The 64,125-nt window shown below is 41.0% G+C and overlaps 2 protein-coding genes and 1 non-coding gene across 5 annotated transcripts; 1 reads left to right on the top strand and 2 right to left on the bottom strand.

The window, feature by feature from the left end:
* Positions 1 to 13,798: 13,798 nt before the first annotated feature.
* LOC104590639 (formin-like protein 6) lies at positions 13,799 to 18,931 on the bottom strand. The gene is made up of 4 exons (XM_010249357.3): positions 16,830 to 18,931; positions 16,543 to 16,742; positions 15,403 to 15,644; positions 13,799 to 15,302 (listed from the first exon to the last, which is right to left on the bottom strand). Exons 1-4 carry the CDS (start codon positions 18,323 to 18,325, stop codon positions 14,508 to 14,510), a joined length of 2,733 nt encoding a protein of 910 aa, XP_010247659.1. The 5' UTR covers positions 18,326 to 18,931; the 3' UTR covers positions 13,799 to 14,507.
* A 1,469-nt stretch (positions 18,932 to 20,400) lies between these two features.
* Positions 20,401 to 20,474, top strand: TRNAN-GUU (transfer RNA asparagine (anticodon GUU)). Its single transcript has one exon. It is a non-coding gene; the product is annotated as a tRNA-Asn (tRNA).
* A 3,308-nt stretch (positions 20,475 to 23,782) lies between these two features.
* On the bottom strand, positions 23,783 to 63,692 carry LOC104590638 (Ubiquitin system component Cue protein). Of its 3 annotated transcripts, none has more exons than XM_088894131.1 (10): positions 63,118 to 63,692; positions 60,829 to 60,988; positions 60,652 to 60,713; positions 60,085 to 60,179; positions 41,420 to 41,533; positions 27,891 to 27,950; positions 27,737 to 27,802; positions 27,513 to 27,610; positions 26,894 to 27,336; positions 23,783 to 25,079 (listed from the first exon to the last, which is right to left on the bottom strand). In XM_088894131.1, exons 1-10 carry the CDS (start codon positions 63,539 to 63,541, stop codon positions 24,013 to 24,015), a joined length of 2,589 nt encoding a protein of 862 aa, XP_088750257.1. In that variant the 5' UTR covers positions 63,542 to 63,692; the 3' UTR covers positions 23,783 to 24,012. The 3 variants fall into 3 exon arrangements, with proteins under 3 accessions (XP_088750257.1, XP_088750258.1, XP_088750256.1); XM_088894132.1 differs by having other exon boundaries at positions 60,829 to 61,001; positions 63,118 to 63,256; XM_088894130.1 differs by lacking the exon at positions 27,891 to 27,950 and having other exon boundaries at positions 63,118 to 63,688.
* Positions 63,693 to 64,125: the final 433 nt, after the last annotated feature.

Genomic DNA, 64,125 nt, shown 5'->3' with positions numbered 1-64,125 from the left:
AGGTATTTGTTTTTTCAATTTTTTCTTGTGACATTTATTTTCCTTGTCTTGCTAAGTTTTGATGTAGGCGCAAATGGTCTCATCCTATCGTGGGCCTACACGTGTTAGGTGGTGCAGTTCAGAGTGGACCCAATCAGGGTGTGCGTGGAACAGAGCTCGGTGGGCTTTGCAAAGCTAGTTGCAAAAACTATGGTTTCAAGAGAGAGAAAGAAAGAAGAAGAGGAAGAAGAAAGGAAAGTGTCGAGAGGTGTGTGAAGTTCATTGTTCACACCCTCAAAAGTTTACTTTATAATTGAAAATTAATAATTACAAGAAGGCCCCTATCTGGGTGCCCAAATACAGAGAGAGTATAAGAAAGGAGAAAATGACCAAAAACACCCATGTCTAATCATTCTCAACACTCCCCCTCAAGCTGAGCATATATGTCAATCATACCCAGCTTGGCAAGGTTCTTAGTAAACTTTGGATGGTGAACACCTTTAGTGAGGCAATCAGCTAGTTAGTCTTCTAACCTTACAAAAGGAAGGCAAATCTCTCCGCTAGCAATTCTTTCTCTAATAAAGTGTTTATTCACCTCAATATGCTTTATACGACCATGTTGGACAAGATTGTGAGCAATATTTATGGCTGCTTGATTGTCACAATATAGTCTCATTAGAACATCTACTTGGATGCCCATCTCAGTCAATAAGGTCTTAAGCCAGAGTAGTTTAGACACTTCATGAGCCATTGCCCTATACTTTGCCTCAGCACTAGAACGAGCAACCGTAGATTGTTTCATACTTCTCCAGGAAACCACATTGCCTCCAACTAAGGCACAATATCTGGATGTAGTTCTTCTATCATCGATGGACCCTACCAATCCGCATATGTGCAACCCTCAATCTTTAGATGGCCGTAGTTGGAATGCAACATCCCTTTGCCAAGGCATCCTTTCAAGTAGGCTAAAATTTTGTTAACTACCTGCATATGAGATGTCCTGTGTTCATGCATATATTGGCTAACCACTCCAACAACATAGGAAATGTCAGGTCTAGTCAAACAAAGATACAGAAGGTGTCCCACCAATCTTTGATATACCCCTCTATCTGGAAGAACTTTTCCTTCAATAGAATTCAACTTGTGGTTGGGATCAATTGGAGTTTCTACAGGCTTACACCCTAATTTTCCAATCTCATGAAGCAAATCAAGTACATATTTCCTTTGTGATAGAAAAATCCCCTTCTTGGATCTTGCAACTTCAATGACAAGAAAGTATTGGAAATCATCAAGGTCCTTAATCTCAAATTCAGAAGCAATGAATGACTTTAACTGAGAGATACTTGTGATATCATCACCTGTCACAACAATGTCATCAACATATACTATCAACATTGTTACTCTACCATCAACTCTTCTAATAAATAAGGTGTGGTTAGCCTAAGATTGAGAAAAACCAATCTTTAAGATGGCATTCCTGATCTTGTCAAATCATGCTCTTGAAGACTGTTTTAATCCATACAAAGACTTCTTCAAGCGGTACACTTTTCCATCACTGTTAGGGAAACTTACCCTAGGTGGTAAGTCCATATACACTTCCTCTTGTAAGTCCCCATTAAGGAAGGCGTTATTTACATCCATTTGATATAAAGGCTACGAGTAAAGGGCGGCAAGAGACATGATTACACGAATACAGTTCATTTTAGCAACTAGAGCAAAAGTTTCCAAATAATCAATACCATAAGTCTGAGTGTATCCTTTGGCTACAAGCTGAGCTTTGTATCTTTCAATTAAGCCATCTGCCTTGTGCTTAATAGTATAAACCCACTTACACCCAATAGGAATCTTATCTTTAGGGCAAGGAATAACCTCCCAAGTCTGGTTCTTTATTAGGGCCTCCATTTCTTGGTTCATAGTTTCCTTCCAATTGGGGCACTACATTGCCTCTGCAACACTATGAGGGATGGAAACAAAAGAAATAGTAGAAATATAAGCACAATAGGAAGGGGATAGTTCATCTTAAGACACATAGTTAGTGATAGGGTACTTACTACATGTCCACTTCCCTTTTTGAATGGCAATAGGAAGGTCGAGGTCAAAATCAATAATAGGATTGTCAAGAGGTTCAAGATTACCTGAGTCTGGGGAATCATATTGTAATGGGCATTCTGCTTCAGGAGCCACCCTCTTACTGCACCTGATGAAAAATTGCTACCAGGACCGAGGTTTATATACAGGAGGAGGAGGAGAAGGAAAAGAAATAGGAAGAGAGGGAGGAACAGGAAGGAAAAAGGGAGTTCGATCTTCACTTGCATTCTCCCCCTGAAGAGGACATGATGACTAGAAAAATGAAGAGGATTCCAAAAAGGTAACATCCTTAGAGACATATCTCTTTCCAAAGAGAGCATCAAAGCATCTATAGCCTTTCTGGACTGGAGAGTAACCAAGGAATACACACTTAACGGATTTAGGGTCAAACTTGCGTTGGGAATGACTCATACCATGTACAAAACAAACACATCCAAAGACCTTAAGGGGTAGATTAAAAGGAAGTTCATCAGGGAAGAGTAGTTGATGAGGAGAATGAAGGTTAAGGACCCTTAATGGGAGTCTATTAATGAGATATACAACTATCTCAATAGCATCACCCCAGAAACGAGTTGGAACAATAAGCCTCGAGCAACTTCAACCACATGCCTATTTTTTCTTTCAACCACCCCATTTTGTTGTGGAGTATGACTACATGAACTTTGGTGAATAGTGCCCCTGTCTTCAAGAAATCTATGCAAGTGATGTTCAAAGTATTCCTTGGCATTAGCAGATCTTATTATCTTTACTCTTTTCTCAAATTGTGTCTCAATCATATTCATGAAGTTTTGAACAATCATAGGAATTTCATCTCTATTTTTCTTAAGTAAAGCCACGTATACCAACTGTAGTCATCAACAAAGAGAATGAAATATTTGTACCCCCCATATAGGGGACAGCATATGGGCCCTAAACATCAGTATGGATCAAATGGAAAGCAAAATTACTTTTTTTACTGCTTGTAAAATGTGTTTCTACATTGTTTGGATAAATGACAAGCTTCACATTCAAGATTCGATTTGGACACAGAATCAAACAAGTTTGGAAACAAAAACTTGATAGAATTAACAGACATATGACCAAGGCAACAATGCCATAATTTCAAAAGACTCATTTTCTCATTGGAACAAGACTCAATCTGGTTTGACAATCCATGCTCTGAATGTCCATCCAGGAGGTTGACTCCATCCACTTCATGCTCACTTCCAATCGTCTTCCCCATGCTCCAATCCTAAAAACACAATGGGTGGGAAAAAAAGGTCATTGAGCAATTGTGGGATTTTGTTAGAGAACTAATAGACAATAAATTTTTTTGTAGTTGGGGCACATATAAAACAGAGTCAAGAGAAAGGTTATTAGTGATTCTAACTTCACTTTAACCGGAGATTGGGGTCTGAGATCCATCTACAACAGTAATCTTGCCATTTCCTACAGTTAACTTATATGAGGTAAAATGTGAGTTATATGGGCACTGACCCTAGAGTCTACAATCCATGGACTAAAGGAGGTGGAACAAGCAAGTGTAGTACCTGTCTTGGCATTTGAACTAGATAGATTACTAAGTCCATAACCAAATGATGAGGACGCACCACCCTTCTCTAGCTGCAACAATATATTCCTGCATCATTACCAACTGTAGCCAAGTGAGCATTGCCCTTCTTCCCGATTTTGTACTTCTCCGGTTTTAGATGAGGATTGAGCTTCCAATACCTTTCTTTAGTGTGTCTTGGCATCTTGCAGTACTTTCAAATAACATCCTCGACCTTCTCTACAATGGGATGTTTGCTAGTATTTTGCTTGGGTCGAGATGACATAAAGGAAGAATGATCGCTCACAGAGGATTGCATCATGGCGGTTCTTCGGCTTTCTTCCCCTTGTACAAGAGAGTAAGCAATAGCAAGAGAAACAATGCCTACACTAAGAATGTGTCATCTGGAGAAATCAAACGTTGGGTTCAAGCCATCCAAAAAACCAAAGACTCTATTCTCCTCTATGTACTTCCGATACTGCTCACCATCTTCAGGGTCCTTCCAAACTAGAGCTTTCAAGTGATCCATTTCTTTCCAGATAGACTGTAGAGAAGAGAAATACATGCAACAAATCTCTCCCCTTGACACATACTGCAAGCTTCCCTCCAAAGTTGATACACTCTAGCAGTATTGCTAACTTGGGAATAAGTAGCAACTACCCTATCCCAGATATCCTTGGTAGATGGAAGAAACATGTAATTTCGAGCAATATGAGGTTGCATTGAGCAAATCAGACATGAAATAACAAGGGAGTGGTCTTGTTCCCACCTTGCGAATTCCAGGTCTTCAGGACTCAGCTTCACTTCCCTTCCTGTGATGAATCCCAATTTACCCCTCCCAATAATGGTAAGTTTGGTAGACTAAGACCACTCTAAAAAATTAGTTCCACCCAGCTTAATAGAAGTTATCATATCATTGGAAATATCTATAGTTCACGGGAGCAGACCGGGAACCATCTGAAAATCCATAGATGAATCCATATTCTAACAAGACACCTTTTCACCAATGAAAAAGGACCCCCAACACTTTAACCGAGGTTCCAGACCAAAAATCATGTTACCCCACAGTTAAGAACCAAAGGAAGACCCAAATAACTAGGTTGGCGGCAAAATAGAGGGAGAAAAAAATCTCCCAAAAATCACACAGCTCTTACAAAATTATGAGACCACTTCTCGTCAATCCCAAATTGAAAAACAACCTGAATGGTCTAGGTTTTACAGCAAAAAAAAAATCATCAAACTTGTTGTACATGGCTCGACATCAAATCTGGAATTTCCGCGATTTTTTCCTTGAAAAATCCACCAAAAATCATAGAAGTTTCATGTAACGACAAGAGTCATACCAAAATTTTTCTAAAACCAGGGTGAATCAAACTGTGTTGGTTTCATAGACTGCCACTGACACCTATACGAACTGCTGATGTCATCCGACGGTGGTCTAACGTCAGCAGTTCACCTTTGGGTAGGAGATCAACAAAAAACTAACTCCCAGATGCTTCTACCCGCTCTGATACCAAGTTACAAAAACACTAGGGTTTTAAGAGAGAGAAAGAAAGAAGAGAAGAAAAGAAGAAGAAGAAGAAGAGGAAGAAGAAAGGAAAATGTCGAGTGGTGTGTGAAGTTCACTGTTCACACCCTCAAAAGTTCACTTTATAATTGAAAATTAATAATTACAAGAAGGCCCCTATCTGGGTGCCCAAATACAGAGAGTATAAGAAAGGAGAACGTGACCAAAAACACCCCTGTCTAACCACTCTCAATAGAGTGTGGAGTCACCTAGTGGCCTCGGATGGCCGCGCTCCCAGCGTATGGACCACACCCAAGTCGTCCGAGCTCACCTACCTCCAGGCGGTCTTAAGTGTAAATAGGAGGTGAACCCCCCCCCCCACTGAGTCTACGATGACTGGGACGCGACCAACAAATCATCGACCTCCAAGCATAGCCCGTTGCCATCAAGGATGAGCTCCACCAAGTCAGAGAGAGCCAACCAAAGGCCTCGACCAGCCACATCCATCTGTCAGGGAGGATCGATCCCTTCACCTCGGACATCATCTCCGAGCTTCTCCCCCCACACTTCAAGGCACCGGTGTTGGAGATGTACGATGCAACCACCGACCCGGACGACCACCTGGAGAGTTTCAAGGCGCTCATGCTCCTTTATGGATACTATGATGCCCTGACGTGTCGGACTTTCCAAGCAACCTTCAAAGGGGCAGTCCGTCGATGGTTTTCCGGGCTCTCTCCTCGCTCTGTCGGTTTATGGGAGCAATTCGCCAGCCTCTTCCTCTTCAAGAACCCCCTATTTGGTAATGTTGTCCATTCATTCATCCTAATTAAATATCTTCTTAAAAGCAATTAAAACTATAGAATCATTATTTTTTGTGTGAAAACTCAAAATTTAAGACCCTAACATGGACTTGTTTGGACTTGCCTCGAGGGGCATGGCACAAAGGTGGCTCATAGAATTAGGAATGTAATATGTTACATTAGCTACTTGATTTAGTTGAGAAAAAAGAGATTGTGGGTTTTATATGCTTGAAAATGTTTTATATGTTTGATTTCATTTTTAAATTCTCATTTGAATATGCTTTACATATTATGTTTATGTATTTTAATTTTAGATAATAGGTTTTTTAAAACATTTATTTTAAAATTTATGTTTATATTTTTATTAATATTATGTTTTATAATTTTTTGATTTTTTGGTTGTTTTTTGAATTTTTTGACATTTTTTTTATTTTTTAGTTTTTTTTTAAATTGTGCGCCTTGCCTCGAAAGGCGCATGCCCCGCCTTGTACCGTGTGCCTCATGCGCAAAATGACCCTTGCGCCTTTCGCTTTTAAAACCCTGCCTCGGCCAAAAAGTCTAACCCCTGATCCCGGACAACGAGGGGGTCTGCGTTCATCATACCAAGACGATCCCCCTGAGGGATCATCCCCCTGATCAAAGCTCTACCAACCCCCTCGGTGTCGATAGAGTCCCCCTCACAGACATTCCACCTAGGGCGGAACATTCATGTGAGGAGTTCCCCCTCCTCGACTAGCTCTGACGAAGACGGAGGGGCAAATGAAGGCCCGGTTGCAAGCCCCTTTGCTGAAGGCCCCCTCGAAGCAACAGGGACCTCCTTCCTTCGCTCACCGCCCTCGGTCGGGCGGTCTTTGTGTTCTAACTTCTTCGCCAGAGGAGCATGAGGTGCCTCGGGTGGTCCCTTCTTGCCAGTCTCCTTCGGCCGATCCCCTTCCGTTGCTCTCTTACCTCGGTCACCCCCTCCACTAGTGGGGGCTTGAGGCTGAGACGTCCTCTCGGCAGGCCCGGGCCCCCTCTCAACACGCATGGGTGTCCCTTCGGCAGGCTTCCTCGACGTCTGCCCTCCCAACGTCCCCTCGGCTAGGGCCTTCTTCGCCAAAGCGCTCTCCAATAGCATTCTCTTTGTGTCCAGCGGCATCTCTGCAAAAAAGAGCAAGGAATCAGTACCTCCAAGTAAAGCAAAAGCCGACGTGTTAAACAGCCGACAACAGGACTTCTCCTACCGAGGTGAGCAGAGCTGAGACCTGCAAAAACCAAGGGAAGCTCCACCTCCACTACTAGCTTGGCCCGGAGCATCCCTAACACGAGTAGGTGGGATACCGCAGCGGTTTCATCATCCTGAAGTAAAGGCTTGGACTTCTCGGCGGACAGGTGCATCTCCCCCCAGCCTTACTTAAATGACCAACCCTCGGGACAAGAAACAAAGAAAAACTTGCTCTTCTAGTTGTGGACGGACGAAGGGTTGTCTATGGGTAAGCCTCTCTGAGGATGGAAGTAATATACACCGCCCTCAGTAGAATGTGCCCTCGGCATGAACATGGCTCGAAACACCTTCGGCATCAAGTCCACGTCCCGAAGTCGAGCCACCACCAACATGGTGATAATGGTCCTAAGGGCATTGGGGGCTAGTTGGCTAAGTGTAACCCCATACCACTTCAGCAGCTTGGAGATCAAAGGATAAAGGGGAAATCTGAGGCCGAACTCCAAAAATTGCTGGTAGACACAGATCTCCCCTCCTCCGGCGTCCACAGCCGATCACCAGTGTCGGGGACCCCAAGTCTATAGGACCAAGGGATGTAGTACCTTCTATCCAGGGACCTCACCTGGTCATAATCCAGAACACAATCGTGCTCCGAACGTGGTAGATGCCCAATGTTCACCCCTCGGGCAGCATACTCAACCACCATCCTCGGGTTGGGCTTGGGAACCTCTTCCCCCACTACCACCAGGGGGACCCCTTGGCCTCCCTAGGCATCACAAACACGGCGCTCTCACAGGGAGAGTCCTCGCCCCGTTGACTGCACTCGGTACCTCCGAGGGCAATCCTCTCCCTCAGCACCTCGACCTCTCGCCGCAGGGTTGGGGTCTCGGCTACTGAAGAGCCTCGGTCCGAGTTGGCAGGTGATGGGGTCTGGTAGGAGCTCGCCCCCGAGGGATCCAAGAGTTCATAGCACTCTAGGCCAAAATTGGAGTAAGACATGGCAGTGAGGTGTTTACCTAAGATGAGGACGAAGGTTGGAAAGTTTGAAGAAAAGCGAGTAAGCCGAGAACTCTACGAAGCAAAGGTCTCTTGAAGGCAAAGGCACTTGAAAGCAAATGGCAAGAAAATACGTGACTAAGGCCCTTATTTAAAGAAAAATGGATGGTCCAGATCACACCCAATCCAATGGCTGCGCAGCGACTGCCTCTACAGCCCCGTCTGCTGATCGACACGCGTCGCTCGCCTCAAGAAGATGAAATGACACCAAGCAAACTGACTGGTCCCATAGTTGTCAAGGCGACACCTAGGCAACAAGGTGCCCTTTGAGGCTCTCCTCGCCTAATCGCCAAGCAGTTTTCTACTTCCTACTATAAAATACTTTTTTTATTCATTCTTTTTTGAGATTATAATTATAAAATAGACATTATTAAACTAAAATAATCATTTTGTGTGTTTATATACTAATTTCATTTTATTATTTTCTTATTTATTAGGGTTTAATCAACACAAACATTGATAAATGCTGTATTGAACCCTCAAAGACTTAAAAACCTGAACCAATAAGTAAGGAATAACTTCAAATTTTATCTAATCAGCACATTCTTCTTCTTCTTCATCATCGTCGTCTTCTACTACTACCAATACTTTTTATTTTCTTTTTTACCTATAACAAAAATAAGGGTTCAACCCCTATATTTTTTGAATTTTATTTTCCTTCTTCCTTTTCTTCTCATCAATATGTTGATTTTCTATACTTTAATATGAAATTTATACTTTTCTTATGAATAATTATTGAAGAAATATGGCTATGGTACCTAGGGAACTACCCTAGGATCTATGTTTTTAACATAAAAAATCCATCGCCTGGGCACCCCTAGTCGCCTAGCCTCGCCTTAGCGCCTTGAAAACTATGACCAGTCCTCTCGCTACAACTCGCTAGTCCACTCAACCGTGCTAACCCAGTGAACGTGCGACCTGGCTCACCCGGACCCCGTCTCCCCTACGGTCGTGGGTACTACCCTAACTCATCAGTTCGGAGACCCGTGTGGCATATGACCCAGATCCGGCACCGAGACCCGTCTCCTCCACGGTTCACGGGCCGACAAGGACGAGTTCCACCCCGCAATCAGTTAAGTTAGCAGCTCGGGCACCCAAGTGCCCCGCCCTCGGCACCCACGACCGAAGTCGAGGCCTCCACGGACTTGCCTCCACACTAGCACAGAGATAGGGCAGGGGGGTAAGGTCTCCCCTTTCCCACTTACGGCAATGGCCTCAAAGCCAAGGCCAAGGCCTCCCAGCAGAAGGAGCCTCTACAACACCCCTTAGAGAAGGGAACGAAGCCAAGTCAACACCACCACAGGCCACGACACATCCAAAAGGTCCAATGGCGCCTCCCAATACAACCGACGCACTCCCTTCAGCCGAAGCCGAGGTCCTCAGCTTGGACCTCCACCACGGCCTCAGGAGTGGGGGCAAATGATGTAGGTGCAGATGGTCTCGTCCTATCATGGGCCTACATGTGTCAGGCGGCACAGTTCAGAGTGGACCCAATCAGGGCGGACTTTGCGGAGCCAATAGCGCGGAGTCACCTGGCGGACCACATCCAGACTGTCCGAGCTCACCTACCTGGCCTCAAGTATAAATATGAGGTGAACCCCCCCCCCCCAAGGTAAAGGGTTGGAACTTAAGCTCTCTAGCTAGCACTTGAGAACTCTTGCGGTCTCGTCTGAGTGTTTGCACCTCAGACCTCGTTCACCTAATACTCCTCCTAATACTAACTTGACCGTCGAAGTCTCCGCCTCGGGTTTTCACTCAGGGTCTCTGACATCCTCATCTTTGCAAGATCGACCTACTAGTCCTCGGCCACCTCGGACCTCAGACACTTTGGTCACCCTTCAGCTTAGGAGCAAATTGACAGTATTGTCCTCGGCCATCCCAACCATCAACAAGTTCCATATGTTTGCAACAATTCTTTAATTTCTATATCCAATAGTTAAATTTTCTGAAGCAATTTCTAGGAGGTGGGTTTGTCAAGCACATGCAGGTTGGCTTTCTTTTCCACAACTTAATTTTACTCAATTAATCTGTTATTTATCTTTCATTACTTCTATGTTTTTGTTTCTTATTTGTAATTTAGAGATTATCTGTTATGTTGTTTAAACGGGAAAATGAATTGCTTCATGATGTCTTTGGATTCGCACCCAAGGGAAAACAAAATCTTGTAGGCAATGAACTGCATTTGTCAAGCAGTGAGAAGGATGTTTTCACTATTAACCAACACTAAAAGCCACTAAAAGCTCCCATGGTGATGCAGAAGGATGTTTTCACTTTTGACCATTATTACTTTTTGATGCAACCTATCAGTGTAACATGGTGAATCAAGCAACCATTATTTATTAATGTTCATTGCGGACCCTAAATTAATATATATGCTATAAAGGTTTAAGGATTGAGACTTATGTTGGACAGATTTTGTATGCCCTTAGCTTCAATCAGTTTTAATGTACTTTTGATATTTAATATAAATAAATGAAGTACATGTATGATTCATGTTGTGTGGTATACTTCTGTAAAACCCTAAAACTTGACACTTAATGAGACTTGTATTGGTTTTAAATGTTTACAGCCGTTGGATAAGTCTGGGAAGATTTATCCTGCCAAGGCTGACACTGGTGTGCTGCCAACTGTTGGGGTGGCTTGTCTTAACCGCCAGACTTTTGGAGGCTCTCCCTTCTCTCCTCTTTTTCAGAAAGGGGGCTCTCCCTTCTCTCCTCTCTTCCCCACGTCCTCTCTCTTTCCCATTGCCTTCTCTAGACTTTTGGAGACTTGACCAACCTCTACAGCCTGACCATGGCATCAACACATTTTATTGTCAATGCTTAGATGGTTGATAAAGAGAATTAAATGGCATTCTTAGGACATTTTTTTACTTTTCAAATGTCACTAAACGGTGATTAACGCGCCATGCTGGTGGTGGCTCTGCTTCGGGACGTGGACTTCACCACTTTTTGACGGCATCAAACCTTAACAACATCAATATTTGAACTCGTTGTGAGTGCATATTAACAATTTATCTAGGGAGGTCGTATTATTTTGAATTTCTCATAAATTAACTGTTCATTATGCCAAATAAAGCGAAGGGGTGAAAAAAAAAAAAGTTATGGAAATGCCTCCCACCGGTGTCAGACTTGAAACACATTGTCGATCCATGTAAAACTGCTGCTGACTTGCATTTCTTTGTGATAATCTTCCATCTCAGTGCCTGTTTGGAGGGCTGAAGCACAGCGGCTTCTTTTCAAGGTGGTCCTACGAAATTAGCTTCCAAGCTATCTTTTGTGAAAAATCTCAACGCTCAATTTGGAAGGAGTATAAATACAAATATAGAGTGCAAAATCTTGTATTTTGTATTATTTTGTATGTATTTACACTCTACATATTTACATTTGTACTCCTTCCAAACTGAGCTTAAGTCTTCAAATCAGTTATCAGTTGATCATTTTTTCTGGGGTTATACACTTCAGCCTTTTCAGATGGTTTCAGAGCAACTGAACCGGCTTAGCTGAATGTTCAGCTTCAGCCCTCCCAAACAGGCCCTCAGGTCACCTGTCAACGCTTCACGCTTGATTATAAAGCCACCCAAGTCTACAAAAAGGAACTTCTAGAATCAGTGACTGAAGCCCATAAGGTGAGAGAGGTATCAAGGTTTACAATTTCGTTTTTATTGATTTCTCCATCTTTGAAATTTTTATGAGTTTGTACATTTGGAAATAGTGATAGATGGAGGAATCTATCACAATTTAGGGATACTCTAAGATACATTCAGAAAACTAATAAAAATTTTTGAAAGAATCAAATCATAAATTTTTCATCGTTTTAATACCTCTATGGTACTATACCAATTGTTTTAGCATTTTAGGTAGTTGGGAGGAGATTGGAATTAGGGGTGTCAATTGGACTGGATTTGGTCCAATCCGATCCAGTCCAATGTGAGTCCATTATAAATGGACCAGGTCCAATTCAATCTAATGAATGTTTTGGACCAATTTGGACTGGTCCAATTCAATGTCTGAATCATTCAATTTGTTCAAATTTATTTTGATTTAGATTGGTTTCAATCCAAACCCGGCCTATTGATATATATATTCTTATCTTATATCAATGGACCAGATATTGACTTAATCCAACCCAATTCAATATAAATTTGTTATGAACGGACCAAGTCCAATTCAATCTAATAAATATTTTGGACTGGATTAATCCAATCCAATATATCTTGTTGGTCCGTCCAATCCATCCAAATTGATTTTGGACTGGATGGGGTCCAATCCAAAATGGATCCATTGACACTCTTAACTAGAATGTAGGGGAAAAGGAGAACCTTCAAACTATATCTACATGCTAGATCCATTGTGAAATGCGTGCAGAAAACAAGCCCAGGAGAGAAAGCACAAACATTGGAGACAAGATTTAATAGTTAATAGTTGCCTATATCCACAGACAAAAAGCTGAGCACGGTGTGAGAGCCGTTTTGTGAGGACTGAACCCGGTCTCAGTTTCTCCTGCTAATTCCCAAAGCATAGGGTTTTTCTTCTCACAAACCCTAATTCGATCTCCAAGAAAATATAGACTCACCCCCTTGCCCCAGCCCCTCAGTCCCAACTTGTCTCCATGTTAATCTCACCCTCAAAATACAATACATTTACACAACATATGCCTGCCATTACATCCAACCACCATAAGGATGCAAACTAGTGAGCGTCCGCAAACATTGTTGGCTGACATAAACACAGACATGTGAATTAACAGTTCGACAATAACTGATTCAATCATTCACTAATTTTTTTATTAATTACTTATTTATTTTATCACTAATCAAATATACCCTATATCCTTTTGAAATTTAAATTGATATTGTAATTGACCATTATATATATATATATATATGGGGAGATCATGGTTTTCAAAATCGAGAACCGGTCATTTGATTGGTTCCATTTTCCCTTAAAACCATTGATTTTGGTCAGCAAACCACTGAACCAGCCAATTAATCGTTCGAACGATTTTGACCGTTTTCTAATTTTTTAAATTTTTTTAATTTTTGTCAGAACGGGCCGGCCGTTCGAGTCAAATGATAACCTAACCCCTGACCGGTTCAGTCACCAGTTCGTTTTTAAAAACCATGGGGAGATTAACTTGTGATCGGCAAATCCATCCCAAACCCGGAGATAATAACTCGTCTCCCTAGTCTGCGGTCGGACTGAAATTCTGACGAGAATGGATGTTGAATGGCCTATATTGTGGACACTTTGAGAAACAATATACATAGCTATCTCCTTTCTCTCTTTAACCCATGTTCCTTTGTTGACGACGCATTAGTCGCTTGCTTCCCGGGTGAATGAACAAGGCATGGCCGCAGAAGAACGATGGTGAAGATAGATGGATAACTACTGCGACTAGTTTCACTTCATTTTTGGTGTCGGGATTTTTCTTTTTGTTTTCCTCTGAGAGGTTCACACTCTATTAACCATCATGCGTTAAATCAAACGACTTCCCAAAATAATGCATGTATCAGGTGTCAAAGGAAAATAGAAGCTCCATATAAGGAGCTTTCCTACTGGATTGTCGTCTTCTTTTTGGTGCAATGGCAGACAGGGAGAAAAGAAAAGGAAAATAAATGTTAACCAAAAAAAAGAACAGAAAACAGAATAGGTACAGTCAAAGAGTTGGTACCTTAAAATAATTATCACTTGTCTAGTTGAATAAAGATTCATTGCCTCAACATTATGCACAAAAAAAAAAGAAAAAGAAAAAGAAAAACAGGAAGACTGAAAGAAAAGCAGTCTCCCATTACATCCATATAACTCGTAATATGTATGTGCCCCAGCATAAAAGTAGTTAACCTATCAGCTAATCATAACGAATTAATTTCAGAAACTATATCTCGAACAAAAAAATAGGTGACCCAGGATTCAAGGAACATGGAAATATCTCATTTTCTTGAACAATGAGTTCGATGAAAGAAAGTCTATGGTCCTCATGGGAGTATATTTAATTCTTTTAAATTTGTTATTGTAGAATCCATGCTTGCCCATCTGGTTTTTATACTTATCAAAAACGTTCTTGCCGTGTTTATTTTATGTTCAAAGTCCTATTTGGGATTCTGGATTAGGCTTCTGTATTTTTCCTGCATTTTGGTTGGGTTTCTCCTTCTAGAAGCAAAACCTATGAGTTCAAAATTGTCTGTCCTTTGGATGGATGGACTTGTTAGATAATGGAAGTTACCATCCAGAGCTGCTCACTTCTTTGATCAATACCACCCAATGGATTTATGAAAATTGATGTGGACCTACCTATAGGGGCATTGCATAATTTGTTGGCTTCTGAACGCATTATCTTCACTTGGTATTATGGTGACAAGCTATCTTCATCTGAGCTTCCACTCTGTCTTGTACTATACCTGTTAAGAACCGGTAGTGAAGCACTAGCAGATATCCGAAATGTTCTAGCTGAACCCACCTTTGCTCTCTGCTGTATCTTTCCCACTTCTCTGCATACCTGGTCCAAAACCAATAAGAAATCTCTTACGATCACAAAAATTCTGAAAGGATGGGCTTCCTCCCTTGCTGCATCTCCATGAAAATATTCTGTGACCTCTTTCACAAGGCCTAGAGCCTTCCTTTCATCACCCTTGACTCTAAGGATCTCCTCTTCAGCCTCCTTAAGAAATAATTTCATTGCTTCAAAGAAGTTGCCCTGTTTATTTGATTTCTCATATTGCAAAACCGACCTGACTTTCTCAAGCCCCATCTCAAGTTTTGACAAGTAACTGCTTAGTACATCTGAGTCCATCCCTGCTGCCTTTTTGACATTTTCAAGCTCTCTGCTCAGTCCGGCCACAACATTTAAACCTTGCTTCCTGAAATCCTCCTCCTTTGCTTTCTGGTCCAGTTTATTAGGAAGATTCTCCGGTGCAGGATCAGAATGCGTGCCTTCAGACCTGATAATCTCTTGCACTACAAAGTGGAGCAATGTTGTCTTCCCATCAACACCTTTTACATCTACTAGTTTTAAGAGTGTGTCCAGCTTAAAAGCTCTAGCATCACCACGGTTGGTGCCAACATTCATCCGGTTCCCTGTTCTGAGAACAGCTTCCAGGAGTTTGAGGAATAGCCGGCTGTTCTTCAAGTCTTCACATGCTGCCTGCCAAGTGTCATGGATGATGAGATTCATTTCACACATGAAAACTGCTATTCAGATTTCTACCTAGCACAAATAATTTAGGGGTTTTCACATACAATACCTCCAAGGTTTCAAAAGACTTCCTCAGGTACTTCACTTCTGTATCAAAATTGGCCCTGTATAACATTGCTTCAATTCTTTTAAAGGCAAAAGGTATATCTAGCACTGCTTTGAGAAATCTCTCTGCAGAACCTAGTTTTGACATGTCACCATTATGGTTTTTCAATTTTAGTTCTTCTTGCTTGGTTGGGGCCATTTTCACCAGAGTTTCTAAAAGTTCAACACCCAAACCGTCAGGATTACCTGTTTCACAAGAACATATGTTATATGCACTGCAAAATGACAAGAAGCTGGATATACAATAGTCTGTAAAGACGAAGTAACAAGAAAAGCATTAATAATATCTCTTTATGCAATTTACATTTTGAATGTATTGGTAATGCCAGCTTAATTAAGTAGAGTGAAATGAGTGGACTTCAGCAATATTGGGGTTTTGTATAGACTACAAATTATGGTGCTTGGTTATGCCAATTGAGACTTGATTCTTTTAGTCCACAGCACATATTTTTACTGCTGACACTTAACAGAGAAGAAAAGTGATTATAAGAAAACAAGCTGAATTGAAGAAATTGTTATTTCAGATTACTCCATTGTCAGTTGTTTATGGTGAATAACTTACCAGCTTCTTCTTACACTCTATGTTCCCCAACTGCAAGTAGTTTATATTAGCTAGAACCCTAGGAATGCTATAGCACAAATATGGTTGTGATTGGTTCAGTTGGATTCTCGTATTTATGCTAACTGGGGTATCAATCTAGACAACTTAAGCTAGTCATTCTGAATTTGAATGCACCATGACCATCATCTTAAACAACTCCAGTATAAGTTGTGATTGACAATCTTGTGTGCTTTCCCGACCCATAAGTTGCATCTGGTTTTACAAGTTCCTAGTATGGGCATTGGTACAATTTGTATAACCTTGACCCAGGTCTTAGACACTACTTCTTGTAGATGGAACATAGGAGACGTTGGGGCTATGATTTCAGAAGAATGGATGCCTACTTCTATGGGTGAATCTCTATGGTAAATAAAACAGAAAACAATCATACATCCCTGTGTTCCTTCTACAGGTGATTATTGTAAGACACAATCGTCAGAACTGTATCACCGAACAGACACAGAAGAGAACCAGAAAACTTACCATCTAAAAGTGCTTCGGTTACCTCATCCCTTGTTACATTCAATGCTCTCAAAAGTATAGCTATGTTCTGTGACTTTTTGGGGTCCAAAATCCTGTTCTCCTGTTCAATACGAGGGAGAACAGTTCTTCTATTTGCTTCTTTCTGAACCACATTTGTTGAATTGCAGCCAAAAAGAGTCTCTATCATGTCTTCATTCAATCTGCAAATAAGTAACATGGTATTCAAGATTGAAGACTGTGTAGCAGGGGAACAGGACCGAGTCAGAAATTCTTAACATTCTACTTACTGAAACGAACTTGAGTTTAGCCGGTCCCACACCATGGCTCGATCTGAAGTTGCTCGTACTTTGTCCCAATGCAACGGCTTCAACCTGGGCTTTGCTCCATCTAAATCATCTCCTGAATCGAGATGCTTTGAAGAATTGCCACCTTGATTAATTTCCGAATTCGATACTGGTATCTTGGTCCCACTAGCAGCATTTAAAATTGGCATCTCAGATTGAGGCCTCGGTAATGCTTGGACGGGCTTCGGCGGGATCTTTGTTTCTGTAGGTCTTTCCTTTCCGAGTACTGCGGGTGGTGGAGGTGGTGGGGGAGGAGGAGGGATTTCAGACGACTTCGGGGGTGGATCGTTTATTGAGTGAGGAAGCACCAAATTCGGTGGTGAAGGTGGGGATGGAAATTTCGCCCTCCTCTTGGGAGGTGAGGGTGTTCTAGGTTGACTATTTTGGACTTGGTACAGTTGACGGCCTTTAGGTGGTAGTGGAGGAGGTGGTGGTGGTGGCGGTGGTGGCGGTGGTGGTGGTGGTGGTTGTGCTGCTCCTGCTACAGGTGACCTTGATACACAGACATGTTTGTCATCAGGAGGGGACACTGAAAAACGTGATTTTGGAGAAGACCTCCAAGAAGGAGATGTGGAACTAGTGGCACTACTCATGATGCCTTTGGCAATTGTGGCCAGAGTGGTGGCTGTGGGAAGAGTTTGACGTGTAACAGATGTGCAGGGACTTCCACTATTCCCAACAGATGAGCCCTGGGGAGTGTAGAACGACTCCTCATCAGGCCACATAGCAGTAGGGGACGAACTTCTCTGTGGAGCCCTAGGCAACGGCGGCAGAGGCTGAAGCTCGGGGCTCGGACGGTGCAGCTCCGACCGACTGACCGAGCTTAGTTTGTGATAAGGGGAAGCGATTGCTTTATTGGATCGGCTGCTTCCTCTCCTATTCGAAGGTTCCATGGTCCCCAGGTAGAGAAAGTCCGAGGAAGGGACTCCTGATTCCTGTAGAAACCGTTGGGAATTCCCTCCAACGAGCTTCTGAGATTCAATTGTGTGTTTCCCGCACTGTCTGTAAAGGAAGAACGCCAATGCGGAGAGCATGCCCAATGTGACAATCCCGACGGAAATTCCAACGGCAACCATCTTGGTTGGACTGGCTTGCTGTGCTGCTGGAGTTGTAACAGGGGTGGAGGCATTGTTGGCTGGAGGAGACGGAGTGGTGGTCTGGGTCTGATCTGGGGTTGGTCCAGTGGGTACCTCTGGGAAGAAGGGCTGGTCTGGGTTTGGAAAAACCGAGCTTCCGGATGGAGCGGGCGGTGGCTCTGCGGCCGGTGGAGTGGAGTCAACCGGAAACAAGGGCTGGTGTAGAATCCTTCTGTGACCATCATTGGTGCTCAAAATTTGACTTCTGGGTATTATCCCACTTGAATTTGATGGGATAATTGTGGAAGATAGAGCCAAAAACACAAAAAACAAGAGGTCTACATAAGGAAATTTCACCTCCATGGCTGTTCTTCGTTGACGTTTCTGGTTTTCCTTTTTTCCTCTCTCTGTCGTCTGTTTTTGCGTTCGTTACTTCGTTGGCCGAGACAGTGAGAGGAGGAGAAGAAGCTTCTTTAGACGGTAAGGTGTAGATGCTTGCTTGAGCTTGACCGACGGCAGGAAGATCCCCATTTTTTTCTACGATTTAGTGTTTTTTTTAAGAGAAATGCTTTATAAATGGCAGATGGCAGTGAGAATCTACTTTTGCCGCTTTTCCGGGGTGTTGATCATTCTATTGGGATTTGGGACTCACAGTTTGTAACTTTATACCCATAAAACTCCAGTGGCGAAAAGATCAATGACGAGATTTTTCTTCCTTTTTTTTATATTTTTGTAGAAGGGATGAGATGTATCACTCGATTCCTTTCTTCTGAGTTCCGACTTCTGCCGTGAGCAAGAAGATCGAATTTTAAAATTTCCTTGTTTGGGGCACTTGGCTCAGTTAATTCAAAGTGGGTTTGTTTTAACTTTAAATATATTGATTAAATAAAACAATCATGCTGTATATGTATAAATAGTAATAAACACAGTGCATTCGAATAGTCTAAAGAGGAATTTAAAAACAGGGAAAACCGATTCAGCAATACATTGCATCCGTAGAAGTCAACGTCCGATTAAATCAACCACTGCCTCCGGAATCAGAATTCAGAAGAAGGGACGACGGATGAGCCATTCACCTCATCTCAACCTTGGTGGTGGTGGTGGTGGACAAATGTTGGATCTTTTTCCCGACAAACATTAATAGATCATTTGTTGAGTGAATCTGTCCAGAACTACTTTTGGTTTTGGGGATGATGTGACTTGTTTGTTAAATTAATCGGACAAGTACGGATACACCCACCAATTTGCCTACTTCTGCACTCTCTAGAGACTAGAATCGAGACTCTCTCTCTCTCTCTGTTGCATCGTCTGAGAGCATTTTCTCTTAGCTTGCTTTTCTATCGTGTAACTTTTCCTTTTGTACAATTTTAATTACTTCACCTATCTGCTCCTTGACGTACGGTACACCTAAGCCGCACCCTTGGGCATTTGAGATATCTTTCCCAGTTGGAACGGCAACTTTCATGGAATCAGAACACAACAACAACTGTCGGCCCGGTCTCCAAATAGTGAGTGAGCCCAAAGGATCAGAATCGGATGGGCTGAGCTGAGCTGAAGATAGGGTTGCGGCCTTAAATCCGAAAGCAGCAAATTGATTCATTGTTGATTATGAAGATTGAAGGGATTGCTGAGCTCATAATGATCAGTCACCTGGATTCTTGTTTTTGTTTTTGCATGCATGAGTTCTCTCAGTTAGTCAACAATTGGAGTTTGCTGTATTTTAATTTTTCTATATATAATTGAAGATGGTTGCCAAATTTCCAGAAATCCCAACTCCCAAGTGGTGATGACGTTTAGTTTGGGAACCTGTGGGCCACCATGACAGCATTTTACAAGTGTCGAACTCAATCGGGATCCTCTCAACGAACCAACCATTCAATTCCTTCTCATTTTCTCTCTTTTGCTGTTTTGTTTTTCCAACTCAAGTACTGTAGTCCGTTGGACAAATTGTTGTTTTTTCCCCTCTTGTCCAACATATGGGCTTAGCTCACGTAGTCACGTTGATTGCTGACATAATTGATGGCCCTGCTGAGATGGGGGGGGGGCGTCAGTAGGATGCACTGGACCACTCGTGTGAGGTGTGATCTGAGGAGGCCAGAAAAATCTACTTATTACTCTCTGCAACTACTCCAAGAGACATAGACATACGCACATCCGCTGCAACCCTCAATGAACACGCGGATACAGTTTATGTTTCATTGGGGATTACAAGTCGGTGCTACAACCACGGTCGTAGCAGATGTGAACTCCAGGCAAAAACCAATAATTCCAAACGTGGTGGTGAAAATGAGAGCTGCCATCTGCTCATAATAAAATATTTTTTTCAATATGGTCTGTGGTAAGATATTGTTGGAACGTGTTGAAAAAAATATATATATTGTGCGGGGCAATTCGTTCATTATATCTAAGGTATGTTAATTTACAAAACTAAAATATCTGCTGGAGTAGCTCAGTTGGTTAAAGCGTGTGGCTGTTAACCACAAGGTCGAAGGTTCAAACCCTTTCTCTGGTGCTTTTAACTAATTCGAGAAAGTGAATCCTGACTCCTGAGCGAGTAAATTTGGTTATTGGTTCTAACCAGCAGCGGCGATCATCTTATCTGCGTTAGGTGAGAGAAGGAAAAGAGGGGAAATAAACAGGAACCGACATGGGGTGTTAAAAAGTTAAATTGTAATTTCATATTAAAAAACCAATAAAAGTAAGAAATAGAAATATAATTTGTTAATTAACTGAGAAGAGCAAGACTATTAACTCATCGTTTCGTCCAGGTACTTGAAAATGAGCTGTCCCAGGTAACATGCATATGATATAAGAGTGATTTGAGTTTGAACTTACAATATAATCAGTATCACATGGAGAATATCTCATCTTGTAGGTGGAGATGTTCTCAATTAAATGTGGGTAGAATTTTGGTGGACAGGAGATCCAGAGTTTTGTTTCAAATTTGACAGTCTTATTTGTTTATTTTTTCTTATTTTTTTGGATAATTTGTTGTCTTGTTTCTTTGTGAAAAGCAAGAAAAGAAGCTAGATGTAGTCCCAATACAAGAGAGAATTGAGCGCAAGTGGAAAGTGGTGTCATCAATTTTTGAGATGCAAAATTTGCACCGTTAATGAATTTTTTTTTTTTGATAATCATTAATGAGTATAAATGAGAAAGTAGATTAAAAAATATAATATTTTTTGTCATGATTACAAATAAATGGATGCAAAAAACTACGTGTAAGGGCAGTGCAAACAAAGGTGAAGTCGTGAAAGGGCCACGTTTGCTTTTACCGTGGGGCCTACGTGTAAGGGCAGTCCCACCTTATGTATCTAGGTAAGTGTTTCTCAAGAAAAATTTATTTAGGCAAATGCATCATTTATATTCTTTTATTTTTCATGTAAATAAGACAATGATCATTTTATCCACCTAGGAGATGGATAGGAAAATAAATTTTCCCTAATTCCTAAATAAATCTGAAAAAAAAATATAAGTTTCTTCATGGGAATCAAAATCCCATTAACCAAATTCTCCCTTTTAAAATCCAAAAAAATAACACCCTCAATTTGAATAGAATGCAAATACATACAAAATAATATAAAATATTAAAATAAAATCACAACTCAATCACAATACTCCTTCCAAACTGAAACTTATTGTCCCCAAAACCAACGCAATCACAACGTGCCAAACCATGTGTCAGATTGGAGACTAGGGAGATCTAGTTGTAGTTCCGTCATCCCCGAGTCTGGTAACCTCGTCAATGCCCTCCTTACTATAGTAATTTATTTGAATCTGACTCCCAGCAATTTGTGAAGGCGATAGCTGGTATTATCATGAGAATGGATCCACTGTGTAACGCCTTATAGTCATATCCGTGGAAAGATCAAGTTAAGTTGGAAATTGTCCAAAATTCATCATTACTTTTTAATGAATTTTCTTAAACTCAACATAATTTTTCAAAACGTCCGAAGCTCACTGACACAGTGTGATATTGGTAACTTGACTAACAGGCATCATTAATTTACTATTTTATCCTTCGAATATATTCTCTCTGTCTTACCTAAAGTCAGATACAAGCTTCACACTACTCGGACGCCAGAATTCCTCGGACTAGAGTCGTCTGCTCTCATTCTTAGTCTCACACACACATAGAGTTCATCTTCCTTTCCCAAGGGAAAGGAAGGAGGAAAGAACCTTGGAGGAAACACCCGAAGCTGGAAGCTGGAAAGAAGATGGTTAAAGATAAGATTTTGAGAGAGAAAGAGAGAGCGCATAGCTTCGTCTAGCAACTGCACAGAAACTCTTTTGACGACTAAAAACTAGCAGTCCATGGCAGTTAGCCAAGGCATATCCAAATAAAATGTTTAAACAAAGTGTAGGTTTTCAACCATGTGTTTTCAACCACTCAAACCCCAGCCAAGATGGAGATGGGAATTTCATGGAGTAGGCACAGCAAGTGCACAACGAGTTCTTCGTTTGAACCTTGAGCCCCGCCACCACAATACCGACGGGCGACGGCAATCTTTGTTTAAAGTTTGTAAAACGAAAAGAAATTTCCAGGAAAATAGACGGAAATCTTCCTTACGCGGTAGATGATGATCAGCTATAAAAATCCGATACCAATAGACCCATAAACTCCGACCATTTCATTCCCATCTTTTCTTCTAAATTCTTTTCTCCATCAATTTCCGTTATGGGGTTTCTTTCTTCTTAATTCCTCCGGTTACCCATTTCATTTTATTACTGTGTTCTCTGGGGAAAAGAAAAAACGTTTCCAGAGCTCACTATGTTGTGCTCTTTACTTCCACCCATCCATCCGATCATAATTCAGAGAGAGATGAGCGACAACCAACCAGAAGCAACAACAAATAAAGTTAAGAGATGGATCCAGTACCGCTAGTGGACCGGGAAATCGATTCTTCATCCAAGGTTGTTCCTTATTTTCTTGAAATTATAGTTTTATTTGCATGAAACGAATTCTTATCATTATTGTTGATAGTGTGCGCCCTGAAGTGATGATCTATTCTACATGATAGGATTAGTTATCAACTCGAAGCTGGGTCAATTCGCGGGGGTGGGTATGTTGATGACATTCTTAACGGATGATCTTGGGATGAAGCTCACTCATGCAGCGGTCATCGTTAATGTGCACGACGGACTGACCACATTCTTTGTCGGTCGGAGCATTGTCACTTGCCAACCTTGTTGATGGTGTTGATGTTAACAGTACACCTCCCTGCAGATTAATAGGATAGCGAGGAGAAACTTTACGTTCCTTCGCCATCCCGTTCGACACTGCAGAGTGGAGAAACTGCCGATGCAACCACCACAGTGAAGCATACGCGAACACTGACGAACGTGGGCAAGGCATCTGTGACATCGCAGGTGGAGTCGATAAAAATCTTGGTCGAGCCGGATCTTTACCGAATGAGAAGAAAATTTATACGGTGACGTTCAGCGGGGGTTTGATGCCATCGGGGACGACTAGCTTCACTCGTTTAAGTGGTCGGACAGGAAGCACGTTGTGGGTAGTCCTATTTTATTTCAGTCAAAAAAGAGTTTAACAAGCTGACTCACCATTCAGGGGCAGTTTAGTTATGATATATACATTTAAGTTGACATGGACAACTTGGGTCATTGAAATTTAATGGTGTTCTAAGGGATGATGAGTTCTAGAAAATAAAATCTCATTGACATGGTGAATTTTGAACATTTAGACATTTTAAAAAATTATGCTGAATTTAATTATGATGAATTTAAGAGAATTCATAAAAAGTGATGGTAGGTTTTGGACACTTGCCCTAAAATAAAAACGCAAGGCAAGAATAGAGGATATAGAAACAACAACAGCATTCAAAAACATTCTACTTCAATCACGATAATAGTAGTAAACTATCAACTGCCACAAATTCAAAAAATGGCAGGCCCAACAAAACTTTGGCCGCATCCAGATGGCAGAGTAATAGGCTATACAGTTCAAATCCCAAGAAAACCCCACTTGATGAAATTGATTAAGGTAAAAACAATAAATTTGAACACAATAAGTGTACATTCTCCATATGTACTTAATAACCACTCGATCCTGCAAAGTGTTTTTTCATTGCTCGGTCCTTCCTGTGATGATTGCCACCACCTCCTCTCCTTCCCCTACCCCTGGAGTTCGGTATATTCTCTCTCCTTTCTGTCTCAGTAACATTAGAGGACTGATGATCCTGCTGCTCGTTGGACCCAATCAGCTTCTTAACAGCCCCAATGGGTAAATTCCCACCACGCCCGAGGCCATGAATCAATTCTTTCTGTGCCTGATTGACTAATGCTGCTTCCTGTGAACTTGAAACAGCAACTGAACCTGAAACTTTGTAACTGTAATTCTTACCATCCTTGACATAGAACTGGGGCTTCTTTCGAGAATTCCATCTCGAACCAGAAGTATTTGGGTTGGAATCTTCAGTTTCAGCCCCCCATGATTTCCCGGGAGTTGAGTTGATTCTGTCTCCTAATGTCTCTGTCTCCTCAAATCCTGATTCCACAAGACTCATACCAAGATCATCAAATGAATCATCATATTCATCTTCATACTCATATTGTGAAGCAAGAATTGCAGTTTTCATCGACTCCTTGGATCCAGAGTCTAGGATTTCAGTTTCAGGCACGCCAACTTTGGACTTCCTTGTGAACCGCCCAGTCGAAGACGAAGATGAAGGGGCATTAGTTTGCCAGTCTTTCACCGCAGCAACCACATTGGTAAAAGCTAGTGCTGGAGGTTCCATTAATGCCCCTTTACCTTTAGCATCCCTGCTCAAAGATGACACGGACTTGGGTGGTGGAATCTTCTCAAGAGAAACGTCTAAGGATAGTAAATCTTCATGTAGAGTCCCATCAAGAATCCTCTGAATCACCTCTTCTGGGTTCTGGTTATAGACTTCAAGACATGCAGAAAGGAACCCTTTACCATAATCAGGGAAAAGGTCTTTTATTTGACTGATCTTGGATTCTGTTATAGCAGCATCTTCATCCATCTGCAACTTGCTAGTTGATGGCACATTTGGTACCTTATTTGTTGCCTTCAAAAAGTGGGACACCAAAATACAAGATAAATACTGAAGCTGTTCACCATCCATGGATATCCATCCTGCATGTGGGAAGTAATAATTGATGTCAATTACTCCAGATTCTAACACTAGACTGTTGGTTGACGTTAGTGTCAAAAGAAGTCATCAGAGAGTGAAAGGAAAAAATAGAAGGTAGTATATGGTAATAAAATAGAGAAGTCCCCAAAAGCAGCAGCACACATATGGGATATTGTCTACATTAAATTTGTTTTCTGAGGCTAACTACCATCTTTCCGTCCTAGAAAGCTAACAAACCAAAATCTGCACAAAGGCTGTAAGAAACATTGTTATTGATACCCACTAACTATTTGAGTCACATAGAAAGCCTTAAAAATAGCACAATAAAATTTGTATTTAAGTTTCCAGATAAGATGTCGTGACAGATGGTTTTAGTAAACAATGTTTCCATTTTTAATAATGACACTCAAATTATTTGTAATGTCCTCTTGGAAAAATTATATAGAACAGTTATATATATAACAACGATATTAATTTATAATTGAGAAGACATGTTAATTGCAAAAGTCAAGGCAAAGCTTTCTAGACCATGACATTTCACATATTCCTACAATTTCCAGGATTTAATTCTTTCATAAAATATAAAGTTAACCATATTCAGCATTTTGTACCATCAAAAGTTGCCTGCTTTATACTCAAATGATAACTAAAGGAGTGATTGGAAATGCACTATTTCCATGATGATAATTGGAACTTAGAACTTGAGGTTACCTTCTTGGGGAAGAACGACTGAAGCCAAAGATGTCTGTATAAATGTTCTTTTTGAGGGGAATAGAGGAGGAACTAAAAGGATGTGAAAAATAAGATGTTGTGGGATTATGGGCGATGGTGAAAGATAAAGCTTTAAGACAATAGAAAAGGCATCTCTAACTAACATTATGTAGATGGAAAAAGTACTATAACAAGGGACTGATGTTTTTTGATAATACTGATATATTGGATACTGGTGTCAAATGCACACTAACCATTATTTAGTGAACTTAACCTAAAAGAGGTCATTTCCAATGTTGCTCCCACCTATCTGGGGTCATGGGAGGGGTAGACTGGATGGTCCTAACCTTTGGCATTTTTTAACACAAAATGTGGCTGCTCTCAGACTAGAATCCACATTCTCATGCTTGCCAGCCCGAGATTTTGCCACTATATCAAGTAACAGCCCCTAGAATTTGACCTAATAATGAACTTTTATTAAAAGAAAAATTAATTGGTTGAGTTAAGCAATCATACAAGAAATTGTTCCACTAATTCCATTTAGAAATCAAAACTCAACCATTCAAAAAGAAATGTTGCCTCTGATATTGACGAAGTTCCTTCTTTGCTTATATCTTTCTTGATTCCTCACCACTAAATGAAATTCTGGTTGAATTACTTCAAATTATACAATGATTCAGGAACAGTAAAAAAAAATGAGTATTTTTTTAACACAAATTACACTGAAGAGTAAAATTTCAATTCAAATGACTCCTTTGGCGAAAGGATCCTATCAATTCCATGGAATTCCCTGGAAAACAGTTTAGTGCCCTTCACCAATCACAGTTCAAGAGTCAAAATTTCGCCTTTCTAAAGTATATGTACTTTAAAATTTATACTCAATCCATAACTAATTAGGTGAAAGAAGAATACTAACGTAATAGCTAAAAGAAGTTCAAAAGGAAAATGCTGGAATAGAGAACTTCATCTTTAGGGCAACTAAGCTAAACTGAATCCAGTAAAAAAAGTTTTATAACAAACTAAACATGAGTAGCATTATTGCAAGAGATGATAGAAGTAAAAAACTCTTGAAATCCATGCCATAGATGTAAGTTTGAATACTCACCATTATCACATAGACTGTAAACTCTGGCCAATAAACTGTAATTTCTTTCAATTTTTTGAAGGAATGATCTACTCTTTTGGGTCTCTTGAACATTATGTGAAACTCCTAGACTGAGCTCCCTAAAAGCTTGAACCAAAATGTCTCCCCTTATTACTGCATCCTCAACCTTGGCAGGGAACATCTTTGCGCAAGTTACGAAGGAGTGGCTTCCTTCAAAAGCTCCATCACTTAGATAGCATAGTTCCAGTAATTTCCAACCAAATTTAACTATTCTCATTGACAACATCTTGAGGCTGGTATCAATATTTGGAAGTGATTCACCCAATGAGTTCTGAAACCCATCTGTTTGTGCTGTTAAAATTTGTTCAAAGCCTCTTTGTAAAGATGGCAGCAATGAATCATGCAGTCTTGCCAGGGTACCAAGTAATTCTTCATTCCCATAACTGCAAGGACTCAGATGCATATTAGATAAAATTATACAATCTTTTCAAGGAGAATTATAGGAAAGGAGACATGACAATGTAAAAAACAATTATTATCTAGGCAAAAACCTAGCCCCAAGTTTGTTACATTATCCATGTATTTATAAAACTACAGGATTTGAGCATAAACAGGTTACCTTGTTTCAACAGGACAACAGAAGTACACTGCAGCTTGTTTGTATGCATTAATAAAAGCATCCATTGATGCAATTGCATCATTTATGAAGTCCATAACCTACAGAAAAAGTCCGAATTCCATCAATCAATGCTGCAAACCTAATATCCAACCATACACCCTCCTTGACCATGTAAAGTTTGAATTGGACTAGCCAATATTTCCCTGGGATTGAGTAAAACTTGCCTCTAAGAAATCTTCATGAAGTTGACTACATCCATGATATTCACGACCTTCAGAAGAAAACAATACCTGAATATTATAGACCAAGTAATTAAATAAATTCTCATGGCTTGAAATCATGATAGTGATTAAAAAATGCTATAATGAGAAGACATACTTCTCTGCGTAAAAGAGCCATAAGTGGTGCTGTGTTGGACTCTCTTGATGGATGAATTATCTGTGTTGGACACTGATACATTATTGAGGGAAACTTCTATTTGACAATTTTCTTTTTCTCCGTACTTATTCAACACAAATTAACAGCTAATGTACAAAATGAATATCATCTTTCCCATAAAATGATATTAACAAAGAAATTTTCTTAGACCTTTCTCTAGGTTTCTATTGTTAAAATTCAACAAAATATACACTTTTTAGTGGTTTATATTTTTATACAGATATTCCCTGTCCTCGACCCCGATTCTGAAATAAATCCCCATCCCTGACCCCGATCCCCATCAGGGATAAAAACTGTCCATCCCCAATCCCCATGGGGACCCAAATCCCCAAAAAGTCTTAGTTAACAGTATTTTTTGAAAAATTTACTTAAAATAAATAAAAATTTTAAAATATAAATAATAATTTCAATATATTTTGATATATATAAATAATATAAATAATACCATATATAATAATAAATATTTAATATATATATAATCGGGGTCGGGGTGGGGCGGGAACCTCATTCCCCATCCCCACCCCGCCAAAGCAATCCCCATCCCCAACTCCATCGGGTCGGGGAAGTTGGCTGATATTTGTCTTGCCAAGCATCAACAATGATGTTGGCTGATCTTTGTGTCCAATAACATAGCAATTAATTCAGCGGCCAATTTTCTGACTTCCACCATGAGATATTTGCATTTCCAGCCTCCTAGAACGTTGTTCCTAGACCAACCCCCCAATGTTTCCTCTTAGAAACTGATAAACCCAACATCATGGTTGTTTCTTAGGCAATCCTACACCCATTTAGTGTGTAAGAGCCTCTAAGGATAAGAAAAAGGGGGTGAATGTGGTATCTTCCGGTCCCATAGGAGAGGGGAGCTCCATGAAGGCAAAGATTATTAGGACTAAGAGTGGGTTTCTCACTGGCTATAGAGAAAGTGGAGGTTGAGGGGGTTTCTCAAGCAATCATATGATGGATGCCCTTATAGCAGACAGATTTCAAATTTTTTGACATTTTATCGAGGAGGCTTGAGTTTTTAGCATCCAGAACAGCTAACTTAAATGGATTCCTAGGTTGGCAAACTCTCTAGCTGAGAACTTTGGCTAGAGAGAGTATAGAAGAGCTCAACTTTTGAAGGCCACAACAAAGAACAAGTTTCGTTGTACCATATTTCTAATATTGCTAATGTATTTGTATATGCCAATCTTATTGGCTGATTAATGCAGGAGCTGAAGAATCAAATTTGGAATTTTCTGAAATTTTCATTATATTTGGAAAGTATGGGTATTTTCATCATTTTTCCAGTCCCATGTGAGCTTGGGCTATAGCATCTTGTTCCTCTAGCTTAGTAGTGTTTCTCTTTCAATTTTCAGTTTATTTGCATTAGTAGGTAGAAAGTTATTATGTTTCTTAATGTACAAGACAAGGAGTGGCTTTTTGTAATTTTGGTGAATAATTCTAGGCCACACAAGTCACTCTATAAATAGATGTATTCTCTTCCTTTTGAAGCTAATGAAAACCCTAGAGTGATTCTAGGACCCTTGGAGTGATCTATCCATCTATCTTGTGGTAGTTTGTTCTAGCCCTATTACATTAGTTTGGCATCAAAGCTAATGGTTAGTCAGCATGTTCTCACAAAGTGATCGATTCTATAGGCCTAGGGTATCATTTAAATAATCTCATGGGTCTAGAATCAATGATGATAGGGTTTTTGAACCTTATGAAGGGTCTATGGTTGATTTACTTGAGAATTTGGTGGAAGAAAGTAGATCTAGTAATGCCGGCTAAAGGAGTAAGGTTTTTAGGAATGTTAGAAGAGAAAGGGAAGTAACTAATTTCAAGGGAGATGAAGACCACCGGAAAGCATTCTTTGATTGGATTGCTAAACTAGAAGAATATTTCGATAAGCATGATATCTCTAAAAAACAAAGATTTAGATTTGCACACATGAAGCTCACAGGTCATGCTAAAGTATGGTGGAGAACTCTTGAGCAACGAATAGAAAATAGAAGTGAATATCTTATTACCACATGAACAAAGATGAAGAGGTATTTGCAAGAAAAGTACATTCCTTAATACTTCCATGATGATCTATATGTGGAGTTGACTAATCTCAAGTAAGGTATGCTATCTGTAATTCAATATATGCATAAATTTGATGAATTATAACTTATATGTGTCATTACAGAAAGTGAAAGGCACAAATTAGTTCGCTTCACAAATGGACTAAGGAATGAATTATCTACAATTCAAATTTATGACTTAGATCATGCCTTTGAATTGGCTCTCAAGATAGAGAATGAGCAGCCGGTTACAACAAAGAATTTGAAGCCAATGAGAAGAAAGTACAAAGTTGAAGATGAAGAAGATGATTTCTTGCATGTTGATGCCCATCCAAGAGCTAAAGTTGTGAATGAAGAATTTCAACCTATAGAAGTTGTAAACATTGAAGATCAAAAGGGTGTGGGCCAAGAAAAGATTGGAATTGTTGAAGAAAGAACTTCCAACACCCATGGTCAACTTGAGGTTAATGATCAAGAAGAGATAGAAGTGGAGCAAGTTGAAGAAATTCATGTGCAAGATGCAATGTGTTGGTTGTGAAGTAAGTCATGACTTTACCTTACAAGTTCAACTGGAACCAATTCAAGAATTACAAGTTGACATAGTACAAGTTCCATCAACATCAATAATGGCAGAAGTTCAAGAGTTTGCTGAAGAACCAAGGGTAGATGAACACATAGAGATGGAGATTTCTCAACTAGAGATTGAAGGAAAAGTTCCAAATGTTGCAGTTGAGATTTTGGATATGAAAGTTCATAGTGATAAGCAAGGGGAAGATTCACCACAAGATAGGCTGACTGGTGATGTAAGTGGTCAAGAAGCTAATGTTATTGATTATTTAACAATGAAGGTTATGGAAGGCAGTGGTTCAGACATACATTGCTTTCAAGATCCATTTATAGCTGTGGGCAACATCTACTCTACAGTCCAAGTGTGTTGAAGTAGCTATGGGAATTACTACTCCTTTAGTCATTAAGGTACATCAACTTTTCATCTTCAAGTTCTTCAAAACTCAAGGACGAGTTTTTTTTTGAAACAGGGGAGAATAATGCAGGAGCTGCAGAATCAAATTTGGAATTTTTTGAAATTTTCTGTAGTTCAATATATTTGGACAGTATGGGTATTTTCATCATTTTGACCAGTCCCATGTGAGCTTGAGCTATAGCATCTTGTTGCTCTAGCTTAGTAGTGTTTCTCTTTCAATTTTCAGTTTATTTGCATTAGTAGGTAGAAAGTTATTATGTTTCTTGATGCACAAGACAAGGAGTGGCTTTTTTTGTAATTTTGGTGAACAGTATTCCGGGCCACAAAAGTCACTCTATAAATAGATGTGTTCTCTCTCTCTGATTCCAACCTTTTCTTACATTATGAGGACTAGGGATTGTCCTGCATTCTCCATATCTATAAATCACCATCATCTAAGCCTTGTCCCAATGGGGTCGGTTACATGAATCCTGTTTTTTTTTATCAGTAAAAGATAATTTTATTAGAATATATATTTGAGATTATAATTTGATGACCGACATGTCAACCCAGAAAAACAAGGGTAGATTACAATGAAGCCCAAAAAAGGTGTTGCATTGTCGCCACTTGCTTAGCAAGGGAATCAGCTAGCCCATTTGCAGTTCTTCTCACCCACTTGAATTCAGCACCTATTTCTTCCACAATCCTCTTCACTTCCCTGAGAACATGTTTGAGGTTCCATGGGGTATGTTTATTGTAACTTTCCCAAGAGATAACTACTTTAGAATCCCCTTCCACCTCTAGCTGTCTAAGGCCCAATTGCTTAGCTAACCACAGACCTTGTAACAAAGCCATCAGTTCAGCCTTGAATGAATTTGCAATGCCAAGTGGCCCTGAGTATAAGGCCAAGACTCTGCTCCCAGAATTTCTGATTACACCTATGCCTGCCAAACCTGGATTTCCCAAAGAACTCCCATCAAAATTCAACTTTAATCTGTTGCCTTCTGGGGGTTTCCATTCCATTCTGATTCTCTCTTTATCCCTTGAGGATCATGCTACTTCAGACCAATTTCTTATAATATGATTGACTGAGAAATTCTGGAAGCTGTCCAAAGTCTTTACCCAAAGTACAACCTTCACTTTTATGCAATCTATTACCTCCTCCAGAGATCTACTCTTTCCAGTGAAAATTCTGTTGTTCCTTTCTTCCCACACTACCCAACTGATTGCTACTTCAGTAGCTCTCCACATTATCCTCCCTCTTTTCTTTGGTTGCCTCAAGAAGTTCAGGTTGAAGATGTCCACCACCTCTGGAGGAGGATCCCACCTGCAGCCAAAAGGAGAAACAAAAACTCCCAGATACAAAACACAAAGGAACAAGAAATTAATAAATGGGAGATGGTCTCTCCACTATCCCTACATAAGCACATATGAGGAGAGAGGCAAGAAAAAGGATTTCTTTTCTGCAGCATATCACATGTACTTACCTTACCAAGGAAGATTTCCCAGCAGAAAGCTGGAATTTTTTGTGGGATGGGCTTATTCCATATTTCTTTCACTGGGAAGTCCACCCCTCGAGAGCTAGGTGAGGCAAGATGCTTAAAAAATGAAGAATAGGTAAATAGGCCATCTATAGAGCCGGTCCAAATTCTAGAGTCCTCCAAGTTTGGGTCCAAAACAACTGTCTCTAGAATAACAAGCAAGCAAATCAAGGAGGTATACTCATTATCCCTTAGGCCTCTTCTAAAACCAAAGTTCCAGTTTACCCTGGAAGGAGAAGGTATTTGGTATTCCCATTCTAGAGATAGTTTCACCCTTAAGGTTGGAAAGGACAAGAAGTTCAGGAAATTTGTCTTTTAATGGTATTTCCCCTACCCAAAGGTCTTCCCAGAAGTGGATTTTGTCACCCTTTCCCACATCACAACAAATGGAGTTAATAAAGATAGGGTAAACCTCGTGAATTGCTTTCTGAGGGGAAGCGGAGGATGAGTGGGGAGTAATTTTGGCATCCCAGCCATTACCATCCAAACCATGAATGCTTTCAAATACCTTATGCCACAGCCTATCACCTTTGAAGGGGAACCTCCATAACCATTTACCTAATAAGGCAGTGTTTCTAGTGACAATGTTTCCTAAACCCAAACCCCCTTTTTCTTTTGGTCTACTAGCCACTTCCCATTTAACCAAATGATCCTTTTTTTCCTCATCCAGTTCCCACAAGAAGTCCCTCATGTATTTGTCTAACTACCCTGCTATCATAGACAGGATGTGGAAGGTGGAAAGAAAATAAATTGGGAGATTTGCTAGTGTGGCTCTTAAATCATTTCTTACTACATGAATCCTCTTTTGACATTCCATTTTGTTCAGTGCCATATTTGTCATCAAATTATGGGCGCTTAAATCATTTCTTACTACTTCTACCATAGTCCTTTTTCTAGCCCCTTCAACTTGCAACAAATCACTTCTTCTAATGGGTGCTTGAGAAAGTCTTCTATGCACATGACCAAACCACCCCAGTCTACTTTATCTTATATTATCTCCTATTGGAGGTACTCCTGGGTTCCTTCATATGACTTCATTTCTGACCCTATCCTTTGTAGTTTTACCACTCATCCATCTAAACATACATATTTCTAAAAAACTCATTTTTAATCCCCATATCCATAAATAAATTTCTTTAATCTTGTCACTGTTGGGAAGAACATTATCTTTTTTTTCATTCCTATGATCAACCTCAATTTTATACTTCCTTCAATATTCATCTTTAATAAGATCATTTTGACCACCTCTTCATACTTTTGGCATTAATTCTGGCTCTTAGATGACTATTAAAATAAAAGATTTCAACTCCTAATAATTTCAAATTCTTCTGAACTTGTGAAAGCCTAATAAAAGAGAATTATAATTTCCTAAGAACAATTAGCAGAACTTTCTGTTAATGTTCTTAATGAAATAAAGAGATAAACATAGGTCCAAATCCAATTGGACATGGAATCTCTCTCAGGGCTGAACTGTTGGCAGTCATTCAAGGCTTAAAATTGCTAAGGTCAAAGGGATGGAAAGAAGTGGATGTTGAAGGAGATTGACAAACAGTTATCTGTTGGCTGAAGAATAGAGAAGAAATTCCATGGAGGATGAGGCATTTGGTAAGACAGGCACCCTCCCTAGGGGATCCCTTGAACACCTTATTCAACTGGATACCTAGAAGTGCCAATTCAATGGCTGACAAATTGGCTAGAGCAGGAGTGCCAAAGGATCATCTATAGTGGGGTTGTCCAGAGCCAGGCTGTAATTTGTAACTTGTCAGTTCTTTTTTATTTAGCTTCAGCTTTGAACTTGGCCTCTTATTCCTTTGGGGCCAGTTTGATGTATTCCAGGATTTTTTTTCAGTTCCTTGATGAATGAATTTTACTTGTTACTTATCAAAAAAAAATAGAGATAAGCATCATATATTTGCAAGATCTGCCATAGAAATAGTGAGAAAGTATCAAGCATCTACATTATTATAAAAACTATCTGGTTAAAAAAGTACATGCACAATTCCCATCATAAATTATGGCATCTGCGCTGGTAACTGAACTACATATACCTACTTCTCTATTCTGGGGTGGAACCTCAATCCCATGGATACCAGATAGAGCAGCATCCTTTTGGGCTAAGGTTCAACCATGCAACAACCGTTGTTGATTGCGTTTGTCAAATCTACAATGAGGAATAAAAAGAGAATGTAAAACTATAATTTTTTTTTTTTGTAAAGCATTGCTTGGTAATGGTAGAAACAGTGATTTAAAAGGCATGCCTCACACAGGTGAGGCGCATTTTAGGGTATGTGCCTCACCCAGGTCCTAGGCGCACCCCTTTCAAAAGGTGCACGTCTGGTGCTCCGAGAACCCCCTAATTTGCTAATGTTGTCTATTCATTCATTCCAATAAAATATCTTCTTAAAAGGCAATTAGAGTTATAAAATCATTCTTTTTTATGTGAGAAATGAGAACTTAAGACCCTAACAAGGACTTGTTCGGGTTTGCCCCGAGGGGCACAGTACAAAGGCGACTCATAGAATCGAGAATGCAATATGTTTTACACCACATTAGCTGCTTGAAGCAATGCAATTGAGGAAGAAAAGAGATTGTGGGTTTTACATGCTTGAAAATACTTTATATGTTTGCTTTTATTTTTAAATTTCATTTGGATATGGTTTACATGTTATGTTTATGTATTTTAATTTTATATAATAGGTTTTTAAACATTTATTTTAAAATTTAAGTTTATATTTTTTATTAAGATTATGTTTAATATTTTTTGAATTTTCTAATTTTTTGGCATTTTTTGAATTTTCTGACTTTCGATTTTTTATCATTTTTTTTTGTAATTTTGCGGAGAGAGAGAGAGAGAAAGAACACAGGAACGGGGGTACCAAGAAAAAAGGTGAAAACCAAAATCGCATTGGCAGATTTATGCCATTGCCACAATAAACCCTATAAGCACCAATTTTCAGTTAACTCCTTCATTATGGCATTCCTAAACCTTAGCCTACAAAGGAATATGGTATTCATAGATTACACTCATGATGTAAAGAGATTGGGCCGAATGGGTCCTAGTATCTTCTCTTGTAATATATTTTCTTTTCTTGTTGGCTAATGGGTCTCTCTTAATGGGCATGTTATTTCTTTTTGTTTAATCTCTTTATGTTACTGCCTAGCAGGCCACCCACTTAAGGGCATACTTGTCATTACTCTAACATTAATTCTTAATAAAAAAGGATTAGAGGAGAAAGGGAAGATAATTCGAATCTTCTTCTTCCTTCTCTTTTCGCCATCTTCTTCTCTTGTATTGCTGCTCTTACTTCTCTTCTTCCTTTTTTTTTCTCTCTAATCTTCAAATTTACACCTAATATTTGAGGACTGATTTACATCTTGGTATCAGAGCAGATATATTTCTTCCTTTTTTTTTCTTCTTCCTCTTTTCCCATACATCCTTAGATTAAGAGAGTGTATGGAGAGATAGGTTCTCTCTATAGTTCAAAGGATCTCTAGCCTAGTTGGTAGAGGGTTTGGAGAGTTTAAATCTGGTTGGATATTGCCAAGAAGTGGTGTTGTTCTGTTGCTGCCCAAAACCCTAGCCGATTAGAGATTTTCAAAGGTACAGGTAAAGGTGAAGCTTTGGGTGTGGCGCTTTGTGCTTGGGAGGTGTCTTCTGACTCCTAAAGGAGGGCGGTTCAGGTTTGGAAGAGATTGGGAAGCTCTGGTAGGAGCGGCTGCATCTTCTCTCTTCCTCCCCAACAGCTGGACGGAGTAAAACCCTAGTTTTCAAGCATCTGGGTTCTGGTTTGACTTCAAGTAAGTTTATATAGACAAAATTTCTGGTTCTTTGATTTTTCGTTTGATTAATGGAGCCATACGGAAGTGAGTTCAAGCAAGTGCCAGTTTCCGGCCTTGGCTCGGTAGATTCTGTTTTGACTGGTGTGACCACAATCAAGCTAGATGGGACAAATTATCTTGCTTGGGCACAGCCTATAAGAATTTATGTCTGTAGTAGAGGAAAACTCGGGTATCTCACAAGTAGTAAAGTGAAACCCGAAGAGACAGACCCTAAATTTGAGAGATGGATGCAAGAGAACTATACTGTCATAGGATGGTTGGTCAATTCTATGCAACCTCATATAAGTCGGCATTATCTCTGGATGTCTTCGGCTAAGGAGATATGGGTGAGTGTTACTGAGACCTATTCATAGAAGTTGAATGTAGCCAGAGTCTAAGTTGAAAAGTAATGTGAAGAACCTAAGACAGGGGAAGAAGAGTGTAGCAATCTACTACTCTATACTGAAATCTCTATGGCAAGAAATTGATGTTATGGAGACAGATGCATGGGAGAGTAAGAATGATGATGAAATGTATAGGAAGTTGGTGAAGAGAAATAGGGTGTTTGAATTTCTCACTAGACTTAACCCTGAGTTTGACATCATTAGGCAAAATATCCTAGCCAGAGATGAGGTTACTCTTTCCCAGGCATACGCTATGATAAGCAGTGAGGAGAGTAGGCGGCAGGTTCAGTTGCAGAGTCCACCTATAGAACACTTTGCACATGCTGGAATAAAGCCAAAGGGTCCTACTGAGAAAAAGGAGCAGATATGTGAATATTGCAAGAAACCGAGGCATACAAAGGACACTTGCTGGAAGCTTCATCCTGAGCTTCTTCCTGATAGGTTTAAGAACAACAACAGTTCTAAGAAGGGCAGTCAGGTAGGAAAGCCTAAAACAACTAATGTTGCTACAGTACCTGAAGGAGGAAATAAGGAGAGTGAAGAAAAATCAACCATTGAGCAGCTGGCAGCAATGAAGGTGGATTTTGAAAAGTATGGGAGGCTACTAAATCACTTGGAAGCTACAATTTCTTCATCTCACTCTTCCAACAACCACACATCATCTTCATCTACATTTGCTCACTCAGGTATTCGTGCTTCTGCAAATCATGCTTCAGTTTCAGGTAATCATAAAATCCCTTGGATTATTAATTCCGGTGCATCAAACCATATGACCAGCCTATCTAATCTCTTTTGTTCATACCACCTTCTCTCTGGCAAAGAGAAAATATCCCTTGCTGATGGGTCTCTTGCTCCCATCTCTGGTAAAGGAGATATAAAGACCTTTGACACCCTTTATTTATCCTCTGTCCTTCATGTCCCTAAACTTAACACAACCTTTTATCTGTTAGCAGCTTAACTAAATCCATGAATTGTAGCATAACCTTTTTTTCCCACTCATTGTGTTTTTCAGGACCTGCAATCTCAGAGGATATTAGGAGTGGCCATGAGACAAACGGAATATACTTGCTGGACACACCGGATAGAGCTTTTGGACCACCTCATGGAGTTGCCTTAGAGTCAGTTTTGTTAGAGTCTGTTGACAAAGTCTTGTTATGTCACTTTTGGTTTGGTCATTTGTCTTTTTCTGCTTTGAGTCATTTGTTTCCAGATATATTTAAGGGAGTGTCTTTATCAAGTCTTCATTGTGAGTCGTGTGAACTGGCAAAGCATTGTAGACATTCTTATTCAGTAAGCAATAAAAGATCTTTTTCTCCTTTTCATATTGTTCACTCTGACGTGTGGGGGCCATATCATTTGCCAACTATGGGGGGTTATAGGTACTTTATCCTTTTTATTGATGACTACTCTCGTTACACTTGAATTTATCTCATGAAATCTAGGGATGAAGTACCAGTTATTGTGCAAAAATTTCATGAACTCATCCTCACCCAGTTTAACACTCGGATCAAAATATTCCGTTCTGATGATGCTAAGGAGTATTTTGAGAAAACCTTCTCCGCCTATCTTGAAACTTTTGGGGTTATTCATCAAAGTTCTTGTTCCTACACTCCACAACAGAACGGGGTGGCGGAAAGGAAGAACAGACATGTGGTTGAAGTTGTCAGATCCCTCTTGTTTGCATCCCATGTTCCTATAAAAATTTGGGGAGATGTTGTTCTTACTGGTACTTTTTTTATCAACCGCATGCCCTCCCGAGTCCTTAACTTCAAAACCCCCTTTAGCCTTCTCTTCCCGGATGAGGATATTTTTTTTCTTCCTCTCCGTGTTTTTTGGTGCACTTGCTATGTGCATATTCACAGTCATCAAAGGCAGAAGTTTGAACCTAAGGCTCGTAAATGTGTTTTTCTGGGATATGCTTCCACACATAAGGGATATTGTTGTTTTGATCCAATTAGTGGCACCCGCTTTGTATCTCGGGATGTCACACTTGCTGAGTTGACTCCTTTCTTTAGCATTTCTCTTGAGGGGGGGAAATATGAAGAGCCCTTTGCTATGTCTCCAGCTATTCCTCTTCCCATTCCTCTTGAGTCCTATCATGAGGTGTCTACTTCTCCCACTGGACCTACCTCCGATATTCTTATTCCTCCTCCACCACCTCATTCTCCTATAATTCCTCCTCATCCTGTTCTCCAAAAGTTGTACCAAAGACACAAATTCAGACATGGGCAGGTTGTTTCCACTCCTACAGAAGAGCCTCTTGCTCCTCCCATCATTACTGAGGTAACAGGTCAGCCTTCTTCTGACCCATCTACATCTTTCCCAGACCTTGACCTTCCTATTGCTCTCCGCAAGGGCAAGCGGAAGTGTACAGCCCATTGTATCTCCAAACACCTGTCTTACAGCCTTCTCTCTCCTTCCTACTAATCTTTTCTTGCTTCTGTTTCTTCCCATGTGATACACAGGTCCGTACCAAAAGCCTTATCTAAACCTGAATGGAGGGATGCTATGATGGCTGAATTGGATGCTTTACATAAGAACCATACCTGGGATATTGTTGACTTGCCTGAAGGGAAGGAACCAGTGGGTTGTAAATGGGTGTTTACCATTAAATATCACTCTGATGGGTCTATTGAGAGGTTTAAGGCTAGGCTGGTTGCTAAGGGCTACACTCAGATGTATGGTATTGACTATCTTGAGACATTTGCTTCTGTAGCTAAGATGACCTCAGTCAGGGTTTTGTTATCTCTAGCCGCTACTTTTGATTGATCCCTACACCAGTTTGATGTTAAAAATGCCTTCTTGAATGAAAACCTACATGAAGAGGTCCATATGTCTTTGCCTCCAGGGGTGTATGGGAAGGAAATGCAAGGCAAGGTGCGTAAACTGCAGAAATCTATTTATGGTCTCAAACAGTCTCCTCAGGCTTGGTTTGAGAGGTTCAGGGCTGCTCTTGTCTCCTTTGGTTACACACAAACTCAATCTGATCATACCCTGTTCTTGAAGAGAATTGGATCTCTGGTGACCTTCTTGATAGTTTATGTTGATGATATTGTGGTCACGAATAATGACACTCAAGAGGTCAGTAAACTAAAAAGATTTCTCAACTCTGAATTTGAGATCAAGGATTGGGAGATCTTCGGTATTTTTTGGGCATTGAAGTTGCTAGATCTAAGGATGGTATCTTCATTTCTCAGCATAAATATGTCCTTGACCTCCTTGCTAAGAGTGGTAAACTTGGAGCTAAACCAATGTCCACTCCTATTGATCCCAATCATAAGCTTTCTGCTACAGATGGTGAGCTTTTATCTGATAAGGGGGTGTTTCAGAGACTGCTTGGGAAGTTGTTATATCTTTGCATGACTCGGCCAGATATTTCCTATGCAGTACGCGTTATTAGTCAATTTATGCATTCTCCCAGAGATACTCATTTAGTTGCTACAGAAAGGGTTCTGTGTTACTTGAAAGGTACTCCAGGGAAAGGTATTCTATTTGCCAAACATGGACACATGAAACTGGAGGCTTTTGCTGATACTGATTGGGCAGGATGTATTGATGATAGGAGATCCACCTCAGGTTATTGTGCTCTAGTTGCTGGGAACATTGTGTCATGGAGAAGTAAGAAACAGTCTGTAGTTGCTAGATCCTCAGCTGAAGCAGAATACAGGGCAATGGCACATGGTGTGTCAGAATTACTGTGGCTACGATCCCTTTTAGAAGAATTGGGGGTTGACTACGAGAAGCCAATGATGCTCTACTGTGACAACCAAGCAGTTATCAACATTGCACATAATTCTGTTCTACATGACAGAACTAAGCACATTGAGGTTGATAGACATTTTATAAGGGAAAGAGTTTCCTCAGGAGAAGTTTGTTTGCCATTCATCACATCAGACGAATAATTGGTTGATATCTTGACCAAGGGAGTTCCAAGAGGGAAAATGACACACTATATAAGCAAGTTGGGCATGATTGACATCTATGCTCAACTTGAGGGGGAGTGTAAAGAGACTGGGCCGAATGGGTCCTATTATCTTCTCTTGTAATATCTTTTCTTTTCTTGTTGGCTAATGGGCCTGTTATTTCTTTTTGTTTAATCTCTTTATGTTACTACCTAGCTGGCCGCCCACTTAAGGGCATACTTGTCATTACTCTAACATTAATTCTTAATAAAAAAGGATTAGAGGAGAAAGGGAAGATAATTCGAATATTCTTCTTCTTCCTTCTCTTTTCGCCATCTTCTTCTCTTGTATTGATGCTCTTACTTCTCTTCTTCCTTTTTTTTCCCTCTAATCTTCAAATTTACACCTAATATTTGAGGACTGATTTACAACTCATGATAAATGACATAATTAGTTTTTTCTTTGGTCAAGAAAGCAATGAAAAAGAAATTACGTGAGTGCCTAATGTTTAGAAAATTCAGCTGTTTATAATTGTTTCTGCTCTATTCTTTCTCAACTAATTAACTAAATTTTTTCAAGTCCTCTTCACAGGAACTTGTATAGAGTTTGTCTATCCAATACTCCCAAAAAATAAACTAAATTAGAAAAATATTAGTTGATTTTATGCATTTCAAACAGAGCAAATAAGCAAGCTGTGCAATTCAGGATTGAGGTTACAATATAATTTTGAGAGACTATCTATATAAAGCAACCCCATCAAAGACCACGTCAAACTCCTTTATCTAGATAAATACCTCTAATGAGGAGCTGCAACGTTGATGCATGGTATGGACAATGCTGAGGAAATGAGACACCACCGCTGGTAAATTTTCAAGGATATTTGGTTGGGCTTTCATAGCACTAATCACCTGGAGAATCATAACCACTGAAACAATTAGGAGAAAAGGGAATAGAACAGCATTCAAAAAAGAAAATACGATATGTCAATGTAGTAGATAACATACTAGTGACTGGAGCGATTTAAATGACCTAGGTCATTCTCTCATACCAAGTGTAATGTATGTGCAAAGGGAAGCTTCCAGTCATCTGATGTGAAGACTCGATATATAAGACAGACCTAGGCAACATACCCCCAACCAGTGGTAAAGCAGCAGAAAGCAGATCTACAGATTAGATTTGTTCGAAGTTAGGGGTGCACCTTGGGTGGGCTGGACCATGTCTAAGGTCAATCCAGGCCTAAGGCCCAAGCCCAAAGTCAAGCCCACCAAAGGTGCACCCCTAACTTATTTTGTATCAGTAATATAACCATCAAATAAGAATATTGCATGTAGTCAGGCCAGGTTTGGGCTGGGCTAGGGCCAGGCTAAGATCAGGCCGGACTTGGGCTACCTAAGGGTTAGGCCTGGGTCCATCCCAAAAAATTAAAAAATAAAAATAAAAACTCAAATCTCTGCACAAGGACCGAAAATCCAAGTCCAGTCCATGTAAAATTTCAGGCTTGGTGGGTTTGGGCTCAGGTTGGGCTGCCTAAGTTGCACCCCTGTGGGTGAAGATAATTGTGGCTTTTCCCTAGTTGCTTTCTTTTGTTCTGGTATGTTGTGAAATATTGTTAAAAGAGACTTAAGAACTTAACTATATCAATTTGATTAGGAATTTAGGTTCTTGGCTGTTTTCATGAGCTCTCAAACATAGGATCCAGCTGTTCTACAGCCATACAATTGTTAAGAGGAATCCAAGTGTTAAAAACCCCTTCCAATAATGCAATCCTTCACCCCACCTAACAACATCCAGACCCCAACACAGCCCCTTTCCAATTAATGGTGGAGATGAATAATTTTGGCAGGTGATGTGAGACATTCTTTTGGAGAAGGGCTAAGGGTAGAGTAAAAAGCATATGGATAGAAGGTGAGAGGGTGAGGAACTAAGATGGGAGGGAAAATGGAGGGGATGGAGTTCGTGCAGGCAGGTCAGTGGAGGAGATCCTTGAAGATAGAAGCAAAAAATCTCCTGTTCGAAGAGATGAGAATTAAGGGGAAGGTAAGCCTGAAGGTAAGGGAAGCGAAAAAGGGTACAATACTGCTGGAAGGATTAGAAGTGATCGAGTGGCTAAGAGAGTTCATAGCTGGAGCCTGTTCAAAAGGTAAGCAGATAAACTGGCAGGATTTTAGTACATTAGAAGGGAGAAGATATGTTGTTGAATGTACGAGGAATAGAAAGGGGTTCTTCATAGCTTTGGCTGAATTCTTTGGTAAGGGACAAAGGCAACTGGTGTGTCTACCAGCAGGAAAACAGAACCAAGGTTGGGGGGAAGTTGACTGGTTGCTCAAAGAGTAGCAAATGAGAAAAAAGCCTCCATAAGGGAGGAGAAGGTATATCTCAGCAACAACAGGGTAGAACAAGGGCCAGTGGTCATGGCAAAAACAAAAGGCCATTGCAGAATGGTGGGAGGTCTAGAGAGAGAGGAGTGGGATAGTAAGCTTGTGATACAAGCCAAGGAAAAGGTTAATGCTTGGAGGGTAGCTGACTTACTGGCAACCAGGTTGAAGCTGAAGAGTGTCTTCATAGTAACCCCCTTCGATAACTGTAAAGCCATCCTAGATTCATTAAAGAATGATTTGGAAATATCAGCTATCAATGTTCAGGCTGAGTTCGGATCATTCACAGTCTTCAAATGGAATCCAACATCTAACTCCAAGGATTTTTTTGTCGAAGATGGTGTGGTGGTGCGTGTAATAGGCTTGCCATTCCATCTATGGAAACAAGAAATAGCAGAATCTATAGCTGTGTTGTGTGGAGGAATCTTGAAAGGTGCTTTTTGGGGAGATCTTTACTCAGTAGCAATCCTGCTAAGTGGTGTGAAGCCAGAAGACATTCCACGAAAGGTAGAGGTACGAACAGAGGGGAGCTTTGTCTCTGTATGGTTAGCTTCCTCCATTGAAGCAGTGCTGTGGAAGGAGGCTCGTATGGTTGGAGGGGAGAAGGAGGAAGAAGAAGCACTATGTGGACTTGTGAGAGTGGTTAATTCAAATGGGAAGGGATGTTTCACTAAAAAATGCCAACAAATTCTGGGAAGCCAAAAAGTTGTGGGGCAGTTGGAAGGTCAAACCTGGAGAAAGCAAGAAAAAATTATGACAAATGGCAGATCATTTGTGCAGGTGGTGTCAGGGGAAACAAACAAAAATTCACTAGTTTCGAAAGGGAGAGGGCTGAACAAGCAACCTCAAACAGGGAAGGTGGCTGGTTCAACCATTAAATCAGGGGGGCGTGACCTTTTAAGTGGTCACGTGGGACGAAATGAAGGGCCCAATCGAGTGGATCCACTTGATGAAGGGCCGGAGAAGGCATCTCAAATAAAGGTTGTAAAGGTGGGCTCCCATAGGCTTCAGCCCAAGGCCCATTACAAGATAGATGGGCCGAGGGGTATTTTAAGTAAGCACGTGACTGGGAGGAGGGACGAGCTGATAGACGAAATTAAGCGTCTATCTTCTTCTACCCCGAACCCCTCCTCTCGTTCAAACAGTTCAGGCGCAAAAAAATCTCCAGATTCGCAGTCACGAGGCTCTCTACAGTGGGTCCCATCCAACCTGGCAAACCGTCTCTCACCAGATAGGCGCAACCCGAGATACCTCAAGCCTAGTGATGAGAACAGAACAGGGATTGAAGACTAGTCGAGTGAACAAAACAGCAATGACGATTCTGATAGAGACGAAACGATAAGTCTGGGAAGTCTGTCTCTGAAAAGCAACAATGATTTTTTTGAAATAGAAAGTTTGCATACAGAGCTGTTGTTTCTAGAGGAAGAGACTGAAGAGGCAGGTGGTGAGAAGGCTAGAAATGGTGAAGAAAATGGTTCTAAAGCTGTGAAAACTCCTCCTCCCTTCGTCGAGGGAGCTGACCCTGAGTCTAATGAACTACAGGATGTTGGTGGAGAGGGACAAGAATCGGCTATGAGGATGGTTGCGGGTATTCCAGTGTCGGAAACACAGAGAAAGGTCTTCCAAGTGGGTAGGTCGTCAGGAAGTGATTCTTTCACCATGTCTACTTCACAACCTTGTCCAAAAAGGGGAAAGGCTTTAAAACCAGTTGCCGCCTGTCAGCAAATCATTTCCAGTGATTCTAGTCCTACCCCCGTTCTATCGGGTATAGGTGTCAATTCTGTTTTAGGTACTGACTTGTTTGCTCTGCCTGTAACAGATATCCCAGCTTCCCATCCTGGAGGTTCTGATGCAAGAAAGAGGGTGATAGTGGAAGGAGGAAGAGAGGGTGTTGGAAGGAAGTAGTAAGGGGGAGGCGGACAGAATTTGGGAGTTGGTTTGTACAATGATGGAGGAACAAATAAAAAGGAAGGACTCGGAGAAAGATGTTGTAGCCAAAATAAGTGTGAGCAGGGTAAAATTCTTCCTCAGACATTGGCTGGAAAGGATGGAGAAAAAAAAAGAGGATGATTGCTGTATTAGGATGGGGGGGAGAAAGGAACAAATAAGAAAAAAAGATCTGAAGTGGAAAGGCTAATTTCAGACATTGAGGGGGATTTAGAATTCAGTGGTAGAGGGGATAGGAGGAAGGGCCTAAAATAAGGAGAATATGGCCTATTATTGGGTTCTTTTGCTACTTTGTCTCGATGAAAATTATTAGCTGGAATGTAAGAGGGTTAGGGAGTGCAAGGAAGAGAAGGGTGATCAAAGACCTATTCCGAAGGGAAAAACCTGATATTGTGTTGTTACAAGAATCCAAATTGATGGAATTAGATGGGAGATGGGTGAGGAGTTTTTGGAGGTCTAGAGGTTTAGGTTGGAGCTCGGCTCCTTTTTGGGGAGCCTCGGGGGGGATTGTAACACTGTGGAGGGAGGATGTGGTGGAAGTAGTGGAAGAATTGATAAGATTCTCAGTTTCCATTAAGTGCAAGAATGTAGAGAATGGGTGTGTATGGGTTTTAACCAATGCTTATGGCCCTAATTCCTATAGAGAGAGGAATGAGATGTGGGAGGAACTATATGCAATCAAGGGGCTATGGGATGGTCCTTGGTGCCTGGGCGGGGATTCTAACGTCATTAGATTCTCTGATGAAACCAGTAATCCCCAACAGGTAATCTCAACAAGCATGAGGAAATTTAATGGTTTTATTGAAGATTGTGATCTGAAGGAAATACCTCTGCTGCAAGCCAGTTACACTTGGTCCAACCTTCAGGAAACCCCTTTGTGCTCGAAGTTGGATAGATTCCTATTTAACCTTGCCTGGGAGAATAGTTTGGAAAACTTGGTTGCTAGGGCGTTACCCAGGGTCACCTCCGATCACTGTCCTATCCAAATAGGTACTGAATCTTTTCCTATAGGATCCAAACCTTTTAGATTTGAAAATATGTGGCTTACCCATCCAGATTTTGTGAAAAAAGTGAAGGAATGGTGGGGTGAGGAGGAGAGGGGGGTAAGATGGAAGGGGATCAAGTTTCAAAAGAAATTAAAAAGGTTGAGAGCCAAAATAAAAGAGTGGAATAGAGATCCGATTGGTAGAATTGAAGAGCAAAAATTGGGCCTAATCTCTCGAATAGAGAACTTGGATGTAAAGGAATCTCACAATGGGCTGACCGAGGAGGACAGAGTGTTAACGAGACAATTAAAAAAGGATTTGGAAGAAGTGTTATTGAGGGAAGAAATCAGTTGGAGACAAAAATCTAGACACAAGTGGATTAAGGAAGGCGATGGGAACACTAGATTCTTCCATGATTTGGCAAATGGGAGACGAAGAAAAAATTTTGTGACCAAGCTAGAGATAGGAGAGGAGGTGTTTACCAACCAGGATGACATAGCCAGAAAATTTGTGGACCACTTCAAATCGATTTATAGAAGGCCTTTGAGAGAGAGGACAGTCATGGAAAGGGTGGAATGGCCAAGAATTGATGAAGGAGTGGCAAGGTGGCTGGAAAGGGATTTCGAGGAAGAAGAGATTAAGAAAGTTGTCTTTATAATGGATAAATCCAAGGCTCCGGGTCCAGATGGCTTTACAATGGGTTTTTATCAAGACTGTTGGGAGGTGTTGAAAGAGGATCTAGCTGAAGTCTTTAAGGAATTTGCAGACAATCACACTATAAGCCCTGGAATTAATGCCACCTTTTTGGCCTTGATACCTAAGAAGAATGATGCCAACCACCCAAAAGATTATAGGCCTATTAGTATGGTGACAAGCATCTATAAAATTCTGGCTTAAGTGCTCTCATTGAGAATCAAAACAGTCCTCCCTACCATCATTAGTGAAACCCAGAGGGCTTTCATTCAAGGGCGACAAATAACAGATCAGATCTTAATTGCGAATGAGTGTGTGGAGGAAATGAAAAGGTCTAGTAAGAGAGGATTCATTTGTAAATTGGATCTTGAAAAGGCCTATGATTTGGTGGACTGGAAGTTTCTATTGAAGGTTATGCAAAACTGTGGACTTGGGGACAAGTGGTGTAGTTGGATCTTTGGGTGTATCAGTACTTGTCACTACTCTATTCTGGTAAATGGTACGGTGAAAGACTTTTTTCCAGCTTGCAGGGGTGTCAGGCAAGGGGATCCACTTTCACCCTTCCTTTTTACCTTAGTAGCTGATGTGATTAGTAGGATCATTACTAAGGCTGACAGCGAAGATGCCATTAGGGGCTAGAGAATAGGGAGACACCAAGTCCCCATCACCCACCTTCAGTTTGCAGATGACCTACTGATTTTTTGTAAAGGAGGTATTAGTGAAAAGGTAGCAAACCTAAGGGAGATAATAAAAGGATTTGAAAGTGTCTCTAATTTGAGAATAAATCTGGAAAAGAGCTGCATAGCGGGTATAAATTTGGAGGTAGGGGAGGTCGAGGCTATTGCGGAGTGTCTTGAGTGTTCCACCTCTGCTTGGCCTATGTCATATTAGGGCTTCCTTTAGGGGCAAATCCTAGGGAGAGTAGATTTTGGACCCCAGTGATAGAAAAGTTTGAGAAGAGATTAGCTTCATGGAAGAGGAACTATATCTCTTTAGGAGGGAGAATTACCCTAATAAGAGCTACCTTGGCTAACTTACCTACCTATTATTTGTCTGTCTTTAGGATACCAGTTAGGGAAGCCAGGAAACTGGAGAAGTTGATGAGAGACTTCTTATGGGAGCCGGGACAAGAAAAAAAGGATCACTTGGTTAATTGGGAAATTGTGTGCAGAAGTAAAGAAGAGGGGGGCTTGGGAATTGGGAGGGTAATTAGAAAGAATCAAGCTCTGTTAAGGAAATGGTTGTGGAGATGGCCTTTGGAAAGAGAGAGATTGTGGCATGAGGTGGTGGGAAGCATTCATGGGAGGTCAGATAACGGATGGGATGCTGGTGTATCGAGGCAAGCTAACCTAGCAGCATCGTGGAAGGCTATTCACAACACCCTTCCTCAATTCCTCAATTTTATTAGGTATGAAGTTTGTTCTGGCAACTCTGTTCTTTTTTGGGAGGATATTTGGGTAGGAGACTCACCGTTAAAGGACTTGTTCCCTTCGCTTTTTTCTATTTCTTTGTACAAAAAAGAGGTGGTCTCAAAATTTGTTTCACCTTTGGGAACACCCTTAGATTCTACTTGGGATTTTGGGTTTCGTAGAGGACTTAGGGATGCTGAAATTGAGTCTCTTTCTATTTTGCTTGGTTGTCTTAATCAGGTTTGTTTGGATCCCTCCAAGCCAGATAAGAGAGTTTGGATTCCTAGACCCATTGGAACCTTCTCTTGTGCTTCTTTCTTCAAGTCCATCTCTCAACTTTCTTCTCACCAACCCTTTCCGTCTAAAGAAATTTGGTGCAGGCCAGTCCCCCCAAAAATTATGGATTTTTGTTGGGAAGTATTCCATGGGAAAGTAAACACTTTAGACAACCTACAAAAGAGAAGACCTTTTCTCTGTATTTCTCCTAATTGGTGTATCCTCTATAGAGCTCACGGTGAGGATTGTTACCATCTACTAGTATCTTGTCCCTTTTCTGCAGACCTTTGGGCTTGGCTACTTTCGTTGTTTGGGGGTAGTTGGAGTCTACCAGCAAAAGTTCACATGCTCTTCAACCATTCTACCTTTTATTGGCCTACAAAAATAGGGAGAATTATGTGGAGATGTGCTCGTGCCGCTTTGACTTGGACTCTTTGGGAAGAAAGGAATCTCAGAATTTTTCAAGACAAGGAAAGGAACAGCCAAGAATTGAAAGACTGTGTGTTAAACAGGGCAATACATTCGCTGAAGACCTTGGAAATCTTCCATCAATTCTCCTTTAATGACCTTTGGAGAAATTGGTCAGCAGTAGCAAGGTGCTCATCTTTAAAGAACAAATCAATTACAAGCTGGTCTCCTCCACCCGAAGGCTCAATAAAGTTGAACTTTGATGGAAGCAGCATGGGTAATCCAGGATTATCCGGAGTGGGGGGTGCTTTGAGAAATGAGAAGGGAGAGATTTTGTTGCTCTATTCAGGTCCCTTGGGAATTGGGAACTCCATCAGGGCAGAACTCTTAGCTGCTGTACAAGGGGTGCAATTTGCAAACCAGCTGGGGGTACAACTGTTAGACAGTTTTGTATGCCCTTAGCTTCAATCATTTTAATGTACTTTTGTTGTTTAGTGGAAATAAATAAAGTGCATGTTTGATTCATGTTGTTTGGTTTAATTCTGTGTAAAACCCTAAAACTGGACATTTGTAGAGACTCATGTTAGTTTTAAATGTTCACAGCCGTTGGATAAGTCTGGGGAGATTTATCCTGCCAAGGCTGATACTGGTGTGCCACCAAGTGTTGGGATGGCTTGTCTCAGCCATCAGGGTAAGACCCGAGGCACATACAGCATGGGATTACTTGAATCCTTGAACCGGACCAGATTTCCAGTCTTGCCCTGGACCTTAGAGATAGATGGGCAAAACTGGAAAGTTACACCTGACCCCTAGACTCGATTATGACACTTCACTAGGTGCTGGATCAGGCTGCCTTTGATATGCCAATCAGTGAGATCCTTAGTGGGGATCAAAACCTGGGTATGTTGGGGCAGTTTGAGAATTCATCTGAGTGGGTGGTCATAGTGACAGAATCAGCCACTTTGTCGGACAAAGGGTAATGATCGGGAATGCACTCTCTCGGATGGAAACCAAACTGTCGGCAGTTGATTTCAATCGTTGGAATTTTGTTTTTGCAAAATTAATATATTTACATATATATGTACGGTTTCAAAATGTTTGCAAATGGTTTTAATTCCCGGGATCCATGTGAGAGGAGAGTGCGGCACTGTTCCTTGCAGCCGAGGGAGAGGTCCTCTCTTGTCGGGCAGTGCTTGATCATTAAGGGCTGAGAGGTTAAGTGTAAGACCATTTAGGATAATACCTGATGGGCTAATCTTGCACCTGCCCACAGTCCCTGGGTTTTTATAAGATGGCTTGGCCCAGGGACCACTTAATGTAAGTGTTGGGCCCATAGGGTTCATACGATGGACTCAAGGGGTTCATTGAGATTTTCAGTGAATTTGGCTGGGCCTTGTATTAAAGGCTGGGCCGAACCCATGTGGCTGGTGTGTAGATCAATGCTTGGGTCCCACGCCATACAAAGAAGCCCAACTGGGCAGCAGATTGGAAACTAATTAAACACTGAATACTTAATGGGCCAAAAGCCCATTTCGAAGTGGGCTGATATGATCACCCATCAATGGGGCGAATTTGAGATTGAAGTTAGCAAAAAGGATTGGGCTCTTAGCCTTATCCACTCTTAGAGACCAAATTCAAATCAGATTTGAATCTGGTAACCTCCTGATAAGATCAGGAGTAAGCTAACTCTATCTGGGAAAGGGATTAAGATTATCCCCTATCCAAATACTGATTTGGATTGGGATAACTCCTAATTAGGAGATTTCTTAATCAAGAAGAAAAGAGAGGAGATTTTCGAATGAACCAATACAGGGAAATCAGATTTCGATCCAAGAGGTTCTGGTAAGCAAGAAAGGTTCCTGCGAATTAAGATTAGATCTCATTCTCTCCAGAAAAGAAAACAGTTCAGCCTTTTCGTTTCTGGAAATCTCCTCCTGCCGCCGCCATCTGCATTGTTGCAAGATTTGATCTTTGCAGAAAAGAAAGTCAAGAAACCAGTTCTTGACATCAGTCTTGCAAGAAAGACTGAAAGAATTCAGTGTTTAGTACATCCAGGGGATTCTTGTGAAGGATCCAGTGTGTAGGACGCACCCTGCTGGTTCTGTTCCATCCACAGCTGTGTCATCTTCAGCAGGGACAGATCTTGGAGCATTCTTTGGGCGTGAACACCAACTTTGGGAGATACTGCTTCTCCGGATCAGGTATAATCCTCCCATTTATCTTTTGGTACAGATCTGGTTTGATTAAGGTTCAAGTAGATCCTTGAATATTGTATTCTAAATTCAGGGAATATGATTCCCAGTTGGGAGAAGGTAGGAAATTTTTGAAATTCGCCCCACCCATTCCGCAACCTTTATGGCATCCATTAGATGGATCCTACCATTCTTTCAGTGGTATCAGAGCCAGGTTCGAATCTTGAACCAAAAGAAAATCAGATCTGACCCTGCGCAGATGGATAGAAGGTGTTCTTTCAAGATTTGCGCAGATTGTTTTCTTTTTTTTTTTTTTTCAAGAAACTGTTTCTTGTTAAGGGCGATTGATCTGAAATTAATTTCTATTAAATCCAAAATTTATTTGGAATTGTTCTTTATTTATTTTGATTTAATGGACTGTTCAAACCTGGAGATCGCAGTGCAGTTTTAGCGCAGATGGTCTGCGCACCCTTTTTCTTTTCTATTTATTTATTTCATTCAATTCGGTCTGTAAATAATTTTTTTTATTTTTAGACTGAATGTATAGGATTTGATCAAGAATGTAATTAATAGAAATAGGATTTCTGTTATTTTTCTTGATTAAAGAAGATGGAAGAAGATGGCGGCGCTGGAGATTTGCAGATGGAGAAATCGTTTTCTGCGATTTGCAGTTTATGAAACTGCAACCCTTGTGATTAACCTCTGTTTTGCAGGTGGTGCGAACAGTCCATAATTGTTTTGTGTTTGCTAGAAATCAAAACTATTAATTTCAGATCATTCAATAATTAATTCTTGAATTGAAAATCAGTTTTGGACCATTTCGGACTAGATTGGACCAAAACTGTTTGGACCAAATCTGGGTTTCGAAAGGGGCTGTTCTCAGTCCAATTGTCTCACACTTTTGTTCCAAATCTGATGTTCAATTACAGGGATTAATTCGGCCCACCTGTAAAGCCCAGTTTTAAAGGGTTAAAACTGCAAAAGCCCATTATTGTGAGATAAGCTGTATGGGCCGAACTGCTATCTGCGATTCAGCCCATACACCTAGTGGACATTAATCGTTAATGACTTGGTTTTTAAATGGGCCGTTGAATGGGCTTTACAGCAATTAATTGATTGGATCAATTCCTCCTTTACATGTGATGTTTGGATGTTTGATGTGCTGCGACCATGGGCCATAAGTACTTGGCCCGTGATGACTCGTTAGTGGCTCTTGCGCACACCATGGCTGAATGCACATCATTGCCATGGTGTCCCTGAAGGTCATTGGATGACCCCCCTCTTTGCCTGGTGGGCCCCACAACCCTGAAAAGGGATGCGTACGGAACCCCTAGCCGATGAAGGCCCACCAGAAATCTGACTTTATGAAAGTCAGTGGGAGCCACTTTGGTTTGACCTAAATTAGAACTAGGCCGTAATTTTGTTCCCTCCAGCAAATATGAATGCAAGTGATAGGGAGATCCATATGATGGACTCTCTAAAGGCCTTCCGTCATTAGCACAATGATGGGTCCATCAGTAATGAGGAAACGCACCATAAAATTGGGCTATCCATTTGCTGTTGGATCTGTTAGAGTGTTTCATAAGATGATAGGGGCGTCATAGACCGATGTGGGAGGGGCTTCACCAGAAAATGGGAACTCTCTCACGGTACCTTGGCGTAACCTGAATATGATGGGTGTGCACTCACTGACAGAAGGGTTTACCTGAAAACGGCTCTGAACCTTGTCTGACAGAGGCCAAAGGGAAACTCATTTGATGAGTGGATATGATCCGTCACAGAAAAGTGGTGGGGTTATGCAGCTGAAACAGTTGGCTTCACGCACCCCATGTGATTTCCCACATTTCCAGAGACATTTCGTCGTCTCCGTCACTAAGATAGGAGGGAAATCTCAGAGATGAACAAATGGGAATGGAACATAGATTAAAAGCCATATCTATGTAAGTAAACATGAATCAAACTAAGGTTGTGGACTAATGATTTTGCTGTTTTATCAGAAAATGGCAAACGGTCAATTTGCAAAGCTTCTAGACGATAACAAGCTTAAGGGCCCAAACTATGCCGACTGGTACAGAAATCTTATGCTGGTCCTAACTTCTGAAAAGTTAGACAAGGTAGTGAAAAATCCTGCCCCGGAACGTCCGGGTGATAGGGCTTCTGAGGCCCGTAGGAGGGACTACCAAGATTGGGAGGATAAGAACTCCCTAGCCCGCTGCTTTGTCATTGCCTCATTAGACAACTCAATACAGAGGCAGTTCGATCAGATCGAACTTGCCAAGGACATATTGGACAGTCTAAGGACAATGTATGAGGAGCAGAACCGTTCTACTCGACAGAAGGTCCTGAAATTGTTCATGACCGCGCAGATGACCAAAGGGCAGAAAGTTCATGACCATTGTCTTCGGATGATGGGATACATCAACGAACTTGAAGCTCTTGGATCCGGGCTAGATCTTGGCACGCAAGTGGATGCCATCCTAAATTCTTTGCCCTCTTCCTTCAATGCGTTCACTATGAACTACAATATGAATAAGCTGAATGTCAGCGTCCAGGAACTCAGCAATATGTTGCAGAGGGCCGAGGATTTACTCAAGAAGGATGAGCCTGTGGTTATGCTTGCTGAAGCTAACAAATCGGGCAAGAGAAAGAGAAAGGCAAAGAAGCCCCAGAAGAAGACTACCAAACCCAAGAAGCAGAAGAAGAACAAGGCATCTGATGTCTGTCACTTCTGCAAGCAGACCGGCCACTGGAAGAGGAACTGTCCTACCTACCTGGAATCTAAGAAAGGTAATATCGAAACTTATGTCATAGAAACTAATATGTTAGTTGCTTCTGTGTCCTGGTGTGTTGACTCCGGGACTTCAACTCATGCGTGTAACTCACTGCAGGGGTTCAAAGTTAGCAGAAGGCTGAGTGAAGGTGAAGTGACACTGTTCTTGGGAACAACTGCAAGTGTTGCAGCTGCGGCAATAGGAACCGTAGAATTAGTTTTTAAAGAAGGAGTCCTTGTACTTAAAGATTGTCTTTATGTACAGAACTTGAGAAGGAATTTAATTTCTGTTTCAAAATTGTGTGCTGATGGATATACTGTTTACTTTAGTAATATGATTACTGTTAAACGGAATAATAAATTCATCGCATGCGGGGAGCTAGAGAACGGTCTCTATGTTCTGCATCCTTCTTTGGAAACTAACTTAACCGAAACTACGTCGGTCGAAAATCCCAAGAAAAGGACTCGTGATACAGTAAATCTCACGTGCCTCTGGCATTACCGACTTGGCCACATCGGTGTCGACCGAATCACAAGACTGGTAAAGGATGGTCCTTTGGATTTTCTAACCGTAGAAAATCTTCCCACTTGTGAACCTTGCCTCCAAGGTAAGATGACTAAGCGGCCATTTGACGGTAAGCCTGAAAGATGTGCAGGCACACTTGACCTAATACATACTGATGTATGTGGTCCCCTGAGTGTTAGGACACGGAATCAACACGTGTACTTCATCACCTTTACAGATGATTTTTCACGATATGGTTACGTGTACCTAATGAGACATAAGTCTGAATCATTTGAAAAGTTCAAAGAGTTCAGACAGGAAGTCGAGAAACAGTTAGGGAGAGAAATTAAGGCCCTTCGATCAGATCGAGGTGGCGAGTATCTCTCTGACGAATTCAGGGACTACTTAAAGGCCAATGGGATAGTGTCACAACTAGCTTCTCCTGCTACACCTCAACTCAACGGTGTTTCAGAGAGGAGAAATAGGACCTTGTTGGACATGGTCCGGTCACTTCTCGTACGCTCAGAATTACCCACATCCTTTTGGGGATACGCATTAGAGACTGCTATCTACGTGCTGAATAGGGTTCCAACCAAATCAGTTCCGAAAACTCCATATGAGCTTTGGACCGGAAGGAAGCCAAGTGTGAGACACTTGGAGATTTGGGGTTGTCCTGCACACGTTAAAAGAACAAGTGCGGACAAGTTGGAATCTAAAACCAGCCGTTGCCTGTTTATAGGCTACCCAAAGGATTCGGTGGGTTATCTATTCTATGACCCAAGTGAGCAGAAAGTGTTCTGCAGTCGAAACGCCCGATTCTTAGAATCCGATTACATCCTGGACACCCATCGTCAGGAAATAGTTCTTGATGAGGAGAGCTCAGGAGCAGTGGGAGATGACCCACAAGTTCCAGGTAATGACCAACCTAGAAGGTCCACCCGGGTATCCAGACCACCAGTCCGATATGGTTATGACCAGGATAGTTACCTGGTGGAAGCCTTGACTAGTGAAGAGGATCCTGTGTCTTACGCGGAAGCTATGTTAGACATAGACTCCCAGAAGTGGGTGGAGGCCATGAGAGCCGAGATGGACTCAATGGAGACCAATGGAGTCTGGACTCTAGTGGATCCGCCCTCCGAGGTAAAAGCAATTGGTTGCAAATGGATCTACAAGAGGAAGAAGGGCCCCGATGGCAGAATTGAGACCTTTAAAGCTCGTTTGGTGGCGAAAGGGTATACTCAGAAAGAAGGCATCGACTATGAGGAAACCTTTTCACCGGTGGCCATGCTTAAATCCATTAGGATCCTGCTAGCTGTAGCAGCGTACCATGATTACGAGATTTGGCAAATGGATGTCAAAACAGCGTTCCTGAATGGAGATCTTAGTGAAGATATCTACATGCAGCAGCCGCAAGGCTTCATTGCTGCTGGTCAGGAACACATGGTATGTAAACTTAATAGATCCATATATGGACTTAAGCAGGCTTCTAGGAGTTGGAACATCCGTTTTGATTCTGCAGTCAAAACGTTTGACTTTGAGCAGAATCCGGATGAGCCCTGTGTTTACAGGAAATCCAGTGGGGATAAGATCACCTTTTTAGTCTTGTATGTGGACGATATCCTACTCATTGGGAATGATGTAGGAATGTTGACTTCGGTCAAGGTATGGCTATCACAGCAGTTCTCCATGAAAGATCTTGGAGAAGCTTCATACATACTGGGTCTTCGACTCTATAGAGATAGATCGAAGCGGATAATTGGATTATCCCAGGCTGCTTACATTGACAAAATTGTCAAAAGATACAGCATGGAAAACTCCAAGAAAGGAAACGTTCCTTTCAGGCACGGAGTCACTCTCTCCAAGAAGATGTCTCCCAAGACTTCTGAGGAGATTGAGAGCATGAGAGACGTTCCCTATGCCTCAACTGTGGGGAGCATCATGTATGCCATGTTGTGCACTCGCCCGGACATAGCTCAGGCGGTGAGTGTGGTAAGCAGATTCCAGGCAAACCCAGGACAGGAGCATTGGACTGCTGTGAAGAACATACTCAAATACCTTCGAAGGACGAAAGAGTTTTGTCTGGTATTCGATGGTAGTTCACTGCAAGTTCTAGGGTATACCGATGCCGATTTCCAGTCGGATCCAGATGATAGAAAGTCTACATCTGGGTATGTTTTCACGATAGGATCGTGTGCTGTTTGCTGGAAAAGCAGCAAACAGGGGTCCACTGCAGACTCCACAACCGAGGCCGAGTACATTGCCGCAAGTGAAGCTGCCAAGGAAGCCGTGTGGATGAAGAAATTCATACACGAATTGGGAGCGATTCCGTCCAGCACATCACCCATCCCGTTGTTGTGTGACAACAATGGAGCGATCGCCCAGGCTAAAGAGCCTCGGGCCCACTCGAAGTCAAAGCACATCGAGAGGAAGTACCATGTACTGCGGGAGATCGTTGGTAGAGGGGACGTCCTAATTCAAAAGGTAGCATCAGCGGATAATGTGGCAGACCCATTGACTAAGCCACTGACACAGAAGGTGTTTGAGAAACACGTGGAAAGTATGGGACTCCGGCTTGTACCAGATTGGACCTAAGTGCAAGTGGGAGCTGTTAGACAGTTTTGTATGCCCTTAGCTTCAATCATTTTAATGTACTTTTGTTGTTTAGTGGAAATAAATAAAGTGCATGTTTGATTCATGTTGTTTGGTTTAATTCTGTGTAAAACCCTAAAACTGGACATTTGTAGAGACTCATGTTAGTTTTAAATGTTCACAGCCGTTGGATAAGTCTGGGGAGATTTATCCTGCCAAGGCTGATACTGGTGTGCCACCAAGTGTTGGGATGGCCTGTCTCAGCCATCAGGGTAAGACCCGAGGCACATACAGCATGGGATTACTTGAATCCTTGAACCGGACCAGATTTCCAGTCTTGCCCTGGACCTTAGAGATAGATGGGCAAAACTGGAAAGTTACACCTGACCCCTAGACTCGATTATGACACTTCACTAGGTGCTGGATCAGGCTGCCTTTGATATGCCAATCAGTGAGATCCTTAGTGGGGATCAAAACCTGGGTATGTTGGGGCAGTTTGAGAATTCATCTGAGTGGGTGGTCATAGTGACAGAATCAGCCACTTTGTCGGACAAAGGGTAATGATCGGGAATGCACTCTCTCTGATGGAAACCAAACTGCCGGCAGTTGATTTCAATCGTTGGAATTTTGTTTTTGCAAAATTAATATATTTACATATATATGTACGGTTTCAAAATGTTTGCAAATGGTTTTAATTCCTGGGATCCATGTGAGAGGAGAGTGCGGCACTGTTCCTTGCAGCCGAGGGAGAGGTCCTCTCTTGTCGGGCAGTGCTTGATCATTAAGGGCTGAGAGGTTAAGTGTAAGACCATTTAGAATAATACCTGATGGGCTAATCTTGCACCTGCCCACAGTCCCTGGGTTTTTATAAGATGGCTTGGCCCAGGGACCACTTAATGTAAGTGTTGGGCCCATAGGGTTCATACGATGGACTCAAGGGGTTCATTGAGATTTTCAGTGAATTTGGCTGGGCCTTGTATTAAAGGCTGGGCCGAACCCATGTGGCTGGTGTGTAGATCAATGCTTGGGTCCCACGCCATACAAAGAAGCCCAACTGGGCAGCAGATTGGAAACTAATTAAACACTGAATACTTAATGGGCCAAAAGCCCATTTCGAAGTGGGCTGATATGATCACCCATCAATGGGGCGAATTTGAGATTGAAGTTAGCAAAAAGGATTGGGCTCTTAGCCTTATCCACTCTTAGAGACCAAATTCAAATCAGATTTGAATCTGGTAACCTCCTGATAAGATCAGGAGTAAGCTAACTCTATCTGGGAAAGGGATTAAGATTATCCCCTATCCAAATACTGATTTGGATTGGGATAACTCCTAATTAGGAGATTTCTTAATCAAGAAGAAAAGAGAGGAGATTTTCGAATGAACCAATACAGGGAAATCAGATTTCGATCCAAGAGGTTCTGGTAAGCAAGAAAGGTTCCTGCGAATTGAGATTAGATCTCATTCTCTCCAGAAAAGAAAACAGTTCAGCCTTTTCGTTTCTGGAAATCTCCTCCTGCCGCCGCCATCTGCATTGTTGCAAGATTTGATCTTTGCAGAAAAGAAAGTCAAGAAACCAGTTCTTGACATCAGTCTTGCAAGAAAGACTGAAAGAATTCAGTGTTTAGTACATCCAGGGGATTCTTGTGAAGGATCCAGTGTGTAGGACGCACCCTGCTGGTTCTGTTCCATCCACAGCTGTGTCATCTTCAGCAGGGACAGATCTTGGAGCATTCTTTGGGCGTGAACACCAACTTTGGGAGATACTGCTTCTCCGGATCAGGTATAATCCTCCCATTTATCTTTTGGTACAGATCTGGTTTGATTAAGGTTCAAGTAGATCCTTGAATATTGTATTCTAAATTCAGGGAATATGATTCCCAGTTGGGAGAAGGTAGGAAATTTTTGAAATTCGCCCCACCCATTCCGCAACCTTTATGGCGTCCATTAGATGGATCCTACCATTCTTTCAACAACACCTAATAATCGAGGGGGATTCCAAAGTGGTGGTGGGTTGGTTAAAAAATTCTGAAGAGGCTATGTGGCAATACAAGAATGAAATGAAGAAATTTAGTTGGTTGACAAGGAATATGTTGGTCACTGTACAGTGGGTGGGGAGATCAGCAAATACTCTGCCAGATGTGTTAGCTAAGCAAGGGGTAAATAGGGAAGAATTATTTTGGGCTCAGTTGTGATTATTGTTTTTCTTTCCTAGTTTACTTGTAAGACTCAAGGAGGGGCTGCAGCTCGTGCCTCTCGTTGGGTTGATGTATGAACTCACTCTAAAGTTGCTTCTGAATCAATAAACTTATTATTATTCATCAAAAAAAATTGCACCCCTGTGCAGAACCTTTTACTAGGACAAACAAAATCTTCTAAAAGAGGCATATTAGATTTTCCCCCCTCATACGCTTTAAATTCAGAGCCAAGTGAATAAGTGCAAAAAAATGGCATGAATAATGAATGGTAGAACTGACCCTAATTAAACCAGTGTTAAGTTAAGAAAAATAATAAGCATTTTAACCATTAGACTTCATAAAACCTAAGAATTAGACATGCTCACAGAGGAGAAATCGCATGCCTCAACTTTGCTGTGTTTTACAGTTACCCATGAATTTCAAGCATGACCAACATGTTTGCTACTGCAATGCATTATACATTGCAGCACATATCAGATACAAGGTTGGACAAATATTTATGCATCTTAACGCGTTCATAGAGACAGATAATATATAGTTTATACTGTAAGGCCTACCATATATTCTTCTTTCATTTCATGGATTGTATATATTCTTCTTTCATTTCCTTCTAGTAAACTCCAGCATGAGGACAAATGCATTATATTTTTTGCAGTATGGATTGGGTCCAAACATTTTGTAATGTGACTTTCTTCACAAAAGAAATCTTTAGTGTTCTTGTTGATATACTGCATGCTTATACATGTGTTTATGCTTCCATTTAAGGTACCATGTCCAACACTACATATTGCTTTCATAATGATACAGTCATATAAGTGTACAAATAATATATCATATAAGCCCACATGACTTCATTGATCTACCTCCAACCTCCCAAGTCTTCTCGAGAGGAAACTACTCGTGTATATCCCTCATACAAACACAAAAGAAAAGAAAGAAAGAGAAGGACTCAAATAGCTAAAAGTTTGAGGGGGGAGAGGGAGAGAGAGAGAGAGAGAGAGAGAGACCAAGAAAACTGAACTTATGTGGTCAGAATCAGATACACGAGTAGAAGTGCATTAAAAGAAAATAAAATATGTGAAGCTATGAGCCATATGAATGTAAAATCTCACCAATAACCTGGTAAGCTCTTCATTTTCATGACCAAATATAGCACATATATCTAACAACTTTGGCAAGTCGAGCAGCTTCTTTTCCTGCAAAAGGGCTACATGCCAAACAAATGAACAATAGCAGATCTGAAATTTTGGCACAGCATAGAAAAAAAAAACAAAAAACAAATCACGTCTTAAAACTTTTCAGCATAAAATTCACACAAGTCTCCCTGCCCCCAATACATACATATTTAAATGAATGGGTCTAGGCATGTCAACACTTGGCATGCATTAAGTTGTGATGAGAAAGAGAAGTTCGCACTTGACACTCTTAAGTAACATGTCATCTTTATATATTTGAATTGTTAATGTTTTTTTTTCCTCCTTTGATCATCAAGTTGCTAGTGTATTTTAATATTTTATCTATGACCATGTCCCTGTGCCATGATTTCTGGCAATTGCCAAGTCAAACAACTATGGACCCTGAACACCTCGCATCCATGCAACATACCAAGGTAACTCTAATGCCAACAAAAAGACCAGAGAAGCACAGATCGTAGTGGATACTGGATAGGGAAACTATACCTCCATGCTCCTTTGCACTGAGGCTATAACTGGCCCGGGCACCAGGGTCCCTATTAGAAGATCTGCCACACAAGGAATTTTCCCATGTAATCAAACATTAGAATAGTGAATATAAGCAAACCAGAAATACAGCAAAGGATCATAAAAAGGAAGTATGAAGTTACAGCTAAGACATACATGCGATAAAAGAGCATGAAGACACGGCGACTTAGCTCAAATTCTCCAACAATGACCCCTGCAACTGTTCCCTTGGCTCCATGATGAGGGAAGTCGTACCATCTATTTCGGAATTGCAGAAAACTATCCATAAAATGATGCAAAGAAGTGTTGCTGGCCACTAAAGGGAAAAACTAGAACAAGAAATAGTTAGATATCACAACATAATTACATATGCTTGCCAGTAAACAACAATGTGTTATTTGCATATAAAGAAAGAATAAAAAAAACAATATGGATTCCTTAACAAAGGAACCTATCATCTTTCCAAGAACAGAGTAGAAATAAAATCCTAATGAAAAATGAATTAAGCAATAACTCAATAAGTCTACTACACTGGGAATTCTAGAGCATTCAACAACAAAAACATTCTCATTGGGATGTATTAATTTGGTTATCAATTGAGTAACTGATTGGGTTTCAATTCTCAAAGCTTTCAAAGGCATTTTTGTCAATTATATCATAAAAACTACGTTACCATGTTGAAATCCTATATTCCCAGGCAGATGGTTGTGCAGTGAAGGGTCCCAAAGGGAGAAGGGTATGAATTCAACATCGATGCCCTTTGCCTTGGTCACCCGGTTCTTCCAACATTGATGGCATTTGCAAGAACAGTGACAAAGATATCATCTTTTGGCTATGATCCAGACTCCAGAGATGCAGGCTTTTATTGCCTATAAGGTTTGATTTGTTTACTGTACAGGGAGACTTGTCAATCATGATTGTGTGGCCTTCAAGATTTCATCATACATTCAAGGGAACTTGATCATCTCATTCAAAACTTTAGATGGTTTCTGGAGTTTGGTAATACGGTGACTTAAAGACTAGGAAGGCAGCGATTTCGAGGAATTTTTTGGTTAAAAGGGAAGAGATTTCAGGGTGATTTCAATTGTATCTTATTTCTTTGTGGAGCCCAGTCCTGGACTTTTCCCTTTTCACCTTTGGCTCTGCTCATTTGATCTTCTCTCCCTTGGGGAGAGTGAAGACTTTGCATCCTTATTAAATAGTTAAATACGCGGATGGCATTTACAAATAGATAATTAAATGATGAATTGACAAGAACATTTTGTCTTTTTCTTTTTTTTTATTGTTGTTTCCTTTCATTGGTACTGGTATCGGATGTATCTAACACTTAATCTAAACAATTGTGCCTAGACATGCAACTTATGAAAAGCTGAAGAGTTTCCACAACAACAGTAGAAAACATTAAGAGATGTTCTAGCTAAATCCCTGAAAGACAACACATATCACCCTTAAGGCTGCATTTAGAATTGGTGTAAATCAAGAATGGTGTAAAACTTTACACCAGTTCAATTTTGTCCCCGTTTGGAAGGAGAGTGTAATCATGATCGACATAAAACTCCACACCGGTTCAGTGTTGCATACGTTTGGATGGAGTGGAGTTTTACGTCGACAATTGATGTAAAACCTATCAAATGTAAAGTTTTTACATTGATTGTCAATGTAAATACTACATTGATTTTATTGATGTAAGACTTTACACTCTTCACCCATCACGTTTTTCAAAAAGCAACGGTCACTTTCTCGGTTCAGTGTAAAACGTCATCGGTATACTTTTACACCAATGACGTTTTACACTGATTCTAAACGCAGCCTAAATTTCTAAGTCCCGCCTCCAAAAAAAAAATGTAATATTCCTAACACTCCTATGTTTCCAATTACCACGAATTACACACCATTGTTCTTCTACGATATGTACATGAACACAAACACAACAACATCACACACTAGTTTCCAGTCACTATATCAACCATGTAATGATGACTCTCAACTCATTTGTAAATGCCCCCTAGACAGAACAATAAACCTTGCCAAACAGATTTATCCAAGAGAGGGATTCTAAACAGGGTGCAGATGATCAAGATTCCAATATTTGATTGCTATCTCTTTAAATTAGCAGCCCAGACCGACCAAGACCATTTAAGCAGTAATTGCTCAAAAATCATGATGAATCTACAAATAAATTCAACATCAGTTCCTTGCCACGAAACCAAAGCCTGGAACCAATTAGTCCAAATGTGATAGGTTGAAGATAAGCCATATAAAATTTGAATATCTCAATTAAACTAAGCTTTTAATAATAAAAGAGCAAGTCAATTGCAATAAACAGTTAAAACTTAAAAGAAAAAAGAAGAAGACAAACCAGAACTTCACAGAATTGCATCACTCGCTGAATAATTAAGCATACGATTAATAAGGATAAACTTTTCTAGAAGGATAAAAGAAAACCTTCTTTCCAGAAATCTCTTGGGCTCAACTTGAGCAACCGAGATAATTCTCTGTTGAGAAGGTCGACCACTCGCTGAGACTCGACGGGATTCAAACCACCATCCTCGACCCCGAGACCGGCGGCGACAGCCTCGTCTTGGGGCAAGTAATTTACGAAATTACCACCACGTTCTCTGCTAGAAGCCCAGTCACCGTTCTCTCCCAATCGAACCCTAGCCGTCGAACTGGGGTTGCTGCCACCGCCACCGATTGAAATCTCGGCATCATTTGATTTCCTCGGGGAAGACCGTCTCAGAGAAGTTGAGAGAGTAGAATTGGCGACGGGTTCTCTCGTCGAATTATTAGTTTTAGGGACGAATCTCTTCTGAATTTTGATGGCACCTTTGTTTCCATCATGTCTGTTGTGCGTCGATCGTGTAGCCATTTTTCTTTTCAAAGCCGAACTTGCAGCAAGGAGCTTAGTTCTCCTCCCACTGACAAAGTGATGCAGTAAACCAAACACGCGCGCCCGCACAAACAACACACTCCTTCCTTCCCCAGTTCCCTCTCTCTCGTCCCTCCCTCTCCTTATTGTTCCAATGTTCCTCCGTCAGCGGTGCCTAGTATAACTATGAACTATGATTCTATGAATCAGTAGTATGAGTTTACGCTGCCTACCAAAGAAAAAACACGAGTTCAGATTTGCGCCCCACATTCACATCTCAGCGTGCATGGGAGCATCTCCCGTACTTGTCGATGGGAGATGTTCTCGATACACGGTTGAGATTAGATATGGAATTCGTGTGGGGCGCGCTCCATTGGATGCAAATCTGAACTCGATAAAAAACGTGAATATGCAAATATGGGAGAGATAAAGGGAATTAGGACTCATCAAAAAATGGGACCCGTCATGTATGAGATGTGCGGTATGAAATCTTGTTGGTAGGGGGTTGGAACGTGTTTTGTTGGTAGGTACCTGGACTCAGTTAAAGGGATTGTTCGTTTCCTCTTAATTCTTATCCTTAGGAA

Source organism: Nelumbo nucifera, chromosome 1 (assembly GCF_055504915.1).
Source record: "Nelumbo nucifera cultivar China Antique chromosome 1, China Antique-T2T, whole genome shotgun sequence".
Classification (NCBI taxonomy): domain Eukaryota; kingdom Viridiplantae; phylum Streptophyta; class Magnoliopsida; order Proteales; family Nelumbonaceae; genus Nelumbo; species Nelumbo nucifera.
The sequence above is the reverse complement of the archived record's forward strand: the minus strand, read 5'-3'. Positions and strand labels throughout refer to the sequence as shown.

Excerpts from the sequence above, each read along its gene's own strand:
- LOC104590639 (XM_010249357.3), bottom strand. The coding sequence starts at position 18,325 with ATGGAGGTGAAATTTCCTTATGTAGACCTCTTGTTTTTTGTGTTTTTG. Across the intron at positions 16,743-16,829 it reads CTAAACTCAAGTTCGTTTCA|ATTGAATGAAGACATGATAG; the intron begins GTAAGTAGAATG and ends ACTTATTTGCAG. Across the intron at positions 15,303-15,402 it reads AGTCTTTTGAAACCTTGGAG|GCAGCATGTGAAGACTTGAA; the intron begins GTATTGTATGTG and ends GACACTTGGCAG.
- LOC104590638 (XM_088894131.1), bottom strand. The coding sequence starts at position 63,541 with ATGGCTACACGATCGACGCACAACAGACATGATGGAAACAAAGGTGCC. Across the intron at positions 27,803-27,890 it reads TGGCTCTTTTACGCAGAGAA|GTATTGTTTTCTTCTGAAGG; the intron begins GTATGTCTTCTC and ends TATAATATTCAG. Across the intron at positions 27,337-27,512 it reads TGTTGTCCTGTTGAAACAAG|TTATGGGAATGAAGAATTAC; the intron begins GTAACCTGTTTA and ends GAGTCCTTGCAG.